This window comes from Gymnoscopelus braueri (genome assembly GCF_963280865.1).
Source record: "Gymnoscopelus braueri genome assembly, chromosome: 10".
Taxonomy (NCBI): Eukaryota; Metazoa; Chordata; class Actinopteri; order Myctophiformes; family Myctophidae; genus Gymnoscopelus; species Gymnoscopelus braueri.
In genome coordinates this window covers 43,974,420-44,046,508 of record NC_137611.1, presented here as the reverse complement: position 1 = coordinate 44,046,508, position 72,089 = coordinate 43,974,420, and the positions used below count along the sequence as shown (strand labels likewise).

The 72,089-nt window shown below is 42.8% G+C and overlaps 1 protein-coding gene across 2 annotated transcripts; it reads right to left on the bottom strand.

Annotated features, from left to right (window-relative positions):
* Positions 1 to 13,712: 13,712 nt before the first annotated feature.
* Positions 13,713 to 69,478, bottom strand: LOC308093099 (uncharacterized protein). 2 transcript variants are annotated; one of them, XM_080439315.1, is made up of 18 exons: positions 69,260 to 69,478; positions 62,253 to 62,416; positions 61,857 to 62,025; positions 56,479 to 56,637; positions 54,067 to 54,209; positions 53,648 to 53,694; positions 53,243 to 53,407; positions 48,560 to 48,642; positions 48,382 to 48,418; positions 45,716 to 45,866; positions 43,202 to 43,367; positions 41,312 to 41,467; positions 23,084 to 23,220; positions 22,610 to 22,659; positions 22,205 to 22,357; positions 19,809 to 19,891; positions 19,648 to 19,663; positions 13,713 to 14,316 (listed from the first exon to the last, which is right to left on the bottom strand). In XM_080439315.1, the coding sequence occupies exons 2-18, from the start codon at positions 62,408 to 62,410 to the stop codon at positions 14,306 to 14,308; spliced, it is 1,884 nt and encodes a 627-aa protein (XP_080295441.1). In that variant the 5' UTR covers positions 62,411 to 62,416; positions 69,260 to 69,478; the 3' UTR covers positions 13,713 to 14,305. The 2 variants fall into 2 exon arrangements, with proteins under 2 accessions (XP_080295441.1, XP_080295440.1); XM_080439314.1 differs by lacking the exon at positions 19,648 to 19,663 and having other exon boundaries at positions 19,793 to 19,891.
* Positions 69,479 to 72,089: the final 2,611 nt, after the last annotated feature.

Genomic DNA, 72,089 nt, shown 5'->3' with positions numbered 1-72,089 from the left:
ATTTTAATATTATGTGCTACTTTTGTATTCATCTATATCTATAGAAATACATGAATACAATGAATACAAATTTTCAACTGAAACAGAGTGCCAAAAATACACTTTTTGTTTTTGTAGGCACATAAAATTAAATAAAATATGAATCAAACTTTTGTTTTTATTGTGAAAATGCACAATCTCACAAGACGTCACGATGCATGGTGCATTTGAACATAACAAATGAAAAATACATCGCATTCATCTCTTTCTAATGCCTTTCCTCTCCTCCTTGTCTGTCTTCTTGTCCTTCTTCTTCATGTCCTTCAGGGAGTTTGAGCTGCTGAACGGGAGTTGGGTAGACGCGCCCGAATGCCAGCGTATCCCACACACCCACTGTGACCTCACCCACGACCTCGGCTCAGACACAGACTATAACGTCCGTGTCAGAGGACAGCGTGGAAGACAGGTTTCACCGTGGGCCACGCTCAGCAGGCCCTTCAACAGACGAGACGGTAAGACTATATTTCTGTGTCATTTTTTTTTAAGCAACTCACTTCCAGGGAAAGGCACGCGATGTAAATCATCCTTCATGTTAGATTTCCACTGTAGAGCCTTTAATTCATAGGTAGACAGAAAGACAGAAAGACTGACCTACCGACCGACGACCGACCGACCGACCGACCGACCTTTATTTGATCCTATGGGTCAATTCAGGTGTCATCACCAGTGTTGCCAGATTCTGTGAGAGAAACAAGCAACCAGGTCTAGGAAAACCAGCCCAAAAGAAGCGACTATGGGCCACATGAGCACTTTAACATATACATCAGCTATTTGAAAATAGCTGATCTACAAGCTCACAACGCGTCGCGATGCGACGCGTTGTGAGCTTGTAGATCGGCTATTTTCAAATACAATCTTGCGGGGAAATTATAATAAGCAGACCTGGCAACCCTGGTCATCACAACCGGCAGTAAGGATGAAGGTTGGGAGCCAGACAGTTTCAGGCCCTGAATTTGCACTGCCTGCTAATGCTCAACACTGCCCTCTTCTGTGTGTGTGTGTGCATTACAATATTATTGTGTTGTTGACAGTGAACCTGACCGTACCAGAGATGAGGTGACGGTGATGGGAGATGGCCTCCAGGTGACCTTCACAGAGCTGCCCCACCATGCTGCACTGTCACTGACTATCAGAATCTGGAAGAAAGGACTGCAGCTCCAGGTGAGAGCTAAAGCCTTTCTGCTATGTCTCAGGAGAGACAGAAAGACGGACAGACGGACGGACGGACGGACAGACAGACAGACCTTTTTTTTTAAATTCCTGTGGATATCATATTGCCCTATGAGTTTTATGAAACAATATTGTGTACAATAAACAGTATTAGGCGAGGAAATTACTTGTGGCTCGACTAGACAAAAATACACGGCAAAAAAAGTGTTAAATGACCCACGGGTCAAGTTTTACATTCCAAGCATGAAATTAATAGCTATACTCAGGATTTTGCATGGATGTGATTGAAGCCATTTACTTTTTACTGTGATAGAGTTAAAAAACAGGCCAAGATCTAACACCACAAGACACCAATTCAAGACATTCAAGACATTATAACACAGGTTCAAAGTTGTTTAGCTGTAGTTTTGTGTAATTCTGTATGCTAAAGATACAGTATTGCCATTTGATATTCAGTTCAAAGTTCCTATGGAAAGTGCGAGTGGGATTTTCAAAATAAATGAAGACATGAGCTGAATGGATGGTCACGGCATAGCCTATACTATGTTTAGGAACAAGGTGATGTTTTTGGGTCAACATAAAGTCAAAGTTCTGTATTCTGATAATCGTTGCTATAGTGTTTGTTAGGGGTTCCCCATTTATCTAGCTTAGAAATAGAACTTTATGAGCTTCAATTTTATAGTCTATTTGTGAAGTACAGTCTTTTCATGTATCTTGCATATAACATTAAGAAAATATGTATAATTAATTTGGCAGTCCTTAACATGATATATAGAGATGAGAATTCAAGCTAATGCCCCATAGCCTTCCTTTTAAGATGCTACAATCAAATAAAATAGTAGTCTGTAGGATGATCAGATCAGATGCAGTGTATCACTGTATATCCTCTCCCTGCAGGATGCTGCTCCGAAGGTCATCACCGTGGACCAGAACCCGCTCCACGTCGCCTCCCTACAGGAGGGAGCTGTGTACTGCATCCAAGCCAGCATCCACCTTGACATAAAGCGCAGCAGCAATGACCCGCAGTGTGTCACCATCACTAGTACGTGCGCACACACATTCTGAAACGCACGCACGTACAGTCGTAGACACACACAAAAACATATGCGCGCGCACACGCGCAAGGCACATGCATTCAGTGACCAGTAGAGGGCGATGGGAGCAAATACAGTGTATGAATATACATATCTCCGCCAGACCAGGTGCAATATAGCAGTCTAGCTAGCCCATGGGGTCTTCAACGTTTTCAGGCCAAGGACCCCCTAGCTGAGAGAGAGAGGAAGCAGTGACCCCCTATATACCTCATAAAATTGTGTTTCAGATTAAACTTTTTTTGTTTACTTAGTCTGCTCTTTTTTCCCTCTACACCTATACCTCTTTGCCAAAAATAGCCGATCTACAAGCTTGTAGATCTGCTATTTTTGGCTAAAGATCTCCTAAAAAAGGGGATGGTATAGGGTTCGTGGTTAAGGTAAAAAAAAAAATCATATCACACAAAGATTTGGCGGACCCCCTGTAGTAACTCTGAGGACCCCCTAGGGGTCCCGGACCCCCTATAGCCCAAGTATGGAGTTTCACACATTCTATTCCATTCTATTGTCATTATTCCGTAGTCATGTTTGCTGTTCTTTTGTATCACATTCTATTCCCTGCCTCAGGTCCTGGTGTATCATGGGTGACACCCATGGCGGTGACAGTCACAGTGGTGCTGATGGCAGGTCTGTTGTTGGCTGTGTTCTGGTCACTTGTCCACTGTAACCCAGAGGCCTGCCAGGCTTATTTCAGCAAAGAGCCACTGCCCAGCTCACTGGTGAGACTGCCTTCTTTCCAGATGACATTATGTATGTACAGTGTGGGAAAAGTACTCAAATTCTTTACTGAAGTAAAAGTACCAATACTGCAATTTAGAAATACTCTGTTACAAGTAAAAGTCCAAAATTCAAAATTGACTTGAGTAAAAGTACGAAAGTATTGGCATCAAAATGTACTTAAAGTACGAAGAGTAAAAGTACTAAAATGTGTCGCGATGCGACGCGTTGTGAGCTTGTAGATCTGCTATTTTCAAATAGCCTACGTATAAAATAGGGCTAAAGTGGTTAATGTATGTTTTATAATATAATAATTTATATCTGCAAAGTAACTAGTAACTAAAGTTATTATGTCGTAAGCTGCAGTAAGGTACTTACTATGGGATATCATCGCCCCCTGGCGATTGCACAGAGCAATTAAAGGACTCCCGAACTCCAATTCCTATTGGATAGGGTCGTGTGATGCAAAACACCGGCGACCGGTTGTGGTATAAATACCACTGCGTCACATGGACTCGCCCTCTTCTTCCACTCTGCTTACGCGACTGCGCACGGAGCCGAGCTAGCAATCTACGGAGAAACTTGACGAAATCCAACACAACCCAAAGCGAGGGCACTACCGTGCTACTCTACGGGCGCTTTCATAAAAACAGTTTCAGTTATTATAACTCTCCCGAGTTCCTTCAACTTTTTATTACTTTCTTTCCTATCCTCTCCGTTTTCTCGCCACGAGGCGCGCAGCTAAGCTAAGCTAAGCTAAGCTAAGCTAAGCTAAGCTAAGCTAAGCTAAGCTAAGCTAACCCTAAAAGTTAACAAAGAAGCTAGGCTAGGTCGCTACCTAGCCTTTTGTTTGTTGCCTCGTGCTTGACGGAGAAGGGAAGAATGGAGGCGCCTCGTCCATGTGCCATGCGGGGGTGCGATTACCTCGTCGCTGCGGACGATGACCACCGCCTCTGCCTGTCCTGCTTGGGGCCTAATCACGCCTGGATCGCCCGTAACCGAGACGGTGACGAACACGGCAGTGCTAGCCCCGAGGCGCCGCCCGCCAAAGCACCAAGGGCGCCGGCGGCTAGCACTAGCCTGGGGGCCATGGGCTCTCCTCTCTACTCTGCCCCACGTTCCAGTGGAGCCATCAGCAAGGTCCGGAATGAGGAGGCCTTAAGGAGCGCATCCTCATCTCCGGACCCAGACGCCGCTGTCGAGGCCACCGGGCCGTCCCAAGACAGCGACAACCTCGTCTTCTCCCCCACCACCTCCATCGCCGCCTGGGGAGACACTGCCACTCCGGACTGCAGTGACTTCGATTGCGACGCCGAGGAGGACGACGACGCCCTCATCGTGGTGGTGGACGAGGAGGAGGATGTAGGCCTCACATCCTACCAACAGTCACAGGAGGTAACGATGACCAGCCCGGGTCCCCCTGTGCCTTCACAAGAGACGGCGGTAACCCCTGAGATTCCTAGCCAGGCGAGGATACCCGAGGAGGCCGTCTCCGTCGTGCTCAAAAGGGCTATCGCCAGATAGCCCTTTTGAGGCCTTTCAAAGTCATGTGTGTCTTTATTCACAAGTGATGAGTGAACAAAATGTGCCTCCTGTGTGTGGAATAAATCTATTACCAAAAACACAAATGCCCATTTTTTCCCATGCCATGAAAAATCGAGGCAGCATGTTTCCCGGTGGGAAACACTGTCCTCTGCAAACTTTCATGAGCCCTCAGTGTTCGCTATGTCCCCTAACCAGTCAGGGCGACATCCCAAACACTGTAGGGACAGATCCTGTGCATGCTGTAAACATGATGAATCAAACGCAGGTAGAGAAACCTTTGCTAATGAATCAAATGTCTCAAATGCTTTGTGTAAAAAGAGGGTTCTCTGTAGACAAAACTTTAATTCCAACTGCGTCACTGCAGTACCTTCTTCCGTCCGGCAGATGGCGGCTAAACGCCTCTGGGGCTCGGAAGAAGCACAAAATGGCCGCCTCTCTCAGTCACTCAAAAATGGCGGAGGAGAGGCGGAAGTTTACGTCTCAGAAAACCCCAGTGTTACACCAGCGAAGCTCCCCAGGGGGAACAATAGTTTCGCTCCGGGTAGAAACACCACACGAAAGGTCCGTCCCCCTCGACCTCACCAGCATGGCGGACGAGGTGCGACGGAACTCACATCAGCGAGCCCCAGTGTTACTCCATCAGCACTCCCCGAGGGGAGTTGCGATTCGGGTAGGTACACCGCGACATGGTTCCGATGTTACGTCACGCAGAGCGACAGCGTCTCACGTTCCCATGGGAACGGATGCTCGCTCTGTGACGAGACCGACATTAGCCCAGCCCAGCTAGCGCTAACGAGCAATGCTACAGGGCGGATGTCGATGGTGTGTGGGATTCCCCGCCTACGTCACAGGCTTCCCCCACTGTCGAACGGTCAGAACCCGACGGGGCAGATGACGTCAGCAGTCCCCACCTTCCCCTTGAATCCTCTCGCTCAATGTTTTTCCAAATGGAAAGCTTGCGAACCGAATCCTTGGGTGCTACGTACCGTGCTAAAAGGATACAGGTTTCAATTCTCGAGCATACCTCCACTAACAACCAAAGTAGTGTTCTCCCGAGCGTCAGGCCAAGCGGCCATAACGCTGAGGGAAGAGGTTTTGGCTCTCCTGAGCAAGGGTGCAATCAGGGAATTATCTCCGGATCAGAACCGACTGGGTTTTTATTCTGAGTACTTCCCGGAGAAAAAGATAGGGGGGGCGTAAGACCTATTCTGAACCTCAAGGGTTTGAACAGATTTCTGAAGGTCTTCAACTGTCGAATGCTCACAACGGCGACGTTGTTGCAAACGATACATCAAGGAGATTGGTGGACGAGTATAGACCTCAAGGATGCCTACTTTCACGTCCCAATCTACCCGCCGCACCGCAAGTTCCTGCGCTTTGGCTACGAAGGCAAAGTGTACGAGTACACGGTGCTCCCGTTTGGCATGTCACTGAGCCCCCGGGTGTTCGTGAAATGCACAGAGGGGGCGATAGCTCCGCTGCGACAGCAGGGTCTGCGTCTGGCGACGTATATAGACGATTGGCTGCTGGCAGCGGAGTCGAGGGAAAAGGTAGCGCGGCACACAGAGGTGGCCATTGCGCACCTGCAGTCCCTGGGGTTCACAATCAACGCTCAGAAGAGCGTTTTGATTCTATCCCAACAAGCCACCTTCGTGGGGATATCCTTGGATTCCACCACGATGGTGGCGCGCCTGTCCCAGGACAGGATAGCGAGCTTCTTGGCATGTGTGCGCTCCATGCGCCTGGGGCGCAAGGTCACGTACAGAACATGCATGCAAGCCGCAGGTCTCATGGCCTCGGCCATACATCTGATCCAGCTGGGCAGATTCTACATGAGACCTTTCCAGAGATGGATGCGGTCTCTGAGGATACCGCACTCCATGGGCTCTCGGAAGGTGGTAGTGTCACCACGCTGTGTAATGTCACTCCAACCGTGGACACGGGCGACCTTCTTGTCCGAAGGGGTCAAGATAGGCGCGGTAGTGTCCTGGAAGGTGATCACCACGGACGCCAGCCTCTCAGGTTGGGGGGCTGTCCACGAAGGCTACTCAGCCCGGGGGTTGTGGGACTCCTCCCAGAGGAGAGCCCACATCAACTACCTGGAGCTGCTGGGGGTCTTCCTCGCTCTCAAACATTTCGAGAGCCACATCATGGGGTGTTATGTCCTGGTCAGAACGGACAATACCACAACGATGTGTTATGTCAACAAACAAGGAGGCTTGGGTTCCCTTGTGTTGGACAGGCTAGCACGTGAGCTGATGCTCTGGAGCGTGCAACGCTTGGCACAGCTGCGCGCCACCCACGTGCCGGGCCACCTGAACAGCGGGCGGTCCTGCTGTCCAGAGGGGGGCTCCGCCCCTGGGTCTGATCCGTCCGACAGTGGAGAGGATCAGGACCCAAGGTGGAATGGTTTCTGCTGGTAGCGCCAGCATGGGGAACGTGGAGGACGGAGATCTCTCCCCTCCTCTACGACGAGCCGTGGCCTCTCCCCCTGTTCAGAGACCTTCTGAGACAAGGCGGGAACAAGGTTTTCCACGAGAAGAAGACTCTGGACCTGTGGGTTTACCCCGTGAGAGGTCGAGTCTAAACTCGCAAGGCCTGCACCCTGCAGTGGTAGCCACTATACAGGGGGCTAGGGCAGATTCTACCAGACGTCAGTACGACGTTAGGTGGAATATGTTTGAGACCTGGTGCCTGGAGCAATCACCTCCGGTGGTGGCTTTTCAGGCCCCTGTGAGAAGCATTCTGGTCTACCTGCAGGACAGGTTGGACCATGATTTGGCCTTCTCCACCATCAAGGTGTACCTGGCAGCCATCTCCGCTTGCCACGATGGGTTCGATGGCCAGTCGGTGGGCATGCACTCGCTGGTGCGACGGTTTATGACCGGCGCCAAGCGTGCTAGGCCAGTGAACAGACCTTTGTTCCCTAAGTGGGACCTGACTGTGGTGCTGGACGCACTGTGTCGGCCCCCCTTTGAGCCTCTTGAAACATTAGATCTGAGGATCGTGAGTTTCAAAACGGTGCTCCTGGTGGCCCTTTGTACGACGAAACGCGTCGGTGACATGCAAGCGCTCTCTGTGAGCGAGGACTGCATGTGGTTTTCAGACGACGGCAAGAGGGTTTTGTTGAAACCCAACTTGGCTTTTGTGTCTAAGACCGGCGCGGTTGCCAGGGCCCCAGTGGAACTGGGGGCTTTCCATCCTCCGTGGTTCACTTCGGCAGAGGATAGACGGTTGCACTGTCTCTGTCCAGTAAGAGCCTTGAGGCTCTACTGTCAGAGGACGGCGGTCGGCCGTGAGTCGTCTCAGCTTTTCGTCTCCTTTGGCCGGGGTCAGAGGAAGGCGGTGGCTAGACCGACTCTGTCCAGATGGATCGTGGAGGCGATTCGGTTGGCATATGTGAGTAGTGGTGCCGCTGTCCCGCTGGGACTGAGGTCCCACTCTACTCGGGGTGTAGCTGTATCTTGGGCCCTCTACAAAGGGGTGTCGATGCAGGAGATATGCTCTGCGGCTAACTGGTCGTCTCCCTTGACCTTTGCATCTTTCTACAGCCTGGACGTGGCGGCATCTGAGATGGCACGCACGATCTTGGGTGTAGTGGCTGACTAAAGTTAGGCAAGAAGGCATGTGGTTTCTTCCTACTTGTAAGCAGCAGCCGGTTCAGGTCAGGGAATGCGAGGCATGCCTGGGGGCATGTTCTCTCTCCCTGTCTGGCTGGCCTTCTCGGCCTTCGAAGTGAGGTAAACGCAGACATGCCTGGGGGCATGTGGTTTCCTCCTACGTGTAGGCAGCAGCCGGTTCAGGTCAGGGAATGCGAGGCATGCCTGGGGGCATGTTCTCTCTCCCTGCCTGGCTGGCCTTTTCAGCCTCCAAAGTTAGGTAAACACAGACATGCCTGGTGGCATGTGGTTTCCTCCTACTTGTAGGCAGCAGCCGGTTCAGGGTAGGGAATGCGAGTCATGCCTGGGGGCATGCTTCTCTCTCCCTGCCTGGCTGGCCTTCCAAGCCCTTTCTAGACCAGCTAGGCATGGTCTGGGAGGAGGAGGCCTTGGTTTCTCTGTCATGGGCCGGTCAGACCAGGGTCTGTCCGGGCTGGTGACTAGGGACAGGACTTATGTCTGTCAAGGTCTTGCCATAAATCCTTTTGCATCCTGACCCGAAGGGTCTGGGTTGCCTGGGGGCCATGGTCTTGCCAAGGGCAGGACCTGCGGCCTTGGGCAAGCATTTGGGTAGGGTTGGTTAAACATGGGCTCCCCCGGGGGACGTTTATGTGTCCCATAGTAAGTATCTTACTGCAGCTTACGACATAATAACCCAGGGTTACGTATGTAACCCCAGTTTTTATTAGTAACGTAAGTAAGGTACTTACGTTTTTAACCCCCTCTGTGCGCAGTGTGGCGTGCAGAGTGGAAGGTTTCAGAGGGCGTCCATGTGACGCAGTGGTATTTATACCACAACCGGTCGCCGGTGTTTTGCGTCACACGACCCTATCCAATAGGAATTGGAGTTCGGGAGTCCTGTAATTGCTCTGTGCAATCACCAGGGGGCGATGATATCCCATAGTAAGTACCTCACTTACGTTACTAATAAAATCGGGGTTACATACGTAACCCTGGGTTTTCAAATAATTGCAGAGTAAAAGTACAATATTTGCCTCTGAGTTGTAGTGGAATAGAAGTAAAAGTATTGGAAATTGGAAATACTCGAGTAAAGTACAAATACCTCAACATTTTACTTAAGTACATACTTAAGTAAATGTACTTGGTTACTTTCCACCACTGTGTATGTACAGTATCTGTGTGTTCAGCATAATCAGCATCAGCAATGCCCCTTTATCTACCTCCTGCAGCAAACTGATTGGCAGATTCAAAGGCTGACGTCCCATGTGGAGGAGGAGCTGTACGAACCCATCCACAGGATCGTTCCTTTTGAAGCTCCTCAACAAACAGCTGTACTCACTGAAGAAGCCAATGTGAACGCACCTGGAGAGATCAGACTCACATTTTTAGTTTTTTCCACTGCAGGATAGAAGACATTCTTGAGTCTCTGATGATTGCAACATTGCTGCATGCAAACCTTTTCTGCCCAAGGCACACCAATGGACACGTCAAAATATCAAGGCACACCTCAATTCATCCATTAAAATTGCAGTGGGTAGACGGTGGGTGGGCGTCGCTAACGTAACATGCCCATGAGAAGACAGATCAGTCATTTCATGTTTTATTAATATGAATAATTAATAATTAATATTACATTATGAATTAATATTGAATTAATATTAATTCATATTATTGTTGTGGGGAGGTTAGGTGAGGGTTGGTACGTTTTCAATTAAATCAGTGGTTCTCAAACATTCTGATGTCAAGGACCCGAAATGATTTTTTCCCCCATACTTTTTCAAGCTTTGTGAGCTTGTAGATCGGCTATTTTCGAATGGCCAACGTATGAAATAGGTTTAAAGCGGTTAAAATTATTGTTCTATATTGATGCTATAATTACTCAATTTAGGGGACCCCTTGGAACCCCCTCCGGGGTACACCCCTCCATTCCTAAACCCCCCCCCCCCACTCCTACACCCCCCCATTCCGAATTTTTTTTTCGGAATGGGGGGGTGTAGGAGTGGGGGGGTTTTGAAAACTTGGAATAAACCCTGCCATTCCGAAAAATAGATATAAATCCTATCTAACATTTTTTTTTTTTTGCGGGGGGGGGGGGGGGGGGCATATGGGGCACCCCCCCGCAAAAAATAAATAAATAAATAAATAAAAAAAATAAAAGAAAAAAATCTAAAGTTTTTTTTATTATTATTTTTTTATTAAAAAATAATTTGTGGACTGAAGTTGGTTTGCTTCCACAATCCATAATGATGCAGAGATATAAATCTTATCTATCTAACTTTTTTTTTTGCGGGGGGGTGCATATGGGGCACCCCCCCGCAAAAAAAAAAAAAAAACTTCCACAATCCATAATGATGCATTTTCGAACAAAATTAATTAGGCTATCTGCACTTCCACCATGGACAGCTAAAACAACTCACTCACATGATTCACTTGAGCTGAGCCCTGATTAAATCAGATCTACATCCTCTTCTTGCATGAAATTCTTGGACGTCGGCCAGCCAGAGGCGGGCCCCGGACTGGGATGCAAGTCAAAAAATATTTAAAAAAAATTATAATAATAATGTAATAATGTAGGCCTATTCAAAAAAAAAAATCACCCTTTTCAATTGAAACGTTTGAAACATAGGAAAGGCCGCCACTCTATCTATCAGTCATGAATTAATTTTCTCCCCCATACCGACCCGCCGACGTAGTCGATCCTTCATGGCACCAACGTCAATTTCCGATCCATCGACCATATCTGCAGTCTTCTGGTGCGGCTGTTCTAAATCTATCTAGATATCTATCAATCTATCTATCAAACTATCTATCTCCAGCAATGTACCGCTCAGCAACATGTTGTTCAACAAATAGCAGATCTACAAGCTCACAACAACTGTTATTGTGAGCTTGTAGATCTGCTATTTTCAAATAATGTATGCGTATGTATAAAATATGTCTGAATTGGTTAGTGATTCATATATATCTGCGATGTGTAGGATTATTATAATTATTATTATCATATTACAATTAAAGTAAGCGCATCGGGAGTGTGATTGAGTGCGCTTCCACGGCCTGGGTCTGTCTGTCTGTCTGTCTGTCTGTCTGTCTATCTATGTATGTATCTTGTAGATCGATCTGTCTACAAGCTCGGTTATTGTGAGCTTGTAGATCTACTATTTTCAAATAGCGTATGCATAAAATAGGTCTGAAGTGGTTAGTGTATGGTTCATAATATAATAATTTAGATCAGACAGACAGACACACAGACAGACAGACAGACTGGTTCAGTCCATTAATGTTGTATTCAGAATAATAAAACTAATATTATTATTATTACCCTTATTATTATTACACTTATTATTATTATTATTATTATTATTATTATTACCCATATTATTATTATTACTACAACTACTATTACGCTATTGTTATTATCATTATTATGCTATTATTATTATTACTACTACTACTACTACTATTATTATTATTATTATTATTATTATTATTATTATTACATGAATGTTGATGTTCTGTCACAGCTCACTTTTGCGCACACTTTGATTGACGGGTCAGTAATCACGTAGGCCTACTCAGAGACGCTCACATGCTCAGGTTTCTCAGATGTTTTCTCGCTAATTAACCCACTTGTCACATCTCACATGAATAGTATACGCATCAGTGGTGGAAAAATTACTCAAATGTTTTACTAAAGTAAAAGTACCAATACTGCAATGTAGAAATAGGCCTACTCTGTAACATGTAAAAGTCAAGAATTCAAATTTGAGTAAAAGTATCCTACAAAGCCCAAGTATTGGTATCAAAATGTTCTTAAAATACCAAAAGTAAAAGTACTCGTTATGCACAAGGTCCCATTTCACAAGTTTTCAAATGTATAAAAATCCTTTGAATAGCAGATCTACAAGCTCACACAATACAATTATTTATTTGATTTATTTGACGCAGAGAGAGAGAGAGAGAGAGAGAGAGAGAGAGAGAGAGAGAGAGATTGAGAGAGCACGAGATTTGTGAAGCTGTTGCATTTGACCAATGAAATGAATGAACCTCTGGATACCTCCGTTTGAAGATCGCGCAAGAATGAACAGCTAAACTGTTGATAAATTGATAGATAGATAGATTGTAGGCTGTGTGGAAATAACTGCAGTGTGTATTTATGTAGTAACGGTAACAGCCAGAATAGGGGGACACCAAAACATTCTGGGCACTAGGGCTAACTGGGTACCTTGGACGAGTGGGCATTAGGGACATGTGGACACTTGGAAGAGTGGGCACTTAGGGTGGATAAGAGTGGGCGGTAGGGAAATCCAATTAATACATCAGCAGAGATGAGAATTACGTATCTTCCCGTCCGACAGACAGACAGACAGACAGACAGACAGACAGACAGACAGACAGATAGACAGACAGACCCAGGCCGTGCATGGAAGCGCACTCAATCCCACTAACCGATGCGCTTACTTTAGTTGTAATATAATAATTATAATAATCCTACACTTCGCAGATATAAATTATTATATTATTAATCACTAACCATTTCAGACATATTTTATACATACGCTATTTGAAAATAGCAGATCTACAAGCTCACAATAACAGTTGTTGTGAGCTTGTAGATCTGCTATTTGTTGAACAACATGTTGCTGAGCGGTACATTGCTGGAGATAGATAGTTTGATAGATAGATAGATAGATAGATAGATAGATAGATAGATAGATAGATAGATAGATAGATAGATAGATAGATAGATAGATAGATTAATAGACAGACAGACACGCCTTTTTTTTCGGTTAATTTTTTTTCATTTTTCTTTTCTGAAACCGCTCCATTAGCGGCGCTAAGGTGGAGCTTGGAGCTTTGGGGTCCATAGCTAAACCCCCCAAAAATGTCAGCCTACAGTGGGCTGTATATATGTACAGTACACGTTGTGGAAGTGCAGATAGCCTAATTAATTTAGTTCGAAAATGCATCATTATGGATTGTGGAAGCAAACCAACTTCAGTCCACAAATTATTTTTTAATAAAACATTTTATTTTTATTTTTTAGAACTTTTTTTTTTTAAACTTTTTTTTGAATTTTTTTTTTTTTTTCAGTCCACAAATTTTTTTTTAATAAAAAAATAATAATAAAAAAAAACATAAAACAATTTTTTGTTTTAACTCAATTTTGGGGCTCTGGCTCATGGACTAAATGCCTAATTTGCATATTTAAATATACAATTTCAGAAAACTTGTAATACGATAAATCATTATCTTCATGTAAGTAATCTACTGGGGAAGTTTCATTATGATAACTATTTTTTAAATGTTGTAATTTTTTCACCTGTCATGTACGTATGGGGAAAATAACAAAATGTGATAAATATGAAAAAGCTGCTCCTGTGGAAAGGTTATCATATATTTATTTACTTATATTGACCCTATAAACAATTTAATATAGGTATGGTTTTGCCCACTCTTTCGATAATGAAATCTTGTCTGGCTCATGGACTATCACTTTAGATTAGAACACACAGGACACTCTGACACACGCTTGACAGCGTACACCACCAGACTGATTTATTTCCATATGCCATTCAGCCACAACTCACACACACCGGTGCGCGCATGCACATAGCAGACTATGCATATAATATTCACTTTATGTGACATTTGGTTCCCTAAGTAAAGGGGGTCCCCAGCAAATAGTTAATAGAGCATCAAAATCAGTTTAAACCCCTTTAAACCTATTTTACACTATATTCTAAAGTAACTGATCTACAAGCTCATAGCTTGTATTTTCTAAACATTTTGAAAAATCTTGGATAATCTTGGGGGGTCCCTGGCAAAAAAATATTTTGAGAAGGGGGTCCGTGTCTATGATGCACATCAATTTGGGGGTCCTTTACTTGCTGTGCCTGTCCTCCTTTCTGATGTTCTGCTGACAGCACTGGACAAAGACTGACACAGTTTAAATTCACTAACAGGTGAAGGCGATGGGTAATCAACACATGTGCAATTAATACAGGGATTACAAGCAAAAGGACAAGGTGAGAAGACATCTGGTGGACAAGTATGGAAGTACAGGAGGAGACTGGAGGAACAGGCCGTGCACAGCTCGGACAACACAACTCCTGCTCCACAGCATCACTCACTTCCTAAGAGGAAAAGAACAAAACTACTGTTAATTACCATATCTGTGCAAAACAAAACAAGTATTGACATTGAGCATATTGGTGATGATGAGGATCTATTGAGAAAGATAAAAAGCATTCTGGAAAGCCCATCTACCTTGCTATTCATCAGCCAAGCTAAACTGGTAGTATTTTTATCGACTCATTTGGGGTCAATAACACCATGGAAATCAGGGACTCACCAACAATCAGGTGTTTGACCTGGGCATACTGTAGTTTAGCTGGACATAGCAGTGCATGCTTCTGAACAACAACGTAGGTTTGCCTGAGCAAGTCGCTAAATGAGGGTTTGAAAAATGCACTGAGGTGCATTTACCACAAGGGTGGGAATCAGTTATAACATATTCTTAAATTGTGTAGTACTTCAATATTAACTAGAAAATGTGCTCCTCGGAGCACAAGTCTCCGCCAGCAGACCCGTGCTATTTTAATCAAATGAAATCACTTACCCTATCTTTAACCATAGTTCTCTAGGAATGTTCTAATTCTTACTTAAAATAGTAAAACATGTATCTACTGTATCTAATGAGATACAGTAGGGTAAAAGATATATCTTTTAGTGTTCTTTCTCTCTGTTTCTTAGCTTTGGCCTTCTGCGCCTTTGCTTCTTCATCAGGTTTCAGATGATGATTTGCTGCTTCTTCAGTTTGCGTAATGGGAGTTAGTTGCATTGTGTGATCTCAGCCTCTCCTGTCTAAGCTATTTATATATTTATATTACATATTGTGATGTCACGTGAAACTGACCAATGTTAGGTGTTCTCAGAGGGACACACACACGCACGGACGGGTGATTTGTACTGGAAGGTACTGTTCCAATCAAGACTGATTGATCCTGTCTTACCTCACTTCAAAAACATAAATGGCTTTTTGAAGTGACACACCTATTTATAGGATTTTATTTCGTCATGCGTCCCTCTAGCCAATCAAAAGCATTGGTGTCAACATATTGTCACGTGGAGCTTGACCAATGTTAGCTTGGCTAGGGGGGGTGGGGGGGGGGGGCACACAGCGGGACGAAGCGAAAACATACTCTCCGCCTCCGGCGGAGACAATAATAACAGGGTGGGAGACTCTTGGCACTTCTGAGAAGTGCCAAGAGTCTTCTCATCATCCCGATGAGAAGTGCGTAGTAATTTGTTGTAGGATATGTGCATGGCCCTGTTTTGAATATGAAATCCAGGGGCCTATTTCACGAAAGCAGAATTAGGGGTTAAGCCTGGATTTAACACCTATCCTGGCTTAATTTAGCCAGGATTAGCCATGAATTGGTTTCATGAAAGCTGAATTATCTTGCCAGATTAGTTTAGCCAGTTCACCCTGGATAAATGTATCCATGACTCGGTTTCACAAAAGAAAATTGAAGCAATCCTACCTTAGTTACCATGGAGATTTAGCTGTGAAGTTAGCCTGGTCCAGACCAGGCTAACTGCCGGGTTTAACTAATCCTATTGCCTTTACGGTTCATTAAGCTTATTTAAATCTTATGCGAAAATCGAAGATCTATAGTACAAGCCCGAAAAAGAATTGTCTTATGGCGGCCGGGGGTCCCCGTCAACACGGGGACCCCCGTGGACCCCCAGCCTCCCGTTTATCCCCGGCCCCCCATGGACCCCCGTTGACCCCCGCCCCCCTGTGTACCCCCGGTTTAGCTGGACATAGCAGTGCATGCTTCTGAACAACAACGTAGGATCCCCCGTGGACCCTTGGCCCCGCGTGGAACCCCCGACCCCCGTGGACCCCCGGCGCCCCGTTTACGCCCGCACCCCCGTGGACCCCCTGCCCCCCGTGTACCCCCGGCCCCCCGTGTACCCCCGTGGAGTTCCAAAGTTTGCAGGATTGGTTCGTTTTGAAGAAAATGCCTCAAATCATGAACGCAGCTTGCGATTTCCGTGAAATTTTACACGCGCATTCCCAGTAGGCTGAGGAAGAAATGACACCATTTTCACATTGGCCTGTTATAGCGCCACCAGCAGGTCTAATTTAGGAAAACACATTTTTGGCACAAAATGCCTCAAATCATGAATGCAGTGTCCGATTGTCGTGAAAGGCCTAAGAAGAAATGGCACCCTTTTCACTTTGGCCTATTATAGCGCCACCAGGAGGCCACAATAATATACCTGACCTGGCGTAGACCTGTGCTCCGAGGAGCACTTTTTCTAGTTGAATTATATATTTATGGACTTGTACATAAATGAATTGTATATTTTTGGACGACTTGTGCATTTAATTTGTCGGCAATATTTTGCCACACTTTCTCCCTGGATCTGTATTTATTGCGGCCGTGTTTCCTTTCTTGCTTATTATACATTTTACTTCCTTGTATGATTCCATGAGCTGCTGCAGTGCTGCTGTTCAGCCACAGAGAAGAACGCCGCCCTGGTTTTGGGCTCCATGATTGGTCAAGTTCAAGGATTCGACTTTCATGGTCTTTTACAGGAATACGTGAAGCCTGGCTTTACCATCCTGGCTCGACACAGCCTGGTTTGACAAAGTCTAGCTCGACAAAGTAGCTCCTTTTCAGCCTGGCTTGCCGTTCATGGAACGGAATAAACCAGGCTGTACGGACCAGACTTTATCAAACCTGGATTTGACTTACATCCAGGCTTATTGTCTCCGCCGTAGGTGGAGAGTATGTTTTCGCTTCGTCCCGCCGTGTGTGAGCAAACATTGTTGGCCAAGCTAACATTGGTCAAGCTCCACGTGTCAATATGTTGACACCAATGCCTTTGATTGGCTAGAGGGACGCATGACGAAATAAAATCCTATAAATAGGTGTGTCACTTCAAAAAAACGTTTACGTTTTTTGAAGTGAGGTAAGACAGGATTAATCAGTCTTGATTGGAACAGTACCTTCCAGTCCAAATCACCCGTCCGTGCGTGTGTGTGTCCCTCTGAGAACACCTAACATTGGTCAAGCAAAGGCGCAGAAGGCCAAAGCTAAGAAAGCATACTCATCTACAACAGTAACACAGAAGAGGACTATAGAGTTGAATTGATCCCACAACAACAAGGCCGAAGTCTTAATACTGTAACAATTGGCCACCTTGATCAAATACATTATGTAGCACTAGAGAAAACTGACATAGATCAAACACGCCAATCAACTGCTGAAACTGTTCAAGACAACAATGAAGATGAAGAAGACAGACAAGTATTTGAACAAACCAGTCAATTACGACCACTCCCATATGACACATTGCTTCAAGAAGAACATTCTTTAGATGCAAACACTACATATTCAGTCGCCCCTGCAGAACACCAAAAACCACGCACATTCTACCAACAGTACCTTGCAGTACAAATCACCCGTCCGTGCGTGTGTGTGTTCCTCTGAGAACACCTAACATTGGTCAGTTTTACGTGACATCACAATATGTAATATAAATATATAAATAGGAGGCTGAGATCAAACAATGTAACTAACTCCCATTATGCAAACTAAAGAAGCAGCAAATGAGCATCTGAAACCTGATGAAGACGCAAAGGCGCAGAAGGCCAAAGCTAAGAAACAGAGAGAAGGAATGAAATTAAGAGTATGTTTTTGCTTCGTCCCGCCGTGTGTTAGCATGGCCCCTAGCCAAGCTAACATTGGTCAAGCTCCACGTGACACGTGTCAATATGTTGACACCAATGCCTTTGATTGGCTAGAGGGACGCATGACGAAATAAAATCCTATAAATAGGTGTGTCACTTCAAAAGGCCATTTATGTCACCAAAAACCACGCGCATTCTACCAAGACGACCCGTTCTACCAATACGACCCGTGCTATTAAAATAGCACGGGTCTGCTGGCGGAGACTTCTGCTCCGAGGAGCACATTTTCTAGTTTAATTCTCCTTTCATGTAATAGGCCCCAGGTCACTGTCTGTAAGGTGCATAATAAGCAACAGCAGCAGGTGAACTCCACAAACACAACTCAGCTTCCAGATAAGGGCAGCATATGACACCCTTTCCTGTCCCAGAAACCTCGCCCAGTGGTTTGGAATCAAGCCATCCCCCAGCCTCAGATAACGTAACACTCAGCTGAGCTCAAGCAGCTTAACCATTTGACTGCCAATCACGTAGATCTACGCAAACCGATTTAAAGCCGCCACGTGCCAATCGCGTAGATCTACGTGAAGTTTTTTTTTTTAATATTTTTTTTTTCCAATTTCACCCAAAGACCAAGGAGATATGATTAGTTGAAGATCTTGACTCCTATCCACTTCCTTGTTAACTTAAAATTTAAAAAGTCTATATTTCGGCTCCTGAGTACTTTTTTTTTTCCAATGAAAAACTCTGGCACTGGCTAAAAAAATATGAAAATACCTCTGGCAGTTAATGGGTTAAAGGGATAGAGATTCTTTTTTGGTTTTATCGCATTCCTAAGCCAATAATGTGATGACAAGTGGAGTCTCTGGATTGAAAATAAGAACTTTTTTGGGTGAACCGTCCGTTTAAGTATTCCGAATTGGCTGCAGAGTGCAAAGACCTGGTCTGGCTGCAACCACCCTTTGGAAGTTGGGTGCAGGGACTTTGTGGGCAGATCGTCAATCCAGCTTCTCTGTGCAGCTGGAATGACGGAGGCTAACCTTAAAGGAGAATTACGGACTAGCCTTTTCCTCACATTTATATGATGTTATTATATCATAGGACGAGTGGTACAGTAGAACATTTTCATAACTCCATCCCTAGTCCACCGCAGCTAAAAATATGAGCGGACGGTCCATGCGCTAAATCGCATATTTTTAATCGCTCCATTTATTTTTTAGGTGATATGATGACAGAAACCTCGCCACAGTTTTTTTGTCTCAAATGGGCCGCTGTAGTGTTTACAAGCGGACTTGGATGAAATCACGGGTGAAATCTCGTCTTGCGAGACTTCCGGAAGGGCACATCTAACACAAACACTGTGGAGAGTTTTCTGTCAATATGAACGTCAGATATCACCAAAAAATCTAAAACTTGTCACCAAGTGCATGATCTTGATGATTTTGGCCGAATTCCCTCCCAGCTAGCCCCAATAAAAGCACTTTGGCTGTTCTGCCTTGCTGTGCTGTTATACAGTATGTCATGCTGTACATGTTATCTCGTTTTGATACATGCTGGATGCTACCATTCTTAATATGCTGCTCAGTTTGAATTCACTGCACTTTAGGATTGTGTGCTTATTGTTTTATTTATTGATAGTTATTTTATTGTACACTTCTGGTCCTGAGTACGATTTTTGTTTCATGTGCAATCATGTAAATGACAAATAAAATGAATCTCGAGCCTTGATTTACAAAGATCATCATTGAGAATAAGCACATACCTGTTTCCTGTTGGTCCTGGAGAGAGGGAGAAAAAAAGAAAGAAAAAAAGACAAACACATTTGAATAGATAGATAATCATTACCATCATCATTACCAGCTCCTTTACCACTTGTAAGATGGTATTGTTTTAAAGTGAGTGCTGACTGTGTGTATTCCTTACCAGCTCTTTTACCACTTCATGGACGGCATCTTCAATCCCAGACTTGTGCTTCTCAAAGAGGGCTTCTGTCACAGCAGTGCATTCTGGGAACAGTAGATTCAGTTTATCAGACAGACTGCAGTTGATTCCTAGAACCATGACTATAACGCTGTTCTATTCCACCACTCTTCTATTCTCCTCTCTGTTCTGCCATCTTAGAACAGAGAGGATGTAATCTGGCACAACATCTGGCTTGTGGCATGTCGTTTAAAACGTTCCCCTCCCGCAAACATTGAAAGCCAATCATAGTCAATCGGAATGAAATGTGAAAGATACATCTTGATCACTTGACTACAGGTGGAAACGGGCGTAGCCTATTTGGGGAGTTGTGTAATGACCCAAGGAATGATTGATTGATTGAATACTTTATTAGATAGAAATGCAAACAGCACGAGTACAGTCATACACTTGGTCTGAAAGGATTTACTAAAAAAAGTCCTAGTGGACTTGTTTCCATTGAGGTCCTATGTATTCCAAGGGAAAACAATATTATTATGACCTATTAGTTAAGTATTAATTACACTAAGTATGTCCTAAGGTAGCTCTCCACCAAACAGACTACTACAGATTACTGTATAGACTAGCAGTCGAATGAAGTCGGGAGATCAGACGGTTGGAAAGTGTGAAACAAAGTTTCTGAATGCACCTGAGACACGACACCGACAGACTGCATGGTGCTTAGGGCATGGGCACAAGGTCATCTGTATTTAAACAATTTTGGTGTATCATATCTTTCATATTTAATGTTAATTGAAACAATACACACTGTATGCCTGCAGCAATAAATAGCTAGAATGATTAGAAAAAATGGAAGCCTGTCATTTCTGTTCCGAGTAGCCTACTGTAGGATAGGCTATTCACCACACAAGCCTTGCGCACAAAGTAATTCAACGTTTCATCATCATCATCATCATCATCATCATCATCATCAGCCAACCAGAGAGCTCTACCTCCTCTCCACCAGCCCGCTGCTATCCGACGGTCGAAAGACTTTCAAAGCTTCCCTACAACTTCCGACCCGGTGCGACAGTGTACCCATATGTATACAATCGTGCTGTTTGTTGTGCATGGTGTGGGAGGAAGTCAAACAGCTCATATTTGAGATGCAGCGTCTAATATACAACATGTGTGTCAATGGACTGGTTTCAGTGTCCAATCATAATACACATCATTGGTGTAACTTAGCCATGCCACCTTTCCTGATTGGTCAATGCCTGAACAAACATCTATCAGGAGACCAAGGGGAGGTAATTTTCCCATCTCCTTTGTACATATAATGTTTTGTGTTTGTTGATGACATTTATTATTGTGTACATTTGTTTTGCTATTTGATTAATCAAATACATAGGAATGGAAACAAGTCCTCAGGACTTTTTTGCTATCCTTTTAGCTTTAATGTCTTACTGTACCACATGCTGTTTACATTTCGGACTAATAAAGAATCAATCAATCAACCAATCAAATCAGTCAAATATCAATCAATCAATCAATCAATCAATCAATCAATCTACCATTCAATCAATCAATGGACTCAGTATACAGTCCTTGTCCCTCAGTAATGTTACCCCTGTTAGCAACCACAGACTAAGAACAAACTACCTGTTTTACCGAATCAACATCCTAGCAACTGCTTGTTTGATGATTGCAACTGCCTAAAAACACCCAATAGACCGCCGAAGTCTGACGTCATGTACACATCCTTTGTTTGTCTACCTGGTTCGCAGTTTTCCACCCCCGTTCTGAATCCCATAGACGTATTTAATATCGCGTCAAATAAGAACTGTGTTCCAAAAATAAACAAATGACCCCGGCGTGTTGTTGACTCTTATGGATATGAAGCATCAACTGACGGTGAGAAAACGCTAATGTTACTTCCGCCGAATTAGTTACATTTTCGCCAGAAACAGACTGTATCAAATATAAGTGACTGACTATCATAAACGATACAGAACCCCCTCCCTGACAATAACGCCGACACGCAGTGTTTATTTTTGGACCACAATTCTTATATGAGACGATTCTAAGATGACCCAATGTTATTCTCCATAGAGAAATTACTTCCGCAAACCTGGGGATGAACGAGTCACGTCAGGACTTCGGTGCTCTATTTAAACTACTTTTAGTGTTAACAGTAGTTGAACTCAGCTCTCTGCTTTGCACACAAGTTTTTAAGCGCTGCTGTCCCAACTTTTCTACTCCATTATATTCTCGTATATTCTATTGTGTTCAGTGGCCTTTCATTGTTCTCCCGTTGGTGATCAGTTCACCAGTGTCGCCAAGCATTCTCTGCGGGTTGGAGGTCTAAAACTATACAACTTTCCATCCAAGTGATGGTTGTTGCATGGCAGCCTTCTCACCTGGAAAAAGAGGTCTTTCATCCGGTTCTTGGTGCCAGCACTCCTCCATGAGATGTACCAGTCTCCTCCAGCCGAGTGGCTTTGGGTCAACCTCTTCCAGGGACGGCCTGTCCCCCTTAAGGATCCGATACTCTATGAGGCGGTGGGGGTTATCTGAGAGAACAGAATGTAGGATAGATGATGGAGGGGATGGATGAATTGAAGAGAATCCTTAGTAATTTATAGGAGATTAGGTACTTGTGATTTTGTCAAACAATGTGTTTCTAATCATTGCTATCGTTGAATTAACATTAAGCCAAAGAGTGCCATATGTGAGTCAGAGGCAATGTGTGATTTAAGCAGTGAGAGATTGCTGGAGAGACAAAGGACAAAGAAAGACAAAATAAGAGAGAGAAAATCACTTACTAAAATATGGTTCTTTCCCATTCACAATGGAACTAAGAAGTATCCCATAGCTAAAATAAAAAGAGAGACATTAGCAACATCAGCATTTACCTTAGATAGCATTCATGTTTAATTTGCCAATTGAGAATACAAACAAAAACAACAAACTAGATAAAATGTCCATATTGTTGGGGTATTTGTCACTGTACACATACTGTAGGCCTACGTGTTAGTTTGCACATAAGTAGCTACATGTATCTACTTTCTGGAGAAAAATAAATGGGAAAAAAATCTAATAAAACAGAAAGATCAACTTGACTACATGACAACATGAACTTTCTACTTGAATGGTATGAAGCCTATCCACTACACGTAATGAGCAGTTCATGATTTATGTTGGACATTCACAGGGCTTGCAGCAACAGACATCTGAGTTGATTGAGTTGAGGATATAATTAGATAGACACAGACAATCCCACAGGGAATAATGAATACCTGTAGACATCAAAGGTAGGGGTGGCTTTGTATGACAAGGAGAAGGCCTCTGGAGGCATGTAGCTTGTTGTTCCCGCCCCCTTGAAATGAGCAAGCGTCGACCAGTTGTCAAACTTGGAAAGGCCAAAGTCAGTGATCTGGATGAAAAAGAGAGGAGAATGGAGAGAAAATAAAGGGAACAGAGACCGCCTCTCCTAAATCCAGATCTTCCCTGAATAAATATTACCTTAAATGTATTTATATATTTAAATGATCAAACCAACAAGGTACATATTATATAGTTAATGACTAGTCAATGAAATGTATAATCTACCATAAAATGTTTTGTGTTCACGTGCATTCAATGCAAGAGAATGGGGCTTCCCTGAACGCAGGTCTGCTGCGTCCAGCGCATAGATATGTACAGTATACACTTAGAACTGTACTGGCTGCTGCTGCTCTTTCCAACTGCTGAGCTTCACTTTCTATGCCTAGTATGTCTATGCTGACTGAGTTATGCTTCGACGTACAACGGGATCATCGATGTACAAGACCACAAGTGTCGCGGAGGCGAGTTGTTGTGCGTTTGTAGATCGGCGATTTTCGACACGCAATACCGTTGTGCGTCTAAGTATAAACCAAGCTTATTATTGCATGAAAAGCACCACAACTTGCTGAGTTCTCAACCAATTTACACGCGGTTTGGTTTGTATGATAAAGGATTGTAAAATGCTTACATAGATTGTAAACATAATAATAGCCTAACTCATAAAACAAAACAACTGTTGTTATTGCAGTGAATGGATATCAGTGGTGGACAAAATACTTGAATGTTTTACTTAGGTAAAAGTATCAATACTGCAATGTAGAAATACTCTGTTACAAGTAAAAGTCTGTGATTAAAAATGGACTTGAGTAAAAGTACAAAAGTATTGGTATCAAGCTGTACTTAAAGTACCAAAAGTAAAAGTACTTAGTTACTTGCCACTGATGGATATGAATCATATAATGCAGCAGTATTTTATTATTAGCCAAAAAGGTGTAGTACTTAATCTAAAATTTAGCTCATGCCATTTATTATGTCTGTCTTTCACAAATGAATGACTACTACTAGGCCTATCAAAATAAACTAGTACATGTTATTTTTGGCTTAAGTTTTGGTGTAGCAATACCTGGGGAAAAACCCACCAGCCGCCACTACGCCTTAGTATGCATTAGAGCATAGCACAGGTCCAAAAAATGGGACCCGAAGGATGGGCATAATAACTGTGGTTGTTGTTGAACATACATAGGATAGGCTTGAACTTTTCTGAGTTATTCCATGTTAAATAAACTGAATGCATGAGTTTTTTACTTTTCACTTCAACCAACGGCAGCAGTTATGTGCCTATGCTTCTTAGGACTGTTTTGTGCATCAAAAATAGCAGATCTACAAGCTCACAACGCGTCTGCGTCAGAAGGACTGGGTATAGAGAACAACACAAACCACAAAATGCTAATTTTTCAGGAAATGATAAAAAAAAAGGTGTTGGGAGGTTTTGTTCATCATTGATAAGAACAGCTGAATGGACCTCCAAGCTCACAATGTGGTTGGAGGTCAAAAGGGGGTGGAGCCTGGAGTCAGCAAAACCAGCTAACTCGCTGGTTTAGCAGAACATTTGAGGATCTATTGCAGTTAGCTGGTTTTGTCAGAAGCGCTTTTTAATGCTTTTCATTGGTTCAATATTTGTTTTACCAACACACAGACGTAAAGGGTGTTCAATAGCACTGATTTATGAAAAAAAGCGTCAAAATGGAGTTAACTGGTTCCTGCCGGAGTTTGTTTTTGTTTTTAGATTTTTGTTGTATTGAAAAAAAGTGACAATGATGATGATGCCGGTCTATCCAGGTGCCACATGGTTGACAAAGTTTGGAGGTACAGAAGGTGAGGGAAAATATAAAGAGTGGAATGAACAGATCAAAGGGTTATTAAGTACACAGGATTTAACTGAAGCAAAAAAAGTCACTGTTGTACTAAAAACACTGACAGATGAGGCTAAACGGCAAATCAGTGTAGTAGATGAGGCAGAACGAGACACGGTTGCGAACATCCTTAAATATTTAGACGCCTTATACAGGGAAACAGTTCCTGTTTCAAAGATACGTTCACAGTTTTATTGCTGTGCCCAGCATTCAGGGGAGAGTGTTCAGTCCTTTATTTATTTATTTATTTATATATATATATTTTTTTATCCCGCGATTTTTGTAACCCATTTTATCACCCGGTGCCAATTTCCTAAGTGATCCTGGGTGCTACACCAGCCCTACACCAGCGCTACACCAGTCCCCTTCAGCCTAGGGAGGCCAGGGCCGAGCTCATGCTTCCTTCAATGCATGAGAGCCAACTGACCTTCTTGTCACCTGACAGGGGGGAGTTTCCCCGGTAGGACGTAGCACGTGGAAGGAACACGTTATTCCAACCAGTCCTTTATTTTGAAGCTTAGAGAACTGTGCTGCTGGCTGCGGCGATATGACCCAGACACCGCCCCCTCCGATGCTGTCCTCCGGGACCAGTTGCTTATGGGGCTGTCTGAGGGTTCACTTGGCCTGGCCCTAAGAGTCTACACCAGACGACATCCGGAGGAAGATTTCGCTGCATTACGCTAAGAGGCCCTTTTGTTAGACACAGAACATGGAGGTATGCGAGCTGCCGAAATGACCTCCATGCTGTTAACCCTATACCTGTTCAAAACCCACCACAGGACTCTGCCTGGAGAGAGAATCTAAAGCGAGAAATAATGGAGGACGTCAAGACACAGATGCGAGGACTGACGAAGGAGCTGATGCGTGAGATCCGACGGGCGACCTCGAACTCCGCTTCCACCTGAGCACCGGTGTGTGCCACCCCAGAGAGATGAGTGGGATGAGGGAGGTGGGCCAATGCGTCACCATTGTAGGGAAGCCGGGTCATATAGCAAGGTTTTGCAGAGCCGACCGAGCACCGTTAATCTAGAACGCCCTGTCGCCGAGGTCCTGGGGGTAGGGGCTGAGCATTCGGTTATAGAAGCAAGAGTTATGATGGCTGTGGAAGTGACGCCGGCCGCTAGGGGAGACAGGTGGGCTGGGAATGAATGGCAGGAGTTCAGACCAGGGACCAGGACATTCAGGTGGTGATGAGGTGTGTGGAGAGGAGGAAGCCCCCTACCATGATGGAGAGGAGGAGTTTGTCCCAGGAGGCTCAACAGCTATTACTGTATCGAAAAGAGACTGATCAATATACCGGAGAAAAATATTCACAACTTGTCTGTCCAGGATCCAGGAGAGAGGAGGTATGGAGAGGGATACACGTAGCCGCTGCGCACGCAGGGTTGAATTGGACGTTGGCGCAACTCCGGCGGCACTTCTACTTGCCTGGCATGAGGGCAAGGTACGACGTTTCCAGGAGGGTTGTGTTGCCTGCAGTCTGCCGAGAGACAGAGTAGAGCCTCGGGCCCCCTTGCAGCCTTCACAAACCCGGATGGGAGTGGGGGATTGGGTTCAGGATCATCAGCAGCGTAGGGGGACTGCGTACAGAACCACAGGTCAGAGAATGGGAGAGGTGGAGGCGCAGTGTAAGCGTGTCTATGACCGCTGGGCCGGTACACCACCGTGGTTACCAGGGGAACGAGGATGGGTACGGAACAGGAACAGACAGGGGCATGGAAAGCTGGGACAACCCCTGTCAGGTACGGGGATATGTGAGGTCAGTTGCAGGGACTGCTAACGGAAAAGAGGGGAGGGATTTGACAGGGTCGAATTATTATTATTATTTTTCTGTAATTTATTTATTTGTACATTCATCATAGTTAATTTCTTAAAGCATGCATGTGATGATTTCCCTTATATTATTTTTCGTTTTCTGTATATGCAATAATTGTTTGTTGGTCCCTGGGTCACATTCCACTGCCCTAAGTACTTGAACACTGACAGCCGTGGCAATGACCGAATAAGGCGACCAGTGAAAGCGGAGCTGGGCGGAGCTTCCCTGCTATAAATGAGAGCGCGGTGTCAGTCAAAAGAGAGACAGGGAAGAGAGAACACACACAGAGGAGGTGTGAGCCAGGTGTGAATGAACCACCGGAGCTATAGAGGTAATGTAGGAGCCAGGTGAGGGAGGAAACCACCGGAGCTTGAGTGTGTAGGAACCGGTGCGTAAACAAGGTGAAGCGAAGTGTATCGAGTGGGTAAAGGAACACAGGGAGAGCGCTCACACGACAGAGACGGACAGAGAGACAGTGGCTCCAGTGTGAGGTTCTATGCAACGAGGAAACCCTGTGAGAATCCAGAGTGTGCAGAGGGAAAGGAGGGACGAGAACGAGACAGCTTTTAAACCATAGCATCCAAATCTTCAGAGCAGAGCTGGTCCTGGATTATTTGTTTCATTTTGTATTTGTATTTTATGGCACAGAGGCCTCTTGTATTAGGGACTAAAATTAATACATGTATGTTTACCCATTTTATCCATTGTGTCGGTATCAGTTTCCTCCTGGGTTTGAATTGTGTTGTTCTCAAGTACTTACCTGGTTGATCACGAACCTGTGTGTAGCCTTGTAAAGAAAAGTTCCTCTCAAACAAAGGTGGCGTATAGTCGACAAACATTTTTATTCAATTGCTATTTTTCAATTGGAGTCCTGATTTATGTTTGCATACACAGATCAGTCATTTAATTGGTTTATTTACCTTGCTCACACAAAATGGAGGCTATGTGTGGCCCCTAGAGGGAGGGAGGCAGAGATAAAGTGATGTCATAAGTGACACAGGTATTTAAGGCCTTTCTGAACAGGCAGGTAGCAGATCGCCAATCTGTGGGTCCTCACACACTCACCGGTAGTGTGTGGTGAGAGGGGGATGTTTGGGTGCAGCTGCTGACCTGGGAAATGGTCTGTGCCATTTCTAGTGCTAATTGTTGTGGATGTAAAATAAATGGTAAATGGTGCGTTTATATATCGCTTTTATCTTAGCTTTACATAGATTGTGCATTACATTCACCCATTCACACACACATTCATACACCGATGGCGGAGGAAACCATGCAAGGCACCAACCTGCACATCGGGAGCAATTAGGGGTCCAGATTTTTTTTTCCTTCGAGACTGCCGAGACCCCCGTGCGTGTAATGAGACGATCTCCGTGAGGTCGGCGATCGCGGATAATATTCCATGATTTTTCAAAGGTCAGTACAATTGTTTGTTTTTGCTGGCAGTAGCGTCCCACTATTACACTATTACTCTGAGTGTTAAAGAGTTTGTCTATTGTTATATTACCTGTGACCTTTTGTAGATGGTATAGTGCATTATATTGTCTTGGTATATATATTACATGCTGTGTGCTTTGTGCCATGTGCATATTGTGAACTATGTGCTTTGTCGATGGCTGTAGGTCCATGTGGAATCTGTATGGACTGCTGTTCCTTTTCCTTCCTTATTTGATTTGATATGTTTTTGTTATGTTTTTGTCTCCCCATTCTATGCAAATAAATAGAAGTACCACTACCATTTTGTAACATTTTTATATTAAAAAAATAATTGCTATTTTGTATCCTACATTTTGGTCCTGTCCATATTTATTAGCAGGGTCACATATGCTTTGGCGGTGTTCTTGTGCATCTGAAATTGTTCTCAGACCACTCAGTATTCTGCAAAGCTCCCTTTGTAGAATACCTTAGTAATTTGCATGACAAGTGAAATCAGATGTCTTGGTCACTTACCGTATTTTCCGCACTATAAGGCGCACCGTTAATGCGCCTTATAGTGCGGATGCGCCTTATAACCAGGTGCGCCTAATATATGTATCAATATTGGTTAATTATGGCCCACGCGGCAAAGTGAGCCGCGATCCGCGCCGCAAAGTGAGCCGCGAGCGGCGCACCAAACCGAGCCGCGCCCAAAGCCAGCCGCAAGCCGCGCACCAAACCGAGCCGCGAACCAAACCGAACCGCGATCCGCGCCGCAAAGTGAGCCGCGACCCGCGAGCCGCACACCAAACCGCGAGCCGCGCAGAAAAGTGAGCCGCGGGCCGCGCACCAAACCGACCCGCGAGCCGAAACACCGACGCGCGACACGTTGTTTTCAGATCGTTATTTTCGGTGCGACACAAGCGTTGTTGTTCTTTAGTTCCTATCTATCTCTGCTCCTATGAAGTGTAGGCCTACATTATCTTTTTCATATTATTATTATGAACTTTATATTGTAGTTTGTACCCTGTATTCTGAGTTTGTGACTACAACAAGTAGCAAAATAGAATGTACATTAGGACAGTGGTTCTCAACCTGTGGGTCAGGACCCCCAGGGGGGTCCCCACATGATTGGGGGGGGGGGGTCCCCAGAAGACAGTGAAGTCACAATTTAAGGAATTTTAAGATATTTTTAATACCTCAAGAAAGAAAAGAAAAAATACTATTACTGCATCCAAACTAATCAACAAACTATACTATAAATACGGTCAAAATTGTGAAATAATATAAGAAAGAGGCGATCTACAAGCAAGGCGTTGTGAGCTTGTAGATTAAAAAAAAAACACGACCTTGTAGATCTGCTATTTTGACTATGTATCTGTGGAACTGAGTTAAACTAAATTAAATGCTTCAACTCCTAATTCCAAGCGCTTCTCAGGGTGGGGGGTCCCCAGTTCAAATATGATTATTTTGGGGGGTCGCTGCCTGTAAGGATTGAGATCCACTGCATTAGGATATAATGTACACAGTCACACACACATAGAAGATATGGAGATTGGAGATCAAAGAAAACGATAGAAGGGGGGGGGGGGAGACGTGTAATTGGGGACCCATTACATTGAAAACCTAGCAACATCACTGCATTATGGCCACCGTATGTATCAATATTGGTTAATTGTGGCTACCGTAGTCAAGGGGCGTCGCTGAAGTAACAGCAGGGAAACCCGCGAATTCCGCAAATTCCAGTCCCACACCACTTGTGTGTGTATAAACACCCCAAAATGGCACCTGTCAAGAAGAGACACGCTTACGACGCAGAGTTCAAACTCAAGGCTATCAGTCACGCAGAAGAACATGGCAATAGAGCAGCAGCGAGAGAATTCAACGTCAACGAATCAATGGTACGAAAGTGGAGGAAGCAACAAGATGACCTGCGCCAAGTAAAGAAGACTAAAAAGAGTTTCCGCGGAAACAAAGCGAGATGGCCACAATTAGAGGACACACTCGAACAGTGGGTTGTTGAACAGAGAGCAGCAAGTAGAAGCGTCTCTACAGTCACACTGCGAATGAAGGCAACAGCGCTAGCACATGACATGGACATCAATGAATTTAGAGGTGGTCCTTCTTGGTGCTTTCGTTTTATGAAAAGACGTAATCTCTCCATCCGCGCACGAACTACTGTCTCGCAGCAACTGCCACAGGATTACCAAGAAAAGCTGGCCTCTTTCCGCACATACTGCAAAGACAAGATCACTGAAAAAAAGATCCGGCCAGAGCACATCTTCAACATGGACGAGGTTCCACTCACCTTTGATATTCCTGTGAACCGCACTGTGGAGAGAACGGGGTCCAGAACGGTGAATGTACGCACGACAGGGAATGAGAAGTCATCCTTCACTGTAGTTCTCGCCTGCCAGGCTAATGGCCAGAAACTTCCACCCATGGTTATTTTCAAGAGAAAGACCTTGCCAAAGGAAAAGTTTCCAGCCGGCGTCCTCATCAAAGTTAACCCGAAGGGATGGATGGATGAAGAAAAGATGAGTGAGTGGCTGAGAGAAATTTACTTAAAGAGACCGGGTGGCTTTTTTCACACAGCGCCGTCCCTATTGATCTACGACTCCATGCGCGCCCATATCACCGATGGTGTCAAAAAACAAGTGAAAAACACTAATTCGGTGCTTGCTGTCATTTCGGGTGGATTGACTAAAGTACTCCAGCCGCTAGATATTGGTGTCAACAGGGCGTTCAAAGCTAGACTGCGAACTGCGTGGGAGCAGTGGATGACAGAAGGCGAATATACGTTCACCAAGACGGGGAGACAGCGCCGGGCGACATACGCCACTATCTGCCAATGGATCGTGGATGCCTGGGCAGATATATCAGTCTCAACGGTGGTCCGAGCTTTCAGGAAGGCAGGAATTGGCACTGTCCTGCCGGACAACAGCAGCGACACCGCCTCGGATGACGACTCTGACGAGATGGAGCCGTTGGATCCTGTACTCGCCCAGCTGTTCAATTCCGATACTGAAGAGGAAGAATTCGAGGGATTTGTTGACGAGTCTGACGAGATGGAGCCGGGCACGTTGGATGCTGTACGTGTACTCGTCCAGCTGTTCAATTCGGATACTGAAGAGGAAGAATTCGAGGGATTCGTTGATGGGGAATGAACTGAAAAAGTGAGCTTTACGTGTTTCTTTTACGTGTTTCTTTTACGTGTTAACAACTGAACAAGGCTGGGAGATATTGTGAATATGGACATTAACGTTTGAACAACGTTGAGTTATTGTTATATTTTTATTGCTTTGCACTATTTCCAGAGTTACTATATTGTGATTGCACTAACGTTTGATTTACCGTAGCTAGCGGTATCAGACTGTTTCTTTTACCTGTGTGTTTCCATGTGTTTCCCTTACTGAATCAGGGAAAAGTTCCCGTCCATGGATGCACTAACTACGTGATAAAAAGTTGCACTACCTGTTATACCTTGCTGTTGGTAAAAGATAAACTGTGTCGCGAAAATACTACGTCACTGACGATACCTTGGGGAAAAAATAAAACAGCCGTACTTGGAGAAAAAAATTTCCCCTCCATGGATGCACTAACTACGTCATAAAAAGTTGCACGACCTGTTATACCTGGCTGTTGGTAAAAGATACACTGTGCCGCGAAAATACTACGTCACTGACGACACCTTGGGGAAAAAATAAAACGGCCGTACTTGGGGAAAAAATAAAACAGCCGTTGTTTGTTTGATTGATTGAAGACTTTATTAGAAGTTTGCATTAGAAAAAAATAACAGTCTCATGACAGCACATATCACTGGTACAAGGTCTACCTTACATGTCTAGGTTCATGTGTGTTGTAAGAACGCTGGTTTGTATTAATTCTGTTAATAAAGTTTGACTGACTGACTTATCTGACTGTTTTCTTTAGCGCAGCTCCATCTAGTGGATGCATAACGCAACCCCAGCCACTACAGTAGCTTCTATTCTATGCGCCTTATAATGCGGTGCGCCCTATATATGAAAATTATTGATTTATTGCAGGTGCGCCTTATATTCAGATGCGCCTTATAGTGCGGAAGATACGGTACTCTGTTAACATTCATTATTTCATGAATGACTGTCCTGTCATTCTGGAATTTTCTTAATTGTTAAGAACAATTTTGTGCATGCGCCCCAAAATTGGGAATTTGCAAGTTCATTTAGACACCTCAGCTCAGGATTAACCATTTACAATGTTTTGCAATGATATTGCATTCAGTTCGGTGGTGCCCTGGCGTTGGCCCGCACAGCCGGAGCGAGATGCTGGATATTTCTATGTTCAGGTGCGGGGACAATAACCTGTGTGTTATTTTTACTGTTATTTTTCTGTTTTCTTCTTTTTTTTACTCCCGTAGGGTTTTTGTGCTATTTATGTATTAGTCTCTCTGACTCTCTGTACGACACTGGACATCACTACGGTGGGACAGTCAGTAACTTCTTCTCGTACGTGAAGCTCCACTCTTCTCAATTCACCCAGAAACTATAAGGCACAGTAGGACAGAGCTATCCATCCGTCGCTTATCTTCTGACTCTTTAGTCGAGATGTGGCCTCCGTGTGTTCTGAATATTACTGACTCCCAAACCGCAACTCGTAACAAACGAGCCGCCAACACTTCCTCCTCCTGTCCCTGCGTGATGACGTTCACTTATATAGCCGTGCCTCCAGTGGCCGGCATCCGCCGTTGTGACGTACAGAAACAGTGCCAAAACAATAAATGAAAATAAACAAAACATGCGTGCATAATGTGGAAAGATATGTATGTGTGCCTATGTTTCCCACTGCATAATATCCTAGCAATATCCTGTGACTCTGCTCATGTGATATTGCAGAATACCTGCGCAAGCATGACACAGAATCTGAGATCACAAACCCCCCAGAGCAGAGCATGAGATAGTTATTACATGAACATAACATTGAACCTTCAATGCATAATTAAACTACCACATATCATAGTACAATCCATAGAACCACAGTACAATCCACAGAATCATCCTATTAACAATATGAAATTAAATGCCACAGGGAGGACATTTGACACTGACAGCTGTACGACCGGCTTTGACAGATTTAAGCACATGGAATGAACGGTGCAACAGATAGCTGCTTAAAAGCACCGCCTGAGTTGCAGCGAATGAGAATGAAGAGGTTAAACGTGGAGAGACAGACTGACTTGTGGGAGTATGTATGAAGTAACTTAGCGAATGAATGGGAGGGGGGGGAGAGAGCTAGCATGTAACCTCCTGCCTTCCGTTCCTACATGAACTATCGCTACGCTGAATCAAATATTAGTGGTTTATAATGGCATGTGATTATATATTCAGTTTCACAAGACAGGTCAAAGGTTTATTTTCTAGCCGTGCCGTTTCGAATGAAAATTACATCCCCATGTTAAACTGTAGGCTGCCTAGAGGGCGGGCCACAGCACGCACTTACTGTCGCCACTGATCACATGACCCAAAGGATCGATTCTGCAGTTCTCGGTGGCAAAGAAGTTAAGGTGGAAAACTTCTTCTAATGTAATAGTGTCTTCAAAACGGGTCTGTAAAAACCATTGGGTGACATCAGGGCTCCCTTCGTCCATATTTTGTTTACAGTCTATGGTTAGAACATTGGTAGGGGTTCCCCAGAGGTTCCCTACTTCTGTATTTATCCGCACGAGAGAATATAATCGCTTTGCAATTAAATGCAAACGCAGTAGTGAACCCAGGGAGCTGGGTGTAGATCACGCATGCAAATTGATTAGTCACTGATAGGTTGGAGAATTATAATAACTGCCCTGGTGTACGTATGTTACATTGAAATGTGATGAGACTCAATCTGGTGGCGTCTAAACTAGACTGAGATCAAGTCACTTGCTGATCCAGCCTGGGTCTGGGTGGGTGGATACAGAAATGGTGTGTTGCGCAAAGCACAGGATATGGAAGGCGGGCTTTAGACAAGAACACACTAGTTAATTCAGTATGAAAACCTGACTTTCCAAAGGTAGGGTTACCAACCGTCCCGTAAAATACGGAATTGTTCCTTATTTGGAAACTAAAAGACGTGTTCCGTATTGACTGTTACGGGACGCACTATGTTCCGTATTTTGGGGTCGTGGAATAACAGCGCAATTTTTATATGAGAGAGAGTATTTCTCACACACACACGCACACACACACAAGTGCATCTGTCTGCCTGCCTATGTGTTTGTGTGCTGTATACGAAGGGCGTTAGGACCCTGGGGGTGCCGCTCGCGTGTGTGTATGTGTGTGTGCGTGCTTGTGTGAGATTTCCTCATTGACGTGAGAGGAGAAATGTGCGCTGTGTGGCCGTGCGGTGGAAGAGAGAGCCCCGGCCCTTCTAAAAAGAAAATACTTTGTTCTTAAAAACAAACAGTGGGGAGAACAGCTGTGTTAAGTCCATGAGTGGAGATGTGTCAGAGCCGTTTGAATCTGCACCTTGCATCAGACGGTCACGTTAGAACTCCCTGCAAAGCTCTGGACCAGAGCTACTGTATGTCAGAGGGAGGTTTCATAACATGCTGGCACAGACATGCTTGATTTGATGATTTGAGGCATTTTGTACAAAACGGAGCACTCCTGCAAACTTTGGAAGCCATTTTTAGCCAATCAGGATGGAATATGAAAAATCTGAAAGACCCGTTTTGTTTAATGACTATAGAGCTATTGTGTAGCGATTTGCGTGATGTTTGGACAAAATCTGTACTGTGAAAAAATTTAGCGTTGCACGGGAAAAGGAGAAACAATGCATTTCTGTGATCTCACAACTAAGAAAACTAACGTCAGGGAAACAATAATTACTCGACATGCGGTCGGTGCGGATCTATAAATAGGATAATATAATTATTGCATTTGGTAGACGGATGGATAATGAATGTGTACACGCGGAATAGGGTGATGAAAAAGCCCATCTGCGCATCTCTAGTACTCGTTAAGTGTGCCTGCCATGTAATGGCAAAACACTTATTGTAATCCGCCATACTTATTAAGTGTGCCTGCCATGTAATGGCAAAACACTTATTGTAATCCACCATACTTATTAAGTGTGCCTGCCATGTAATGGCAAAACACTTATTGAGATCCGCCATACTTAAAGTAGAATTTTGGACTACGTTTTTTTTACCTTTTCTATGACGTTATGATATCTTAGGATGAATGGTACAGAAGAAAAATGTCATAACTAGATCCCGGGTCCGCCACAGCTTAAAGCGTGCGCGGATAGGCCTTGCGTTAGATCGCATATTTTAATTTTTTTTTTTTTTTTTTTTTTTTGTGAGAGATCTGACGTTCATAGTGACAGAACACTATGCAAAAAAAAAAAAAAAAACCTAAGTCTCGCTAGACGATTGAAATCTCGAGATTTCAATCTCGTCTAGTGAGACTTCTGTTTTATTTTTATTTTTTACAGTGTTCTGTCACTATGAACGTCAGATCTCACAAAAAAAAAGAAAACAAAAAGCTATTAAAATATGCTACGTCATAGAAAAGGTAAGAAAAACTTAGTCCAAAATTCTCCTTTAATCATAATATTTATTTCACGCCGCAAAACTGTCCGTCCGTAACTGCCGCACGGTTTACACTACCGCCGCAATATATACATCAAAACGTGCGGCTTGGCCGGGAATGATGTGCTCGGGAAAATAAATCTGTTAAGCTTTACCATTGCGACGTTATTCGCAAAAAATGCTTTTTGGACGCACGCGGCGCGCCAAATGCTACTCCTCCCACACGGTTTACACGTCCTTGGCAATGTATACATCAAAACGTGCGGAGCGACCGGGCCAACCACTTTTCTCGCCATTTCGCGTTACCACGGCGACGTAATCGGCAAAACCACATAGCCACGCCAACTTTTTAGTCCCCCATTCAAACCCATGTCTTCATCATCATCATCATCATCTTCTAGGTGGCCTTTGTTATGAACCTTTCACATTGAAATGGACCCTGATATCCTCTCCTCTCATCGGCAACACGTCCAACTGGTTATCAAAGAGGGGTCCGGGGACCCCCAACCACGTAGCCACGGCCCGTTTAGTCCTTTAAACAGCTATAACTCCAGATGGCAGCATGCTACCGAGTCCATATTTGGTGGGTGGGCATTTTGTTTTGGGTGGACATTCTTTTTATGGTAGACTTTTTTTTTCTTCGAACTTTCTTTCTTTTCCGAACTTTTTTTTTTCCCATTGTTTTTTTCCTTATTTTTTTTCCCGCCCACACACTCTTTGAGGGGTGTGGAGCTCAATGGTGCAACCCGGAAGTGGATCTATTCACTTCCGGTTTTAAAAAGTGCCGTTGCGGTTTATTTTGTATTCATTTTTTAATTATTTTTTGCTGCTTTTTTTTATACTCCACCAAAATGGACCACCCAAAAATCTGTTACGAATACATTTTAGGCCATTTTGAGTCGATTGGTGGTACTTTGTAGTGACACTATTTTGAGTCTCCAGCCAGCTGCAGGCACACTTAAATTTTCTTAGGAAATGTGTTTCTAGTTCTGTTTACATTTCTGACTGATAAAGTATTCAATCAATTCATCAAAAACAATAACTGAATGAATATGAGCTTGAACAATCGAAGAGGATGGACGTGCTTGACCGATCACTGATTGGGGCGGCCATAGCTGAGTGGTTAGTGAGCCGCCTTGGGGAGCTAGAACCCCTGGTTGTCCCAGGTAAGATTCCAGCCCAGCAATGTGTTGATGTGTAGGGCGGCTGTGGCGCAGGAGGTAGAGCAGGTCGTCCAATGATCCTTGGGTCGGCGGTTCGAATCCCAGCTCCTCCTGTCCACATGTCGAAGTGTCCTTGGGCAAGACACTGAACCCTACATTGCCTCCAATGATTCGGTCGGCGCTAGCTTGCCACCATTGGTGTGTGAATGTGGGAAAAGTGGGGACGCTGGCGTCGACTGTTCGCCGCGCCACCTCCCAATGTCCCCCCCTGTATGAATGAATGAACCATTGTAAAGCGCTTTGAGTAAGGTTGAGTACTTAGAAAAGCGCCATAAAAATGCAATTCATTATTATTATTATTATTATTATGTGTGTCCCTGAGCAAGACTCTTAACCCCTAATTGTGCCGCGCCCCTTGAGGGCTACGATCAGCTGGGTTGAGCTGAAACAGAATTTCCCCCTTGGGAACAAGTAGGTCAATATCTTCTCTTAAGTTATCTTACTATCTTACTACTATATAATTGACCAAAGCTCAGAAAAGTTCGTCCGGGATTCCAAGCACAGGATCACTCCACATGCCTCCAAGACCCGCCACAGACTGTTGATCAGAGCTTTGGCCATGTTTTAGGCATCTTACCCCACCTCGATCAGCGATCAGACTCTCGGCTTGATTGATTCTCTGATTCGCCTATCAGACCCTCAGCCTGATCTGACAGGTTGCCATAGCAACCAGATACAGGAAGTCTGACCTCTTTATCACATGACCGAGGTTGGGAGGTTGGGACTAGAGGTTAGGGCCGCAAAGCAAAGCAGGGAGGGAGGAGAGGAGCCGAGAGGAGAGGAGAGGCCAGAGAGGCCGGACTTTGCATGACGTGTGTGCAGAGCTATAGGGCTGGGTGCGGTAACCGCAATACCGCCATACCGCGGTACGGTATACCGCACCGCACGTCATGTTCATTACCGCGATAAAAAAAAAAAAAAAAAAAAAAAATTATATAAAAAAAAAATTACAAAATATTTTTTAATATTATTTTTTTGATATTTTATATCATGACATGCTATTCTAGCCTGCTGTGGTGTGACTGGTGTCGGCCGGGGTCGTGTCGGGGGCGGGGTTGGTCGGCTCTTTAACATTGCGTTGTGGCAAGTAGGAAAGGACGGATATAAACGAGCAGATCTACAAGCTCAGCGACAGCCCAAAGTGTTGCACTTTTGCTGTAGAAAGACGAGATTTACAACCCCTGATAAGAGGGTGGAGGTACCCCGGGGCCGGGGGTCGACAGGAGTCAGAGCAGGGCCAGTCCATTATTATTAAACTGGGGGTTTGCTTTTGTGTGTGTGCCTGATAATTAATTATTTCTTGGCTTTAGTATTACAGAAATTGTTAGATTGAATATATATATAGTCTACCCACACAACACAGACATATAAAAAGTAAGCATAAGCTGTTTGAGTACATATGTGTATATGTGTGTATATATATATATATATATATATATATATATATATATACTCAGATCCGTAGACCGACCCATCACCCGTGATTATTTCAAAATACGAACCAGACCCGCCCCGCCCGTCAAATAAACGACCCGTTGTCCGCCCGTTTATCTGTGTAAAATGTAAATCCTATTGAAAAGTGTGTTGAAAAAGATAGCAGCCTTCAACAACAGCGCTACATTCAGTGGTCAGGTTTGTACAGAAATCAAGTGAAGACGGAGGAGCGAGCTTAAGCCACGCGCGAACGCGCATCTACGCAGCACACATGTGTCGTTGTGTACGTCATCACATAGTTTTAATTTGAAGGTTTAACAGGATGTTCAATGTGTTTTTGTGAGTTAACATAACTGACCAGCATGAGCATGCTCCATGCAGTTGTGCTGTGTTAAGTTACACAAGTTACGTTGTTTGGGCGGAAACAGTGCTCTCTGATTTTCACAATAAAATGATACCCGCCCGCGATTAGTTCAGTACCGCCCGTCCCCGTACCCGTTATCTTATCAAAGTAAAATTTTCACCCGTTTTCACCCGTCAAACGCGGGTACCCGGCCCGTTGCAGGACTCTGATATATATATATATATATATATATATATATATATATATATATATATAGATATAGATATATATAGATATATATAGATATATAGATAGCTTGGGTCGGAGTCACCAGTGTAATTTCACTCTCATATATATATACCTCGTCGTACGATAGTGTCTTACATCACGTAACAAAAAGAGCAGATCTACAAGCTCACCAAGCTTGTAGATCTGCTATTTCCGGCAGCCGAGACCAATCGATTGACGGCATTCACGGCACTGACGCAAAACATACGACGGTTTCATTTCTTTCATAAGTTTCATAACAAACGGGGATAGATTCCCTACTTTACTTAATCCTAATAGTTTTTATCTGAGATAGGGCTTTCCAATAATCTTTGACGGATTACGCTAACATCATGGTCATGGAATATAAAGTCGGCCACGCAGACTGGTTAACTACGAGAGATGAGAGAAAACATCATCCAGGTATTTCTCTCTTTTACTTGTAACTGAGTATTTTCATATTTCAGTATTGATACTTTTACTTAAGTACAAGATTTGAGTACTTTTTCCACCACTGCTTAAGAGCAAAACTTATTTTTGTTCGGCTTACTTCAGACAATGCAGCAGCATAGGTGATGATAATAATAATAATGACGACGGTGCAAAATCCACCGTCGGTAACGGCGCGGTAACGGTAACGGCGCGGTAGCGGTAATGGCGCGGTAACGGTAACGGTAACCCGCGGTTCTTTAAAATTGGCTGCGGTATTACAAAAAAACTTCGCGCGCGTGCATGAGGCGGTAAATACCGCCGTACCGTACCGTAACGGGGAGTAATTACCGCGGAAAATAAAAATCCATACCGCCCCAGCCCTACAGAGCTATAGGCCAGCAAAAGTCGCCGTTCTTCATAATTAAACATGAGCAAGGTTTCAGATTTACCTTATAATTCTAAATATTTGGTCAACTGCTCAAAAGCAGGGGAAGTAAAGATGGAAAGTACCATTAAACAAAAAGCCAAGAAAAGACACTTCAATGCAGAGGATTGTGGCAGTTTAGGGAGAAGTCCAGAAGGCACCGATGTCCGAAACTATGATCCAGAGAGAGAACACTATTCCAGGACACACTCAAAGAAGCTGAAACCTGAGGGTCATGACAAGCGGCAAATTTCCAGTCCACCCAAATCTCTCCAGCAGTGCACCACTTCACAATCACAAGGACTTGGAAGAGAGGTGACTCCTAAAAAAGAGCTAAAGGTGGATGATGATGGAGTCAGACTGTTAGCCACACCATTAAAGGATGAGGAGGAAATTGACTATTTAAGGGATGACGGTCGAAATGTTTAGGGACGATGACAACTTTGAGGGACGGTACGATGGTAATGATGTTGACTTTGAGCCACGAAAACGCCAACAGGGTAGACAGAAAAGTGGAACAATACAAGGTAGGCACAGGAAAAAACGATGATGATGTCAATATAGCAGGAACATCATTAAAGGACGACGAGGACATTGACTATTTAGAAGGGATGACAGTACAAATGGTTTGGGACAATGAAGAATTTGAACGATGGTGCAAATTAATGTTTCCCACCGGAAACAAAACTGTTTCCCACAAGATGGACACGAGGAAAAACGATGATGATGTCAATATTGTAGGAACACCACTAAAGGACGAGGAGGAAATTGACTATTTAGAAGGGATGACAGCCCACAGACAGCCCACAGAAACAGAACACTATTCGAGGACACACTCAAAGAAGCTGAAACCTGAAGGTCCTGACAAGCGGCAAATGTCCTGTCCACCGACAGAGTCCAAAACTCATCATCGTCCCAAAACATTTCGACTGTCATCCCTTCTAAATTTCCTCCTCGTCCTTCATTGGTGTGGTTGGAAGATTAACATCATCTTATCCTTGTCCACCTTGTATTGTTCCAATTCTTCTCTTTCTACCTGTCTGGCATTTGCGTGGCTGCGCTGTAATTCATCATATAACATTTTGGTGTGGCTAACAGTCTGATACCATCATCATCCTCATATAATTATTATTGATGTAATCATCCAAACATACTCTAAATGGTAAATGGCACATTTATATAGCACTTTATCCAAAGCTCTTTACAATGTGCATTGCTTTTTTTCACCCATGCACACACCAACGGCAGATCAAACCATGCAAGGCACCAACCTGCTCATCGGGAGCAGTTAGGGGTCAATGTCTTACTCAATTAAGGGACGGGATTTTGACAGGGCCATTCTACCTCCTGTGCCACTGCCGCCCCGGCCATTTGTCTGGGACTCACCTTGACATTTAGGTCGGGGTCCAGCAGTACATCGCCAGGCTTCAGGTTCTTGTGGATGATGCGAGGGGTGAGACTGTGAAGGTGCATCATTCCCAGAGCCACTTGGTGAGCCAGTCGAAAGACCAGGGACCAGGGTAGACGGTGGTTTAGTTTTTTCTGTTGAGGAAGGGGGTGAAACAGAAAAGTTTAATTCAGAGTCAAACATACAATTAAAGGCTAATTTAAAACTATAATCCTTACCACTCGTGTGTCTAAACCGTCAGCCTCGACCTATTTTGAGGTTTTTAAATGATTATCTTTGCTCATGAAGCTCTCTGGCCATCTGAAACGTTTTCCAAATATGAAATTAGGCACCATTATACCATCCCTGACGTAAATGTTTGGCTAAATTGACCGCTCTCACCAATTCTCACCCCAGGCAGAAGGTCTTCACACCTCCAGACCGCCTGGAGATAATAATGCGTCACTGTTCTAGTTAATGGGATCATTTGCATTTCACTGTCAGCTCGCAAAGCTATTTCTCCCCCCTAAATAAAAATGAGAACTGTGTTTATAATAACCCCAACCCGAAAACCTAACCTCTAAATGTTGTATTTGGTCTGAGCAATGTGCCAGCTGCAAATAACCCAGCCTGCATGCGTGCCTATTTGGCTCAAAACCCCTTGCAGCTGAGTTCATGACCAAACCCGGAAGGTGAGTGTAGGCCTACTTCCGGGTGTGTATATATGCGCTTTCAATGAAATTATTGACCGACGATTTTATGTCCATTCTCTAGATATTATATAGCTCTGTGGTCCAATCCGGTGACTGTATGCTTCAAATATCTTTATTAACATTGTCAACCAATTGGGGTGTCCGTATACACCAGGGTTGACATTTCTTAAATTAAGAGTAAGATCCTCCAACCACTGCAGATGTACCATAGTGTAGCATGTAGCAATATACAGACTGGTTAACTCATTCACTGCCAAGGACAACTTTTACGGTTTTTTTTCCAAAGGCCCAGACTGCCACGGACGACTTTAACGACTTTTAGTTTTTTAATCGTTTTTTATAAAAGATTGCGCTGTTCTCTATCACCCGAGTGATCAATTTCACGTTCTACTCACCCGGATTTGGAAATAACGTCATCCGAAATTTCTGCCTCCGTCCAATTCCTGTTTAGCTTTTTCATGGAAACGGCTCTATCTTGAGTTTACTTATTTTGCCCTGCATTTCGCGATACATCCTATTGTCAACCTGCTGTTACAAGCCAAGGGGCGGTCTCGGTTGGAATATTTTTCTCTGGGGCGACGCACACACATACCGTGTGTTTTCAAACAGTCGGACAAGCGATCACAAGGGATGTAAATTTTCTGTGGCCAGCTGAAAAGGTAAGAAAAGCGTGCATTTTTGGCGAGAGATGGTTTATTCACATGCTGCTACAAGAGAAGGGGCGATCGCGGTTGGATTATTTTTTCTCTGGGCGACACACACGGATTTCGGGTGTGTTTACAAACGATCGGACAAGCGTTCATAATGATAAAAGATTTTCATGAAATCTGGCATTAATTTAACCATAATTATAACCCTTTGACATGAAAGAAAAACAACATTTTATTGGGGACCCATTCAGTCAAACCCACTCAATTTCTCTGGGACGTAATTTTAATGACCACCCGTGGGTCCTGGGACTCATTACATTGAAAATGGTTCAACATCGTCATTGAATGAATCAGTGAATACAGTTTACAGTTTAGGCATTTAGCAGGCGCTCTTAATCCAGAGCGACTGACAGTAAGCAAGGACACAAGATAATACATCATAATACATCATAATACACATTATTATACACATAATACGTAATACATAATACATCAAATTAATACATTAAAGGGGAAAAAAGCTGACCTGCAAAGAGTTGAGGCATCCTCTTTCCATCAGCTCCATGACCAGGCCGATCTGTATGCCAGAGCCAACTGGAACACGGCCCCTAAAGACCCCCAGGATCTGGTTGACATGGGGGCTCGCTGCCCGTCGCATCAGTTCAGCCTCACGATGCAAGTAATCGCTGTGCCTGAAGATCAGAGGGTTAAAACATGTAAGTATTTAATGTGAGCATGTAGAGTGTGTGTGTGTGTGTGTGTGTGTGTGTGTGTGTGTGTGTGTGTGTGTGTGTGTGTGTGTGTGTGTGTGTGTGTGTGTGTGTGTGTGTGTGTACTTATATTCACGAGTATTACCATACTCGTGAGGGCCAAATGTTCCCCACAAGTATTGTAGAATTTGAGCAATTGGGCCTGATTCACAATGCTTGGGTATGCACATATTTTATATTTATATGTGCAAATATGCGCGTTCCCACGAACAGAGGTTGAATCATCCACAAAAAAAAATAGTAGCTGTTATTAGAATGCTGTATATTCTTCATGCAAAACAATTACAATAATGCCGAACCTCAAATAAATACTAAAATAGTATTTATGCGCCGCATAAATACCGCTCCACGGATGACGCATTAGCATCTGTGGTCCATCTGGCTCTCACCCACCTGGAGACTAAGGATGCCTGTATGCCAGACTCCTTTTTTTGGACTTTAGTTCTGCCATTAACATCAATGTTCCACAAACGTTGGTGAACAAACTGGCTGTACTTGGCATACGGCCATCGCCGTGCAACTGGGTCTTGGTGTTTGATTGATTGCCACCCAAAAGAGAACATTTGTGTGTGTGTGTGTGTGTGTGTGTGTGTGTGTGTGTGTGTGTGTGTGTGTGTGTGTGTGTGCGTGTGCGTGTGTGCGCGTGTGCGTGCGTGTGTGCGTGTGACCAAAAGCCCAGGACCCTGCCACTGGGGAGTGCAGTGCTTTTTTAGTCAGCCTGTGCCCAGTCAACCCCCGTCTGCAGGTGTTAGTACTGCTCCCGTTTTGGCTGCATTGGGAAAACATTACGCAGGCTGACAACATAAGCGATTTAAACGCTTGTTTCAACCCGCTGCTTACATTTTCTTGATAGCTAAAAGTGCAAACATCCGAGAGCAGGGAGGACTATAGTTTCTCATAACAATGAGGTGGAGTACAGGCGAGAGGTGGAACACCTGCGGTTTGTTTCAAACGTTGATAACCTCTGCATCAACGTGAAGGAAACAAGATGATTGTGGATTTCAGAAAGAGCGGTAGAACCTCAAGGCTTTTACGTGACTGTTTTTAACATGCTATGGAATTGTTTCCCCAGCCGGGTCATACCAAAGACTATAAAACATGGGACCTAATGCCTCCCTGCTTGGCACTTAAGGGCATCAAGGGTTGGATTAGGGGTAAGTCCCTGTGACATACTAGTGTCATGTCCTGGGTTTGTACTTGTACATCAAGCCGCTTCACACTACAGAAACAGTAGATAGGCTTACCATCTGATGAGGATACAGTATGGATGAAATCTAGCTGTGTCCAATCCATGACTCCATTCCCCATTCCGATGTAGGACAGTGGATACGTTAATCCAAAGGACAGATTTCCCCTCAGTAATCAATACATCTCTGGTCTATCAGATAGCGGCGTTCTAGCACAGTGATTCTGAACCTTTTCAGGCCGCGACCCCCAAAATAATCATATTTGAATTGGGGACCCCCACGCTGACAAACAATTGAGTTGAGGCATTACATTTAGTTTGACTCGGTTCCACAGATAAATCTTTAAAAAAATAGCCGATCTACATGCTCACTTGTAGATCGGCTATTTTCACACTTTTTTGTCATATTTTACAATTTGGATAATGTTTGACAATTCGTTATAGTATAGTTTGTTGTTTGCACGCAGTAATGGGCTTATTTCTTTTTTTCCCCGGGTATTAACCCATTAAGACCTGAGGTCGATTCTAAATGTCTTCTAAGTCCTTTTCTGAAAAACTTGATTTTGCTATATCAATGGTGCTCAAAACTTTTTCATGTCAAGGACCACGGACCCCATCTCAAAAATGTTGTTCTAGGGACCCCCAGAAGCAAACATTTGAGTAAAAAAAAAATCGCTTTAAAAATACATAATATTATCTATTATTATAATATTCAAAATATAGCAGATCTTAGCACAGCACAAAGTCATGCGCTATGAGCTTGTATATCTGCTATTTTTGAATAGCCAAAGGTCCCCAGACCCCACTTTGAGACCTATGTGTGTATATATAGACCCAAATGCTTTCCTGGTTTTAATGGGTTAAAACGAATTATCTTAAACCGCAGATACCCTGTATACACTTATACTGTATGTTTAAGTCAGAAAACAATGTTGCAATCATCTGTGAACCCCCAAGTTTTGGTTTGTAAACTTTGAGGTTGGACGGTTCTCGAGATGCAAAGGACAGATACAATCACAGATTTTGTGGATTTTATAGATGTATCCTTAAAATCTTCATCACCACTTAATACTTGTGCACTTACCCATCATCAAGACCTAATAGTTTAATGGCCACATCCCGGCTCCACTGAAGATGTCTGGCTTTAAAGACCATACCAAATCCTCCAGAACCAATCACCTTCCAGTCCTTCTCGTCCAGACTCTTCTCATCAATCACTGCTAGATCTGGGTAGACTGAAGAGAGGGAGAGAGGATTACAATGACAGGTCGTTCATGTATCGCACAAAAAAATTGAAGAAAACAAAAATAGTAGGGACTGTATTATGCAAAATACAATCATTAATGTTATCAAGAATCAGTGTTGGGCAAGTTACTTTATTTTAGTAATATATTACTATTACTTATTACCTTCCTTTTAAAGTAATACATTTCGTTACATATTACTGAGCAACAGTAATATATCAATATTACATATTATTACTTTTTAGTTACTTTACTTTTTACTCGATTATTATTATTAGCTCACACATTATTTTTGGGACACAGAGATGGCAGATGGGCAAACATTTAAATTATAAGATAGGATTATAAATTACATTAATGAATCAATTTATTTACTTAAATTAATCAATTCATAAATAGTAATATATACCTTCCATAATGTAGCCTATAATGATATGACAAGACAGAAGCCTCTTTCTATACTTCTTTTTAATTAAAGTCCACAGAACAAGGACTGCATGAGCAGCATAGAATGAAAGTGCTTGTAGAGCTACTATTTTCAAATGGCTGAAATGTACGGCTGAAGTGGTTAATGTATGCCAGGGCAGGTAGGCCATAAAACAAAACAAAAGTCCACGGAAAGAATTGAACTTGAAGGTTAAGGATGATTTTATTTTAATATAGTACAACAATAACTATCTGTGAAATATAACCCATTTATTTCACAAAATAATGTGTTGGCAAATGACCAATGTTTGTACAAAGTTATACTGGTCTCAATATGTCACTTTCAGCCCTGGTCTTCACTGACTGAAGTATAGGGGTCACATGAATCACAATCATTAGATTCACAGATTAGAGATTTTATGTATTTTCCCCACAAGTTATTTTCATTCAAATGAAATGTGATTGAACTTGCACTAATAATGACTTTAGTCGATTTTTCACTATTTAAAATATAATATTTCTTAATTATTAATAATTATAGCTTGTAGATTGGTTATTTTCACAATTTAATTTGTTTTAAAATAATAATAATAAAAAAGAACATACAAGGTTTCCATCCGACAGCGACAATATATAGCCTATATGGTTCTGTATCAGTCTATGAGTCAGTTTTAGCAGATTTCATTCTAATTGGCTAATATATGACTGCCTATGAATTTCATGGCCTGGGTAGGTAAACGTGGCCTGGCGGAGATATGCCCTGTTGCGCACAGTAGAACAACAGGTGAAAGCAATGAACTTAAACGAGGACTGGCCTGCGCAGCAAAAACGGCTCAAACTATGTCAAACTGTTGACAAATGAACAGAACATGGATGTTGTTTGCAAAAGGATTATTTCTTGTCCATTTGTTTGTGAGGTGAGATCACAGCTTCTCTCTACTTTTGTGTGATATTGATAGCATATAACTTTGAATTTGTTTGCAGTTCATTTCTATTGCTTACTGTACTGGATATTAAGCATTTTGGGATTTCGCTGTATTTTGTCAAATATTGCTGTTGATCAAGACAAAAAGAGCGTCGGGTTTTTGCGATTAGATGTGCACACTGCGCTGCCAGCCACTGACAATCAATTTAATGTAATACCTTTACTGGGTTGAGGGTGGATACAAAAAACACCTTCACTTTGGTGGGTAACGCACAAAGTAACGTAGTGTCATTTTAATAATATATTACAGCTTCTCCTTGTAGTAATGCGTTATATTACCCGTTACCGCAATTCGGTAATATATTACGTAACGGCGTTACGTTACTAACGCACGTTACCCAACACTGTCAAGAATGCACCATTTACTTTTGAACACACTCAACACATCAGGCTTGCCAAAATAGAAAGGCTGTAAAGGATGCATATTTGAAAGCATGAAGTGATAGTACTTGTACTATACAATAGGGGTGGGACGATTCACCTACCTCCCGATTCGATACAATCTCGATACCTAGGGTGCAGATTCGATTTATATTCGATTCTTAATTATATTGCGATTCTTCATTATATTGCGATTCTGCAATTAAACGATTGTTGCGATTCGATAATACGATTTATTGCAATTTTCCCCCCAAGTTACTTTGCTTTTTAGAAAATGTTAAAACAATTATTAACAATATGAACCATGAAAACTTCGACCATACACTCAAATGCAGCCAGATATCAGTCAGTCTTTCTGACAATTATTTCAGCCAAAGTGCCAGTGGTACAACATTTCAACAACATGCTCCTGGTCATAAAGCTGCCAGAAAACACAGAACACAACAGTCATCAAGCTGCCAGGAAAAAAAGGTACACAAAACAGTCATATAAAAAAAGATGTGCTGCAGCACTAAGCTATTTTAGCCTTTAACATCCTTCAATATGACATTTAACTAAAAATGTTATTTTAAACCTGTACTTGACTCAATATAAAAGTGACAAATTAAATGTAAAATACTGGTCCTGAGTTCAATTTTCGTTTCATGTGCAAGCATGTAAATGACAAATAAAATGATTGATTTACAAAGACGATCATTGAGAATAAGCACATACCCGATTCCTGTTGGTCCTGAAGAGAGGGAGGAGAAAACTAAAAGAAAACAAAGACATAAAAGCATTTGCATTGATAGAGAATAATAACCATAATAACCATCATCATTACCAGCTTCTTTAGCACTTGTAGGTTGGTATCGTTTTAAAGTGAGACATACAGACTGTGTGTATTCATTACCAGCTCTGTAACCACTTGGTGGACGGCATCTTCAATCCCAGACTTGTGCTTCTCAAAGAGGGCTTCTGTCACAGCAGTGCATTCTGGGAACAGTAGATTCAGTTTATCAGACAGACTGCAGTTGATTCCTAGAACCATGACTAAAAGCTGTTCTATTCCACCACTCTTCTATTCTCCTCTCTGTTCTGCCATCTTAGAACAGAGAGGATGTCATCTGGCACAACATCTGGCTTGTGGCATGTCGTTTAAAACGGGCCCCTCCCGCAAACATTGAAAGCCAATCATAGTCAATCGGAATGAAATGTGAAAGATACATCTTGATCACTTGACTACAGGTGGAAATGGGCGTAGCCTATTTGGGGAGTTGTGTAATGATCCAAGGAATGATTGATTGATTTAATACTTTATTAGATAGAAATGCAAACAGCACGAGTACAGTCATACACTTGGTCTGAAAGGATTTACTCAAAAAAGTCCTAGTGGACTTGTTTCCATTGAAGTCCTATGTATTCCAAGGGAAAACAATATTATTATGATCTGTTAGTTAAGTATTAACCCATTGAGACCTGAAGCCGATTATACACGTCTCCTAAATCTCAACAGTTTTCTGAAAAATGTTTGTTTCTATATCAGTGGTGCTCAATCTTTTTCATGTCAAGGACCCCCAAAATGATATGTATTTGGCCGCGGACCCCCATCAAAATATTTTATTCCAGGGACCCCCAGAAGCAAAGATTTGAGTTAAATATGTTCACTTTACAAATATATATATATATTCAAAGACTTGCACACATTTTCACGATCTTTCAAAAATAGCAGATCTACAAGCTTGTAGCGCGGCACTCGCTATGAGCTTGTATATCTGCTATTTTTGAATAGCCCAAAGTGTAAAATAATGCTTTTTTAGCTCAAATCTAAAAATGGGTTAATGGGTTAATTAAATTAATATGACCTAAGGTAGCTCTCCACCAAACAGAATACTACAGATTACTGTACAGACTGGCAGTCGAATGAAGTCGGGAGATCAGACGATTGGAAAGTGTGCAATAAAGTTTCTGAATGCACCTGAAACACGACACCGACAGACTGCAATGTGCTTAGGGCATAGGCACAAGGTCATCTGTATTTAAACAAGGAAGTATGACATAAGATGTCATGTGTAGACGGGTGACAGTGTGAAGCAGGTCAGTCCCTGTACGTCTGTGGGATTTTTTTGCGAGGTCAGGCATGTAGTGGGTAGTGGGATGTGTGATGCTTGTGTTTTCTGCCATGTAGTTGATTGATTTGGCCAGCATTGGTAATGCAAGACATAAGTTACAAGAATATGTAGTTGTTACCTGATAAGAATTTGTTATTACATTTGTAATGTTTACATTACAATTGTTTGGGATTCTATTGCAATATTTAACTATTAAGAATTAGTACAGTAAAACATCTTGGTAATAAGCACAGATGGACTTGAGGAGGTGTGGTACAAGAATCAATATATCAACCAATAACAGTTATTGGTTGATATATTGATTATTGTGTTTCTCAACCTTTTTGGTGCCAAGGCACACCTGGCATAGCCAAAAGATCCCAGGGCACACCTAGATATTCGGTGTGACACACACACACAGGCACGGACTGGCACAGAAAATCGGCCCTGGCATTTGTGATCTTCACCGGCCCATAGCGGGGGTCGAAGCGCGCGGGCGCCGAAAAATTGCAGTTAATTGGCGGATTATGTTAGTTTCTTTTAGGTTTTTGGTCGCGCACACACACACACACACACACACACACACACACACACACACACACACACACACACACACACACACACACACACACACACACACACACACACACACACACACACACACACACGCCCCAAAACAGTCACCCCGGGGGAAATCCGGTGATATTCACCTGGTGTTCCTAAACGTAACCTCATTAAACTATGCCTAAACCAAACCTTATTCCTAACGTAACCTCAGTAAAACTAATAATATGGCTAACCGTAAACTTATTTCTAACCTTATCCTCAGTAAAACAAATACAGGAATACAAGAACTGCTGGTCTGCGAAAAGAAATGGGGGCGATGGTGTTTTGGGGCGAGTTTTCCGGTTATATAAATAGACAGCACCACGGCTTGAAGTTGAAAGAGATTCTCTCCGTGGAGGAGTAATTAAACACCACATGGATTACGTTGACACAAACACAGTGGAGTGATTTAGAAGCACTTTATAAGAAAACTAACACTTATGTTGTGTTTTATTGTTGGACATTCATCATGGCAGGTTATAACATGGGCTTTTGGGAGAGGACAGCCCCTCTTCGCACGACGTTCGGGTCCGCCGTATCGGCCTGTTCCGACCCACTTTCACCCCTGAGTACCTGCCAGGCGAGTACAGGTGATGGCCCCGTGAAGACAAAGCCAAACATTTGCATTTGTATAGGCGAGGGTCGATTCACTGGATGTGTGTCCGCGACAGACGATGAGCAATGTCTTAAGGCAGCAGCAGCCCATGACGCATCTCTGCCTGACCTGCGTGTGTCTTTGTCAGTGCCTGGGCTTCAAATGCAGTTCTCTCTCTGTCGCTGTCTCTGACGTTGAATTCTGGGCGTGCACTCCCCAAATGTTTTATAGGGGGGGCGGGGCTAAGGCCAAATGCCTCAAAACTGTTTAGAGAGACGGGACGACTACGTCACCCGTCTAACAAGGTGCTTAGGGCATAGGCACAAGGTCATCTGTATTTAAACTATTTTGGCGTATCATATCTTTCATATGTAATGTTAACTAAAACCTTAAACACTGTGTGCCTGCAGCAATAAATAGATAGAATGATTGAAAAAAATGGAAGCCTGTCATTTCTGTTCGAGTAGTCTACTATAGGATAGGCTATTCACCTCACAAGCCTTGCACACAAAGTAATTCAACGTTTCATCATCATCATCATCATCATCAGCCAGCCAGAGAACTCTACCTCTCCGCCAACCCGCTGCAACCCAACGGTTGAAATACTTTCAACACTTCCCTGCAACTTCCGACCCAATTTGACAGTGTACCCATATTTATACAAATGTGCTGTTTGTTTTGCATGGTGTGGGAGAATGCAAGTCAAACAGCTCATATTTGAGAAATGCAGCATCTAATATAAAACAAGACATGCAGGAGGATCGAGTGAGATGAGCAGGCAGGAATGTGTGGAATTGGAATGTGGCTGTCATCCTTGATTCCTCCGGATTTGCATCTAATCCTCACCTCCTCGCACAGAGGCAGGCCTGAGGCGTGAGTGGAGAACAGGAGTGTCGACGTTAGAGTATTGGAATATGGCTCTAGTCTTCATTGGTGTAACTAAAGGCCAGACTGCCCCAATGCAACTCCTTGCAACTGCCATTGGGGGAAAAGGGTTGCAAGTATAGTTGCATATTGCAAGGAGTTGTGACTAGTTATATTGGTGTGGCCTTTAGCTTCACCCTTTTCTCATTGGTCATGAATAGATGTTTTCTAAATTTTTACATAACTTTACACTGCTTGTCGTACAGACTTGTGGTTCATAATTGGACTCGGTAGAGTCTTTGTCCTTCATTGGTGTAACTTGGCTCTGCAGCCTGTTTTGTTAGGTCGATATTTGATCATTCCTATCTTTTGACCACTTATTTTATACAGACATGCGTGTCATATCATTGAACTGGTTTCAGTGTCCAATCATAATACACATCATTGGTGTAACTTAGCCATGCCACCTTTCCTGATTGGTCAATGGCTGAAAAACATCTATCAGGGGACCACGAGGGGAGGTAAATTTCATTTTCCCATCTCCTTTGTACATATAGTGTATTTGTTGATGACATGTAATATTGTATGCTATTTGATTAATCGAATACATAGGACCACATGGAAACAAGTCCCCAGGACATTTTTGTGTTATCATTTTAGCTTTAATGTCTTACTGTCCCACATACTGTTTACATTTCTGACTAAGAAAGTATTCAATCAATCAATCAAACAATCGATCAATCAATCAGACAGACAAACAATAACATTTGATTGTCCCTCTCTTTTGTTATTGGTGTATGTTAGCCCTGTCCCCTTTCTTGACCAATCAATTACTGACAGGTCATACATTTTGAACCACTTGACGTATAGGCTTGTGGATTACGTCATTGGACTCAGTATACAGTCCTTGTCCCTCACTAATGTTGCCCTAGCAACCACATCTTAGCAACTGCCTGTTTGATGATTAGAACTGCCTAAAATACCCAATTTGATTTGTTGCACTTTTAGTGTTAACAGTAGTTGAACACAGCTCTCCGTTTTGCACAGTAGTTTTTAAGTGTTGCTAGCCCCTTCTACACGTTATTTTGTGTGTATGTGTGTGTATGTAATCTGTCTGTCTTCATGAGCACGAACACCTGCCACTGCAACACAAACTTGCAACTCATTAAACAGGAGGCACAGCACTGCATTCACGGCACTTGAAAATACACAAACCCATAACTAACGAAAGCACCCACACACGGTCACGACACACACACTATAGCAGGAATATTCCATTGTGTTCAGTGGCATTTCATTTGTCTCCTGTTGGTGATCAGTTCACCAGTGTCAGCAAGCCTACAGTATCTCTGCAGGTTGGAGGTCTAAAACTATTCAACTTTCCATCCAAGTGATGTTTGTTACATGGCAGCCTTCTCACCTGGAAACAGAGGTCTTTCATCCTGTTTTTGGTGCCAGCACCTCTCCATGAGTTGTACCAGGTCCTCCAGCCCCAGGGCCTCTGGGTCAACCTCTTTCAGGTCATTCAGGTCCGGCCTTTCTCCCAGAGGGATGCAATGATCTAGCACCTGGCGCTTGACATCCCCTGAGAGAAGAGGAGGATGGACGATGGGTGGGGATGAAAGGAGAGAAGAGAATCCTTAGTAATCTATAGAATAGGTATCATGTGTTTATTGCTATTGTTGGATTAAGCCAAAGAGTGCCATCTGTGAGTCAGAGGCAATGCGGAGTGATTTAAGGAGTGGGAGATTGATGGAGAGAGAACTGAAAATGAAGACAAAGGACAAAGCAAGAACAAATAAAGAAGAGAGAGAACATCACTTGCCATATGGTTCTTTCCCCTTCACAATGGACCACAGAAGTATCCCATAGCTATAATAAAAAGAGAGACATCAGCAACGTCAGCAATTACCTTACATATACTGTAACAATAACACATAACACAAACAAAGAACAACAAAATAGCAACTAGATAAAATGTCCATATTGTTGGGGTATTTGTCATTGTACACATAGGCCTAGGTGAACTTAGGTTAGTTTACACATAAGTAGCTACATGTATCTACTTTCTGTTAAACAAAACAAAACAAATCTAATAAAACAGAAAGATCAACATGACAACATGACAACATGAAGCCTATCCACTACACGTAATGAGCAGTTCATGATTTATGTTGGACATTCACAGGGCTTTGCAGCAGCAGACAGCTGAGTTGATTCTGGGGATATAATAGACATTTATACCTGTAGACATCAAAGGCAAGGGTGGCTGTGTATGTCAAGGAGGGGATTAAAGCCTCTGGAGGCATGTAGCTTGGCGTTCCCATCCCCTTGATACCAACGGACGTCACAGCGTTGACTAACTTGGAAATGCCAAAGTCAGTGATCTGGATGAATAAGAGAGGAGAATGGAGAGAAAATAAAGGAAGCAGAGACGGAGGAAGAGAGACATGCAGATAAATGGAAGGAGGAATAGAGAGAGGGTTAGGAGAGAGAGAGAGCAAGAGTGAATGATGATATAGTAAGCGTTAATATGCATCTTTCCTATTCTCTGATACTTTTCTCATAATGTGTATGTTTACAATCGCCAGTGTGGTAAACGTGTCTTTTTGTATATGAAAACACCTTTTAGGGATTGACAGGTTTCATTTAAGCATTTGTAGCGTAAGCCTGTTACATTCATATATAGTTGGTGCATGTACAAGACATTCAGGCTGTCCTGTCACAACATGTTGATGCAGGTGAATAAAGTAGGTTAAACACCCCAGATGGGTGTATGCAAACAATACTACTCTGTGTGTGCTGACAGGGCCCTGTGTGTGTGTGTGTGTGTGTGTGTGTGTGTGTGTGTGTGTGTGTGTGTGTGTGTGTGTGTTTGAGAGTGTGCGTGTGCTCACACGTGCGTGCATGTGTTGCCAGCCTGTGGTGCTTGTGTTTTTAAGTGGCACTGTTTGTACAACTGAGTTGTAAATCACACAAAAGCATGATGGACACTTTGACCAAGACGCCAGGGCCATCTCGGCCGTCATGAAATTCCTGACCTGGTCCATGGAAAGTTTCTGCAGTGATACAGGTGGGATGGACAAGTATGCCTGGTATTTTTTTGTATTCACTTCATCCCATGACCGACCTAATTCCAACACATTTTGCTAGTCTGGGATGGCTCAGGGTAGAAGACAGGGTTAAGGAATTCAATATGGGATTAGTATTTAAGATAGTCAGTGCCCTCAATATCCTGACTAACTACTTCTCCTGACTATCTACTTCTCCAAAGTGAGTGACATCAACAGCCACAATACTGATATATATACAATAGTGACAACGAACTGGTACCACCCAGTTCTAGAACAAACATGGTAAAATTCTCACTCTACTACTCTACCACCAAAATGTGGAATGCCTGACACTGTCCCTTAACAAATGTGGATTACTGGCAGGAGGAGACCACTAGGGGAGGTAAACACAATGTTTCCCACAGAAAGGAGGTGCCATTCACTGCCAACATTTTTTCATTTTGTACATAATAGTGTTTTGTATTTGTTGATATGTATTATTGTGTTATTTGTTGTATGTTTATGAATTCAATACATAGGACCACAATGGAAACAATTCCCCAGGACTATTTTTTGTTATCCTTTTAGCCTAAATGTCTGACTGTACTGAATGCTGTTAACATTTCTGACTAATGAAGTATTCATTCAATCAATCAATCAATCAATCAATCAATCAATCAATCAATCAATCAATCAATCAATCAATATATATGTCACAGGTAGATTGGCATTCCAGGTAGATTGGAAGTGGAGCGCTTGTTTTTAGGCTCGGGGCGGGGCTGCGATGCGAGGACGACGAAAACGACAACATGAATATATATACATACTGGCCTCAGTGGCGCACTTCGATAATCATTGGACTCCCCATCCACTATCACTGGGAGTCTGGGTTTGACTCCCGCTCGGGACATAACTTTTTCAAACAACCGCGTTTTTTTTCGCCGATAAAGTATAGTTTTGGACCATGACGGAGGCGCGCCGACTCAGGAGACCTTGAGGCCAAGGAGTCGCACCCGAGCGCCTCCAGGCGCGAGTGCCCGCGACGACCGGCCGATGGTCTCCTAGTCGACTAAGCGCCGTCCGAGTTATGTACCGATAGGCACAGAATCGTAAATGATGTTGTGGGGACTGCGTTTGCCCCGCTATGGTTTGCCCCAACTGCCACTCACTGCACTAACATAGCCCGCCAGCCCCGCCTCCTCAGGCTCGCCCCCTTGTTCGCGTGTGTGTGTGTGTGCGCGCGCGTGCATGTGCGCGTATGCGTGTGTGCGTGCTCGTTTGTGCGAGTGTGCATGCGTGCGTGTGTGGTGTGGGACTCATGTGTGGCTTGCATTGCCCTCTGGCGTTGGTTCTACAGAATTGCCTGGGGGGCGGACGGGCGGTGAAAACAAGCGCTTATTTTCCAATCTACCTGGAATGCCAATCTACCTGTAACATATATATATATATATATATATATATATATATATATATATATATATATATATATATATATATATATATATATATATATATACATATGAATATGAACAATCCCAGAGACTGGACATGCTTGACCCATCATCACTGATGGTAATCATCCAAACATTTGTCTGGGACTCACCTTGACATTTAGGTCTGTGTCCAGCAGTACATTGCCAGGCTTCAGGTCCTTGTGGATGATGGGATAAGGGGTGAGACTGTGAAGGTGCTTCATGCCCAGAGCCACTTGATGAGCCAGTTGAAAGACCAGGGACCAGGGTAGAGGGTGGTTTAGTTCTTTCTGTTGATGGGGGGTCAAAGCAGAAAAGTCTGACTTAGAATCAGAGTCACACATACACATAAAGGCTCATTTAAATATATAATTCTTAAAGGTTTCATGACATTCATTTTTTTTCAATTTTTGTTTTGTGTTTTGTTTTGTTTTATGACTCCAATTACACCCAAAAAAACTGAACTTTGAACATTCAGTGGATTTTCTGTGGTCTGGGGTTTTCTGAATAATTAGGCAAAACAAAGTGCTGGGATTGGCCCCTGGACTTTGACGTCATAGTCCATTAATCCCACCCCCTCTCCTCCCCGCCCTTCCCCTATCCTTCTCCTTTGGGGGGGGGAGAACATTTTGATACACATTTGAAGGACCATGATAAAGACTTTTAATGTTTTGTAAATCTGAATATCATGAAACCTTTAAGTAATGCCCATAGTCTCCCTCCGACATAGGCCTATAGGTAATTGCAACGATGTTCAAACTATAAAGATGGCGGTGCATCTAATGTATTTTTGATTGATCGATTGAGTACTTTATTTGTCAGAAATGTAAACAGACATTAAAGCTAAAGGGATAACACAAAAAAAGTCCTCGGGGCTTGTTTCCATTCTGGTCCTATAGAGACACACAGGGACTACAAATTTCACGCCTTCTTTTGAGACAGCGCCGCTACTCGAGGTCCGTTAGAACGATGAACTGCCGCTCTCAATGCAATCTCCATGAGAGGCATTGTGAACTACCGTAATTTCACTGGTTAACTACTGAGGCTGTAGCGATTTTTTTTGTGTTCTAATAAACTGTCCCATTTGTTTAATTTATCCTCTTTAATGTCCTATATCTGTCATCTCAATATACAACCCACAATATACTATAATATACTCCATCAGTGTGTCAAAGGTTCTAGCATCTGAAATCTAAAGTTCAAGTAGTCGCATGGTATACACGCATTCCTTGAGGTTTTCAATACCCAGATCTCATGTATAATTTGTATAGGCTATTTATTTTGGACAATTATCCAAACAGCTTCTTGCAAGACTATGTGTATATTAATACTAACCTGGAGAATTCACTAAGTAGTTGAAAATGTCGGGATATGTCACTTCTCCATTTAGTTGGGTTATTTCCGAGGTAGGTAGAAAATTAATATAAGCCTATGACATGTTCAAAATATAGACATGAACGAAGTCAGTCGGGATTGGGATGAGAATTCAAAGTCGGCGCTCGGTGCTCAGCGCTCGTAAAGACAGTGATGTCACTGAAAATGCAACTACTTGTCTGTCTGCCGTCTCCCCTCTGCTGTGTTAACATTATGGGTAACCCATTAAAGTGGCAAATTAAATGTGAAACACATCAACTATTAAGAAAGGATTTGTTGATAAAGACACTCTATACATTTGGAAACATATTTTTATTCAACTCTATATTGTCTCCAGTTAATGTAGGATAATTTTAAAAGTAGGCTAACTCTCATATCCTCTCATAGGGAATGCATTGGCAGCTGCAGTTCATCGTTCTAACAGACCTCGAGTAGCGGCGCTGTCTCAAAAGTGGGCGTAAAATGTGTGGTCCCTGTGTGTCTATATGTATTCAATTAATCAACATAGCTTACATTTTCCAAAGATTGTAAAGCTTTTTTCAAAATAGCAGATATACAAGCTCACAATGCATCACATTGTAGATCAGCTTTTTTACGAATAGTCGAAGTATGACAGAGAAGGGGGGGGGATATGTCATGTGGGGTGGCGGTGCAGTATCGGAAAGCAGACCTGTGCGAACTTGGTGATGTAAAACAAATATCTGTAAATATCTGTTGTTTCCATTGTTTCCAAAAAACGTAACACAATAGTACATCAACAAATACAAACACTATATGTACAGAGGAGAAAAGGGAAAACGGAGGCAGTGAATGACACCTCCTTTTGATGGGAATTTACATTGATATGTTCTATATACCATTAATGGTATACTTTATGTTCTCTAAATATTTATCTTTGATTTAGAATTTTAGATAAAGATGATATCATGATGATGGATGAAGATGGATATCATGAAGATGGATGGGGGCAACAGTTTCAGAAGAGAGCTCCAGACTTCCCTTTACCAGGAAACATTAGCCACTTCCTCCTGGGGGATCCCAAGGCGTTCCAAGGCCAGTGTGGAGATTTAGGCCGCTATTCAGCGGTCGCTCCTAAAGCCTAAACCCTACCCTATACCTGTTAAATACGGATAAGGGAGCTGCCCTGTCCCAAAATGTTATTCTAGCACCTGCTCTACCCGTCACCCATTATGCCGACGTTATTTGCGCGTGGAGGCGTGCCCGTGGGCGTGTTGTTGCTATATCCACCACATTGCTATTCTGCACACACACATGGGTACGGCTTTGGGAGGGGGGACAGCGGATTCTAAAAGCACCCGCCAAGTGCACACAGACACTGCAATGGCTTCGTGGAGACAGGACGCAAAGCGCGCACCTCTCTCTACTATGCTATTATTGTCAACAAATCTCTGTGATTCTAATTTGACTATAATCAGCAGAAGGAAGGGTGTCAATTCCTTGTGTCAATTGTATTTATATAAGATGATAGTCTATTTAAATGAGACAATTTGTGCATCTGCAATGCAATACTTTACACGTCAGTTTTATTCATTGATTATGCAGGAAATAATTAACTGATTACAAAAATATATAATTCTCTCTAATCAGTAATATGTAGGTGATATTTATGTCTATCAAATGTGGTTTTACTGAAAGGCAAGCTTAGACTTAGAAACGAAACATCGGCCCCATGTTAAATCGCCTCAGTGCAGCCACAGAGCGCATGGTAGACCATGAGCCGTGTTGCCAGCCTTGGCAAGAAATAAGCAACCACAGGTCTATGAAAACAAAAAGAAGCGACTATAAGGCCACATGAGCACTTCAAACTAGAGCTTTCATATCCCCTAAATATTTCAGCCTGGCTCGACTAATAATTGACAAATTAGGCCCAGCCCAGCCCAGCCCGTCAGTCATTTTTCTAAAGAAGCCTTTTTTTCTCATTAAATTTTGGTAATTCGTTAAGAACAGGAGTCATTCTTCCCTATTCCAACAGTCTATATTTTATTTAAAATACAGCTTGGAGAAAATAGGGCTATATTAAATATATACACTGCCCCATAACCATTTTCAAAATGATATTCGGTTATTCTATGAAATGTATTTTTAATTGAGATATTTTCGTTTTTTCCATATTGCTGTCATGTCTTAATAAAATTATGCTTTTAACAAGGAGTTCAAAATAGCTTGGATTACTTTGTTTGATGGGAAAGAGTTGCGATGGAGAAATCACATCCAATATAAAGAACTGGATCGTGAATCGCCCATGTTACCTCGTACTGCCTGCTGCCTGTGCTCTGGTCATTTGAAGAAATAATCCAACGTTTACTTTGAGGTGAGGAAGACATGAAGAAAGCTTTTCAATCTCAATAGTTTGTCTGAAGATCCATTCTATATGTCATGTTATGGTTTAAACTTTAAAGGGGGCTCTGCTGCTGCTGCAGTGACAAGACAGCTGATTGATTTGACCTACTTTTGCGCTGCGCGGGTGATTAATTATTTGTCTCGTTAAACCCAGCTGCGGGTGAATATTATATTATATATTATATACTGTATATTATATTATTATTATATTCCCCACGTAAACGCTACGTTCATGTTTACTGCATTAAAGCAGGGGTTCTCAATCTTTTCAGGCCATCGACCCCCCAAAATAACCATATTTGAACTGGGGACCCCCCCCATTTTGTTTGACTCGGTTCCACAGATAAATATTGTGAAAATAGCAGATCTACAAGCTCACAATGCCTGGCGTTTTGAGCTCTGTTGTGGTGGTCTCGACCCACAGGTTGAGAACCACTGCATTAAAAGCTCCAAGCAAGTTACATGTCTAGTATGTTGTTGTAATGTGTTTGGTTTAGTGTTAGGCTACTCCGTGGCACGCGCACGCCTCATGCGCCGCTCGATCGCGCCTCATTGTTCATGCTGCGTAAAATAACAGATCTGTAAGCTGTCGACACGCCATGACGCAGCGCGTTGATAGCTTGTATGTCTGTTATTTTGGGTAGGTAGGCGACGCACATTACGCGTCGCAGCAATGTATCTGGGTTTGAGAGGCTATGATTGATGTAAACTTAAAGTGTAGCTCAGTTCGGGATTATTGCACAAAGGTGGATGATGAAAGAGAATGGGGACAATATGGATGTAAGTTAACTGCGTCACTTCAGAGGAAACTAAATGGGGCTACTTCAGAGATGTTTACACACCCCTGGAATCCATTAGAATGGTGGAAATAGAACAATAACAGCCAACGTGAGTACATACTGTAGACCTTTCCTAAAACTGGCCAATTTATTATACCCATGTGCTCCTGTATGTCTGTGGACCACCACCCGGCCCTGTGGTCGACCAGCTGGAGGTCCATGGCTGCCTGTAGGAGCGTTGTCGCAACATGATGTAATTAATTATTTGGGAGCAGCTGGTGTGTAAGATTCCAATAGTATAAATATTTTAAATGGCTTTCATATACTATTCCGGATCTGACTAATATGACAAGTTGCTTATTGTGAACACAATAGGCTACAAATTAAATCCGGCAATAAAACAAGCCCAATGTGGCTTATAATAATCAGACCAGGCAACAGTGCAGACAGGGAGATATACACTGTATATTGGATTGGGGATGACGGCTAGCGCAGTCTTCTCTTAAAGGCAATGGCTTCTGGCACGGTGATTGGTTTTATCATTGTAATGCCCAAACCACACCTATGCATAATGTAAGGGGTAGTGCAAGGTGTTTGGCGTGTAAGGGGGGTGCCACAGAATTGCAAAGTTTGCGGGGAAACGCCTCTTGCCTAGTCCCAAATCAGATATTAGTGTGTTTAGCAATTTGGGCCGTGAATGGGGCCCATAATCCCTCCATCTGGTCCTTGGTCTGCCAGGGGGTCTCCTCCAAGTGGGAGAGAAGATGATGTGACATTTGTGTATTGTTTTCTTTTAAGAATAAGGTTTTCATAAAGTTTAAGTTGTTTAATTGTCAGATCAGTTCAACATAAATAAAATATAATCATAATCATAACCTTTTGAGATGAAAGATCAAACAGAAAAACATTTTACAAGGACTCACTATGTTGGAAATTGTTCAACATCACTGGATCATCAAATTAATCAGTGAATCAATAAAGGGGAAAAAGATGACCTGCAAGGAGGCGAGGGATCCTCTCTCCATCAATTTCATGACCAGGCCGATCTGTATGTCAGGGGCAGATGGTTGACGGCCCCTGAAGACCCCCAGGACCTGGATGACATGGGGGCCCGCTGCCCGTCTCATCAGTTTAGTCTCACTATCCAAGGCCCTATCTGATTTTCTGAAGACGAGAGGGTTTCAATATAAGAATTAAATTGTGTGTGTGTGTGTGTGTGTGTGTGTGTGTGTGTGTGTGTGTGTGTGTGTGTGTGTGTGTGTGTGTGTGTGTGTGTGTGTGTGTGTGTCCAAGAACAAGTGCAGTGTAAGTGTACTTTGAAATACAGTTTGTATCTTTTTAAATTGTCATCACCAGTAACAGTACTCTTCAGTATCACCCTCATCACTTACCCGTCATCAAGACCTAATAGCTTAATGGCCACATCCCCTTTCCGCTGAAGATGTCTGACCTTAAAGACTTGACCAAATCCACCTGCACCAATCACTTTCCAGTCCTTCTCGTCCAGACTCTTCTCATCAATCACTGCTAGATCTGGGCAGCTGGCCATGGTTCACTAAAGAGAGGGGAGAGGATTACAAAGACAAAGGTCATTTACATACTACACAAAAATACCGGGGGAAGTCTAGGGATGTTGCAATAATTGTATTATTGAAATATCACAACATTAATAAGCCAACCACAAGAGGTGGGAGGAAACTGCACTAACCACAATTACAGCATGATCCAACTAATTTGAATTAAACTATATATTTGCAAATACACAATGTAACAAACAATTCCTTGCATATAGTTTGCATTGTTTGGTTTGGGGGTGGACAAATACAAGACTGATGTGTTCCGTTTTTATTTGCATTTAAAATATACAGCCTGCCCTACTGTATGCATTTTGTGCCATTTTTGTTAGGTACCCCCCTTTTCTTTTCTCCTGTCACAACCAAAGGACCACAAAGGAAATACGATTTTTTTCTTGTGTCTATCCTTTTTAGACTATTGTGCACCTGCCTTCATTTCTACATGACTTGTGCAATCAATAAAACATATACATTCTCATGGCCATTTACAGTACATTTTGTGTCAACCCGGATCAACAGATAGGAAAGTTTGCGTTTCATGAAGAGAATGGCTCTACGACACATAATGCATACGATAATAACACAATCACACATGTCAGGACGAGTCATTAATAGCAAGGAGCCTAAGAACACCAACACACATAAGTCAGTTATAGCGAGGAGAGGAATGAGCAGTGGCTGATATGAACTCAGAGGAATGAACAGTGGTTGATATGAACTCAGAGGAATGAACAGTGGTTGATATGAACTCAGATGAATGAACAGTGGTTGATATGAACTCAGATCCCTGTGGATTTGTAAGAGATTCGCCCAGAGTCAGAGCCATTTGAACCACACCCCCATCACAGCCCCTCTTCAATGCTCCAGAACCACTTTCATCTGAGACCCCCTGGACCTCTGTCCCACTACCCTGTCCCGCTACCCTGCTCCTGAAACTCCACTAACGATCCCCACAGTTTGTCCTGTCCCTGACTGTAACACACCCACTCTACACTACACTGGTGTGGTACTGAGGGGTTGGAGGGACACACTAGAAGCACAGGTCCAACAACACCTGTGTGCCATAGAAATGCAGACATCTGGGTATTTCACCTACATTTGAGACAGCTACCCTGCAAAAGGCAAAAGCCAGAACGGTGTATTACAGGCAGGGCCGGCATGTCCTATAGACGCCCTAGGCGGAGGGGGGTGCCAAAATGGGTGTTTTTTGGGTGGTGTAGTATTCTGAATGATGACACTCGCAACAATCAGTATTCTATCACTCGTTTGCAAGTCACATCACTGTGTGCATGAGTGAATTAACGTTGTGATAATGTCTGCCTGTCTGTCTGCTGCCTGGAACTGGGAGCCTGCTATGCAGCCTGGCTGCTGACTGAGCTGTGGAGGGGGAGGGGCGGCTGTTAAACTCATAGACATACTGTATAGGTAGACGCCTCCTCCAACTCTGAGGCGTCTGTATGTCCGGCGCCATTTTGGAGAAGGCAAGCTTCCTGACTTGCTGACAGCTTCCTGTCTTTCCGGGACTTGGCAGAATCTAGTTGTACCAAAATAAAGATATTCTTATACAACTAGATTCTGACAAGTCACGGAAAAGACGCGCTGTGATTGGCCAGTAGTCAGGAAGCTTGCCTTCTCCAAAATGGCGCCCGAGATACAGGTCGCTCCAATGAACTGCAGAGACCAATGAGGTATCTAGGTTTCTATGGTTAACCTCATCATAGAGTGCACCCACATTGTTGAACGGTTAATGCAATTCCTAAAACCAGTCAGTCACACACACCAGAGGCAGCGCTAGCTTTCAAGTAGGTTGGTGGCTTAGCCCCAGGGCCTAGGAGGGGTCACACAGCAGTTACTGGTACATCTGCATTGCTACAAAGACACAGGTGGAAGAAAGGATAACTTGTGTGCCCATCCAACTACATTGTTGTCAATGCATTCTGTGAGACTTACCTGGTAACATAACCCTTGGGTTACCACCTGTTCTGTAAAATACGGAATCGTTATTTATTTGAGAAATAAATGTTGCGTCCTGTATTGAACCAATACAGGACGAGATTTGTCCTGTATTTTCCTACAGACCCCATACACGTCTGTCTGTCACACACACGTCAACACTGAATTTAACGATAATGAACAAAATAAAACACAGGAAATATTAAAGCCAGCTAAATAGTGCTGGCGGGATCGAGGCACGCAGGACCTCCCAAGGGCAATTCCCGTGGCTGCAACCGGTGTACTCTGTGCCAATCCTCTGTCTGTGCCTGCCTTGCCCTGCCCTGTCATCGTTGCCTAGTTACCGACACCAGCGCTGCTCACTGCACCGGCACCACACATTTTTTAAATGTCTGCAGAGCGGATACTCCACCGCATCCTCTAAAGAGCAAACGTCTCCAAAAGTACAAACATGAGTGGGAAGAGGCAAACTCTTGGTTTGACAGCATCAGTGGAGATGATTACAAAGCGTACTGTAAAGTATGTCAGCAAAGGTTTTCTGTGGCCCAGGGAGCACTGATACAGTTATTTGTCTGTCAAGCGAGCCAGTCCCCAGACTGGCTATGGGAAATCATGTCAATTAAAAACCCAACTGTGGTTGTTGTTACTTAGTCTAATATGCAAATAATTATGACTAGGGGATATTTCACTTTCAAATAAATTAATCATGACATTTTTTTATACTTTTTTAAAATGAAAAAAGTAGTGGAAAAGTCAGCCCTCTCATGCATTAGGAGGACATTCTAATGCGTGAAGGGGCCGTGATTTTTCCATTACTTTTTCTATAGGCTACATTTGTTTAATGTGTATTTTATTTGAAAGTGAAATATCCCTTTAAACTCCTCCTTGGTAACCAGCATTATTTTATTTATTTATTTAACACACACACACACACACACACACACACACACACACACACACACACACACACACACCACTGCTTATTACATTACGTACATACGTTGTATTGTTAGCTACAATTCTTACCTGGTGAATTCAGAAACAGATGAATTTAAAGAGTCAGTGGGTTCCTTGTCTGTTAGTTGTTCAATGTCTTGTTGTTTTGTATAAGTATAAAGTCCTTGTTTGATGTTTATGGTTGGTAAATAAAGTGTTTCTAAGAGTTAAAACACTGTGCTCTGTCTTGCTGGTAAGATTTGAACAACCATTAAGCTGAGCAGGGGAGAGAGAGAGAGATGAGGGCTGTGTGGCTGAAGCCCAGGAGCTCTTTTGAATTCCGGACTTTTAATTGTAACAGAGCATTTCTACATTGCAGTATTGATACTTTTTACTTAGTATTGATACTTATTTTACGGGGAGCGGGGGTTATACAGATCCTGCCCGGTCAACATTAGAGTCCACCCTACACCAGTGCAATGATGTGATGAAGTGTAGAGCAGTGTGAATTTTGTCAACTAAAAAATGTAGATGAAAAATGTTTGTTGATGGAAACTAAACAAAAACTAAATATAAACTAAGCTATGGTGACTAAAAACTATATGACTAAATATATTGACAATGTCGTCAACTAATAAAAGTTAGACTAAAATGTTAGGGAGGGACTAGTGGAGAAGAGATCCAGTAGAACTAAAAAGTCATTTTATGCTTGGTTGCGCTCGGATGTCTGAAAATAGCAGATCTACAAGCTAAATCAGGCATTATGACGCCATCTGTCAACTAATCAACTGTAGATTTAGTCGACTAAAATCTTATATTTAGTCAACTAAAACATTCCAGATGACTAAAATATGATATGAATTTTGTCCTGCCCTGACTTCTGGACTGTTTGTAGTCTCTGTGCTTGGTGGACAGACCTTAATTAAATGTAGGCTATTATTGGCCTTAGGGTTGTCCCGATCCCATCATGTGATCGGAGATCGGAGCCGATTTTCGAAAAGATCGGGATTCTTTACAACATTTTTTTTTATATAAAATATTTGTATAATGTTATTTAACGTTACAAAAAAACTTTGGCACGGAGGGGTGGTGTGTGTGTGAGTGTGAGTGTGAGTGTGAGTGTGTAAATACACTTCTCCCATTTATAGAAAGTAGCTGCTCCCTCCTACCTGCACGTTATATGTGCATACAGAGTTGATGTCTTGTTCTCTATCCAGCTGTAGCCCGTTAAAGCTCGTTAAAGTTTAACAAAGTGCACTGAGCAACTAGCCTGGTAAACCCTCCCTCCGGAAATCTCATTTCTATTTGATTCCTGGAGTGAGTCTGGCATGAACCGCCTCTCTGCAATATTGGCTGTGTATGCCAAACGGCCGCGCCTATCAGCGTCGTCGCTCATTGTTCTGTGATTGACAGCTTACGTTGGCCAATCAGGTGGCGAGTTCGAGTGAGCCCAAAACACGAACGGCAGCCATCTTTTTCTTGTGCGGCCAATTCTCCGCTATTTTTTTACTTCAAAAAGCTCTCTAACTTCTATTTTGAGGCACGGAATTTACTTATAAGATATCGTTTGGATAGAATTTAGTTGTTTAACTTCATATATGTGGTCAATTAATCATGACAAAGCCTATTTAAAAAATAATAATTAGAGAACCGGTAGGGGCGGGCAGTGACACCATTGTACCCGAAAAAGGCAACCCATTTTGGGTATGGCTGTCTCAAAAGTCCCGTCGCGTCACATTAAGACTGGTGAACTGCTGATTGGCTGAAGGGGAAAAATTATCATTGGCTGAAGGGGTTGTCAGTCAACGGTATTACTCCCGCCCAACTCCAGCACAGCCAATATTGCAGACAGGCGGATCAGGCCAGACTCACTCCTGAAATGAAATGGAATTGAGATTTCCGGAGGGAGGGTTTACCAGGCTACTGAGCAACAGAAGAGTAAGTGTAATATTGTAAGTCCCTCTACACTGTATAGAGGTTAGAATAAGCCAAAACAACAGGCTATCAAAGACGCTTTGATAGCCATTAGCCAGAGTCAGTGTTGCCAGATTTTGCGAAAGAAACAAGCAACCAGGAAAAGAAGCCCAAAATAAGCAACTAGGGCAGGTCAGTCAAACTTTATTGTCTAATGTTGTTTTAGAGCAGTGATTCTACAACATTGGCATGCCAAGGACCCCCAATATTTACAAGCTACTTTACTGAAAAACAAGCCCAAAGTCGCTTATAATAAACAGATTTGGCAATACTGGCCTGAATGGCTCAGTGCAGCCACAAACACAACACAAACACTCTCTCTCCTCCGAATAATTTTGCCTACTAATTCAATATTGTTGATTGTGATTCTACTGATAATATCAGTAGGCTATTAAGGCTAGCAGTGACATAAGGTAGTATTTTTGCCTTTGAAATAATTGAAAGGCAACAGACTAGACTAGAGTGACATAAGGTACATTTCTCACCTTGAAATCAATGAAATGCAGACATACATGTTATGCTAGTGTCTGAATGGGAAAACCTTATTTCTTTATTTTTGACAATAATTTTGCATTGAGATTCTGCACTTAATTTGTTTACATGGTTATTTTTGTGGTGCACCACTGAATAAGCTTTAATATTTATATTTTGTTTTGATCCCATGCTGCACTAACTTGTGATAAGTGGAAAAAATAAGCTATATTCATGTTGGATACTGTCATTTAAATACAAAAATAACCTTAAGGGACAACTTGAATACGTTTTTGAATACGGGACAACCCTAATTGGCCTCATTGAATACTGACAGCCCCTTTAAACTAACATTTACACCAATTTGTTACAATCCATTCATTAGTTAAAGAAGGTGTTTACATTTTTTTACATTTTTCACTGTGGGTGTTTTTCAGTGGTGGAAAAAGTACGCAAATGTTGTATTTAAGTAAAAGTATCGATACTGCAATGTAGAAGTACTCTGTTACAAATAAAAGTCTGGATTTCAAAATTTACTTGAGTAAAAGTACAAAAGTATTGGTATTCAAATGTACTTAAAGTACCAAAAGTAAAAATACTAAAATGTTTGAAAATAGCCACGGCCCCGGCCACGGCCCCGGCGGCCCAATGGCTAATACAGCCCTGTCTGCAAAGTAACTAACTAAAGTCAATTGTAGTGGAGTAAAAGTACAATATTTGCCTCTGAGATGTAGTGGAGTAGAAGTTAAAGTACTGAAAATTGGAAATACTCCAGTAAAGTAAAAATACCTCAAAATTGTACTTAAGTACAGTACTTAGTTAGGCCTACTTTACACCACTGGTGCTTTTTGCTTTGCCCTGCTGTCAGTGTAATCTGAGCCATCAGAGTTCATAACCCCAGGCTCTAGGCTCAGGGACTGGACAGGTCTGTTTCAAAATTATGTGTGTTTGTGCCTAAACATGATGAGAATAAGGCGTGGGCAGTGGACAACTTGAGGCTTCAAACTTACTAGAGACTATTTTCTACAGCTATTAATTATATTGTCATAAACGATCAGTTCTGCAACAAAAATACCTTTATCTACAGAGCTACTGTAGATAGTCACTAAAATTGACACTAAATGAGGAGTAAACTCAGTAGAGAGTCTACTAGAGGTTGGATCTGTACTTTCAGAGTGTTTCCTGTAAATGGTTTGTTACTAGTAGAGCGAGAGACAGACAGACAGACAGACAGACAGACAGACAGAGAGGAAGTGTGTGTGTGTGTGTGTGTGTGTGTGTGTGTGTGTGTGTGTGTGTGTGTGTGTGTGTGTGTGTGTGTGTGTGTGTGTGTGTGTGTGTGTGTGTTTTAAATAGTAAAAGAGTGAATTATCTCATACGACTCATAGTATACCATACCACCGGCTTTGAATGCTATCAATGCATTGTGGTGCACCATACAGTCATACAGTTATATTATAAACATTTGTATTGTTTCCAGCTAGCCTTACCTGCTGAATTCAGCTCAACACATCAAGTTAAAGAGTCATTTGGTTCTGTCTGTAGTCTGATAGTTGTTCAATGTCTTGTTGTTCTTTTGTTAAAGCTTTAGATGTCAAAGTAAAGTCCTTGTTTGAAGTTAGTAGCTGGTAAATAAAGTGTTTCTATCGGTGAAAAACACTGAGGTGTGTCTTCCTGATTTAAACAACAATTGAGCTGAGCTGAGAGAGAGAGAGAGAGAGAGAGAGAGAGAGAGAGAGAGCTGTGTGGCTGAAGCCAAACCAATCACCACAGAGTCTTCATGCCTTGGCATGTATGCAGTTCACAGCAGAGCCACTGAAATCCATTCCCCAAAGTTCGGTCACTCGCTCACTCTCCTCGCTTCCTCCACTCGTGCCTAAGCCCCGCCCCTGCGAGGAGCCGAGGATTATTTGCGAGGACAGAGTGGCCGACCAGCTCATAGATCTATGGACCAGCTGGCCTCAAAGGATCGGACTGCACTTAGCGTCATTTCAAAGCGACGGCAAATTCCGTGATCACTTATGACGTCTCAAACAGCTGGACCAGAGCCGCGGATGAAAATATACATGCATAGAATAATATGCAGGTATAGAATAATATAGCCCTGAAACATGACTGTCATACCATGACAGTCATGGTGCCGAGTCCCCCTGGTCTAAAGCTTTTTCACATTGCCATCTCTCACATAAACATAAACGTTCAGATTTCAAATATAAAGTGCTTACCACCGAGCCACGGATGTTACAAGGCGATGCGGACCGCGATGAGTACCCGTATCTCCCGTATTGTTCAATAAAAAGCATTTTAATCCCATCGCCGGCCATTTTCTTTTTTTGTTTTTTTTTGTTTTGTAATGTATCAGAGTGCAATACACCTCCCAACCATTAGTGTCGCATGGTTGAAAGTATCGGAGACAATTTGGAGAAAATGGCCGGCGATGGGATTAAAATGCTTTTTATTGAACAATACGGGAGATACGGGTACTCATCGCGGTCCGCATCGCCTTGTAACATCCGTGGCTCGGTGGTAAGCACTTTATACTTGAAATCTGAACGTTTATGTTTATGTGAGAGATGGCAATGTGAAAAAATCGAACACAACTTTAGACCAGGGGGACTCGGCACCATGACGCTTGTATACAAGCGTCATGTGAACCATGGCTAAGAATAATACAGAATATAAGAATAGACAATTCATCAATGTGGATGGCCACATTGTTATCTTTATAGTTAACATTTTGTGCAAAGCCATTTATTCCTGAAATAGTGAATGAAGCGCCAGGATGAGCAAACTTACATTTATGAATTAAATCCTGACCCGTCCCTCTTTTTGCTCGTAGGCTACAGTCCCCAGACCCCCCACCCCCCGCAGCAGTCCCGCACGGCACTGCTGCTTATAACAGCCACCGTATATTACAGAGTATGTCTGTCATACGTCCTCTTTTACCCGGACATATCCTCTTTTGGGGGGCTGTCTGGGGTTTTTTATAAAATCCTTCAAATGTCCGGGGTTTTGAGAGTTTGGGTGATATCCCCCCCACTTCTGGGACGAAGAAAAAAGAAAAAAACTCAGACGATTTTGCTTGATATTGTTTGATAGCGAAATAAATCATGACTGATAGACATGAAAGAAGACCCTTCACAGCTAATAGAGAATTAACATTTTTAAGAATCGGTTCAGAATTGAATGAGTACGGCTATAGTTAAAGCGGAAAGTGTCCTCTCATATTCAGTCTATATATAAATACAATACATTATTTTAAACATAATCTTTGTCACAGTAATTTATAGTAGTCCATGCACTGCATTGAGGCATGCAAGGAGAGAAATGAACTATCAGCTTTTGAGACAGAATAAGTGTGCACAATATATTACAATGTATATAATTGTATTATGCTTTATATCATACACGCCATAAAGCCAGTGGCTTGTTGCGTCTTTTCTGTTAATTTACACTTTGTGTGTGTGTGTGTGTGTGTGTGTGTGTGTGTGTGTGTGTGTGTGTGTGTGTGTGTGTGTGTGTGTGTGTGTGTGTGTGTGTGTGTGTGTGTGTGTGTGTACGTGCGCGCGTGCGTGCATAGTGTACATGCTAATCCCACAAACCCCTGGATGAATAACACAAATGTTCTTCTGCTCAGTGCAACTATGTGTTTTCTAAATTATACTGTACATATTAAAAAGAAATGGCTGAAAACATGTTTAATATATTATATATATTTTAAAAAAGCCAGTGAACTATGTATGAAAAATGAGTCATTTAGAGTGCCATTTAAACTGTTTTTTTCCCGCCCTACAATATGTTTTGTCCTCAATATTTTTGTGTAAGATTTTTGGGGGCGGGCTGAAGTGTGTCATTCAGTTGATCTCTCTCTCTATCTCTCTCTTATAGAGCGTCGCAGTTCCCGCCCACTTCCTGTTTTTTTTGGTGCCGGAAGAAAAAACTCAATGCATTTTTCCATTGACATTTCCAAAAATATTTATATCTATTAATTTAAGCCTCGAATCAAGCCATCACGAGATGACATGAATCATGACCATAAAACGTTTTTTTCTGTGATTTTATTTTATATTTAATTATATGATATACTATATTTAATAAATACCCTTTGTTTTTTGCCGTTTTCAACAAACAAAAAAATCACAGAATCAAACGTTTATGGTCATGATTCATGTCATGTCATGATGGCTTGATTCGAGGCTTAAATTAATAGATATAAATATTTTTGGAAATGTCAATGGAAAAATGCATTGAGTTTTTTCTTCCGGCACCAAAAAAAACAGGAAGTGGGCGGGAACTGCGACGCTCTATATGGCTCTGCTG

Bases quoted from the DNA above. Each gene is read 5' to 3' on its own strand.
- LOC308093099 (XM_080439314.1), bottom strand. From the start codon at position 62,410: ATGGCCAGCTGCCCAGATCTAGCAGTGATTGATGAGAAGAGTCTGGAC. The intron at 48,643-53,242 runs GTGAGAAGGCTG...TACTGTTCCCAG, and splicing joins TGAAAGACCTCTGTTTCCAG to AATGCACTGCTGTGACAGAA. The intron at 43,368-45,715 runs GTAAGTGCACAA...TCTGATCTTCAG, and splicing joins CTATTAGGTCTTGATGATGG to GCACAGCGATTACTTGCATC.